We start from the raw sequence: 72,089 nt of genomic DNA, 5'->3' as shown, positions 1-72,089 counted from the left end.
GGGGGGGGGGGGGATGGGAGGCCGCACACTGACCACCAATGTTGTTAATGCTATAGAGGGAGGGGGGGCCGATGGGGGGCGCACACTGTGCCACCAACGAATTATTACAATAGAGGGAGGGAGGGGGGGGGGCGCACACTGTGCCACCAACGAATTATTACAATAGAGGGAGGGGGGGGCCGCACTGGCCACCAACCTATTATTACAATAGAGGGGGGGGGGGGCCGCACTGGCCACCAATGATATTCAAACTGGGGAGGGGGGGAGGGTCTGCCCCCTGCTGCCTGGCAGCCCTGATCTCTTACAGGGGGATATGATAGTACAATTAACCCCTTCAGGTGCCGCACCTGAAGGGGTTAATTGTGCTGATCACGGCCCCCTGTAAGAGATCGGGTGCTGCCAGGCAGCAGGGGGCAGTCTTGTACACAGTTTGTAGTGTATTCTAACTAGAAGCATCCCCATCACCATGGGAACGCTTCTGTGTTAGAATATACTGTCGGATCTGAGTTTTCACGAAGTGAAAACTTAGATCTGAAAAAGCTTTTATGCAGACGGATCTTTGGAGCCGTCTGTATTAAAGTAACCTACGGACACGGATCACGGACACGGATGCCAATCTTGTGTGCATCCGTGTTCTTTCACGGACCCATTGACTTGAATGGGTCCGTGAACCGTTGTCCGTCAAAAAAATAGGACAGGTCATATTTTTTTGACGGACAGGATACACGGATCACGGTCTCGGCTGCAAAACGGTGCATTTTCCGATTTTTCCACGGACCCATTGAAAGTCAATGGGTCCGCGAAAAAAAAACGGAAAACGGCACAACGGCCACGGATGCACACAACGGTCGTGTGCATGAGGCCTTACATGCTGCAATAATAGTAATAACGATTATCCCTAGGTAGTGATATCTAAATGGGAAAGGTTTCCATCAGTCAGAAAATACTTTTTCTCCCACTGCCTGTTGCTCTAAATCAGGGGTGCACAACATGCGGCCCTTGATACCATTCTGTGTGGCCCCCAACCATCTGGTAACAGACATGTATGCCTATGTCTTGTGGCTGCTCACATGTATTTTTTATGTATTTATCCCATTAGATGGGAGTCCTGGAGGTGTAACTAGACATTAATGGTATATAATATGTGTTCAATATGCCATAAGTATAATATTTCAGTTGTTAATACACCTTTAAATTTTAATTTCGGCCCTCGTCATTAGTTCAGTCTGGCAATGTGGCCCCCAACCATGAAACCTTGAGCGCCCCTGCTCTAAATGATTGCTTTCAATTAGTACAAAACAAACCAGTATGATAAGCAAGGGCAAACTCCACTCCTGTACAGGGCTGTATGGTTATTATCCCTGACGTCACCTGTCTTTCTACTCAACATCTCTTCTTATCCCCTTAGTCCCCTGTCTTCCTTCTCAGCCTCCCTTCTTATCCTGTGGTCTCTTGTCTTCCTCTTCAGCCTCTCTTATTATCCTTTTGATCAGCTGTATTCCTCCTCAGCCTCTCTTATTATCCCTGTGATCAGCTGTATTACCCCTCAGCCTCTCTTCTTATCCCTGTGATCAGCTGTGTTCTTCCTCAGCCTCTCTTCTTATACCTGTGATCAGCTGTCTTCCTCCTCAACCTGTCTTCTTATCCGTATGGTCTGTTATCGTCTACCTCAGCCTATCTACTAGACCTTGTAGTCTTGTCTTCCTCCTCATCTTCTCTTCTTACCCTGTGGTCTTTTGTCTTGCTCCTCAGTCTCTTCACCCTGTAGTGTCCTCTCCTCCTCCTCTCTTCTTATTCCTTTGGTCTGCCTTTCTTTTTATCCCTGTAATCTCCTGTCTTCCTTCTCAGTGTCTTACTCCCCATCCTCTCTTCTTACCGAGGCCACCTATCTTCCTCTTCAGCCTCTCTTTTTATCCCTATGGTTTCTTGTCTTCCTCCTCAGCCTCTCTTCTTATTCCTATGCTCTATTGTTGTCCTCAGTCTGTTGCTGTCCTACTCATCTGATTATCCCGTGGTCTCCTGTCTTCCTCATTAGTATCTCTTTTTATTTCTGTGGTCTCTTGTCTTCCTCTTCACTTCCTATTCCTATGGTCTTTTATCTTTCTCCAAACCCTCTCTTTTCATCCCTGCGGCCTCCTGTGTTTCTACCTGTAGCAGAGTAATAGTATAATCCTCTGTGTCTCCGCTGGTAGTCCTATCCAGCATACAAGATATGGGTAGCGTAAGTATAATCCCTTTGTCCCAATAACTGGCCGACACACAGTCTGGGAGTCAACCCTTTTATTGAAATGTAAACGTTTATATACAAGTCCCCATGCAAGGGGTTTCCATAATGGCATTCCAGGAGTTTCCACATGCAAGGGGGGAGGGGGTGGCATACACATCTGTTCCTGAAACTAGCATAGGAATGCCCTCAGTCTTGTACAGTGTAAAATTGACACATGAACCCAGTCTTTGATATACCGAAGTGGCTAGGTTTGCCACACTACCCAGTCTCTGTTCTTAACCATCTTAGTCTGCCTTAGCATCAATTCTTATCCCTGTGGTTCCTTGTCTTCCTCCTCATCCTCTATTCTTATCACCATGGCCACTTGTCTTCCTCCTCAGTCTCTCTTCTTCTCCCTGTAGTCTCCTGACTTCCTCCCTAGAATCTATTCTTATCCTGGTGGTCTCCTATCTTCCTTTTCAGCCTGTATTCTTCCGCCTTTCATTTCAGCCTCTCTTTTTATCCATGTAGTCTCTTTTCTTCCTCTCTTTTCCTGAGCCACTCTTCCTATCCCTGTAGCCTCCTGTCTTCCTCCTCATTCTCTTCCTTTCAGCCTCTCTTCCTATCATGTAGTCTCCTATATTCCTCCTCAATCTCTTTCCCTCAGCCTCTATTTCTATCCTATAGTCTTCTGTATTGCTCCTTACTCTCTTCTCCTCTACCTCTCTTCCTATCCCTATAGTTATCTGTCTTCCTCCTCACTCTCTTCCTGCTTAATCTCTTTCTATCCCTGTAGTCTACAGTGTTTTTCCTCACTCTCTTCCTAACCCATGGTTTCCGGTCGTCCTCCTCACCCTCTTCCCCTCTTCCTATCCTGTAGTCTCCTATCTTCATCCTCACTCTCTCACCCTCAGTCTTTCGTCCTATCCTGTAGTCTCCTATCTTCCTCCTCGATCTCTTCCCCTCAGCCTCTCGTCCTATCCCTATAGTCTCCTGTCTTCCTCCTCACTCTCTCCCCATCAGCCTCTTTCTATCCCTGTAGTCTCCTGTCCTCCTCACTCTCTTCCCCTCAGCCTCTCTTCCTCCACACTGAACACAGGAGGGAAGAGGAACAGTAACTAGGCCTGTAAACTAGGGAAGAAACAGGTCACCTCCTCACCAACACTAATCCGGGCCCTAACTATCTATCAATATGAATAGACCCTGAAGGTAGGAATATTCATATGCAGGATACCTAGGCCCTTATTTCCCTATAAGGCCCTGGAATAAGGTTAGGACCAGAGATAACCCATTCCTCCCCAGATGGACGAATGGAAGTTTCTGTCTCAGGCCCAGACACAAACAGGGAATATAACAAACACAAACAAATGAAACACTTAACTTTTAAAGAGATGGACGCGCGGGAACACCAGAGACTACCTCACACCAGCTCAGCAAAACCCAAATGAAGCCATCTACTGCATAGTCAGAAGGGTGGGGTCAGACTATAAAGACAAAAACTCACAGAAAAAAGTGGCCTAAACGGGTGGAAATTCTCCAAACCCAGACACTGTAGCGTGTCTATAACCGGGTGAGCAATTCCTCCGCATGCAGTCCGCAGACAACAGCAATCCCCAGCAAAAAATGTGTACAATGGAGGATGCTGGTGTGGACCGCATGCACCACAAGGACATCTTACACAAAATGATACATTGTGCAGATGAAAAAATATATATACACACAAATCATTACAGAAAATGCACCAAAATGATACGCAACTGACAATACTAGCTAATTCCTCAAGCCAATGTTAAAAGCTGAGAACTTTGCCAATATCTTCCAGTCAGGAACATATCGGAGCCCCTCATGCACCACGTTACGGTGTCTCAGCACGCATTGGGGTCCTACCACTATAACGCCTGTGGTGTGTGAACAGGGTCTGAACAATGCTAGAAATTAACTCACAGCCATGATCTCACAGACTATAAAGGGTAGAAGTGATGACCACTGAGCAACAGCTGAGAAAAGGGAAGTGGTCATTAACCCTATCAACACTGAATCAAGAGAAATCAAGGAGGCTGTTAGATTCCTCCCCGCTCAGCCAGTCTCCTTGATCTCCTGACATCAGTCACCTGAGGGACCATGACAGTACCCCCCCTTCTACGGGTGACCTCCGGGCACCCAGGACCGACCTTATCAGGATGGGCTCTGTGAAAGGCCTTAACCAGACGATTCGCATTAATATCGGCCACAGGAACCCACATCCTCTCCTCTGGTCCGTAACCCTTCCAGTGGACAAGATACTGGAGGGATCTACGGAGATCTCGGGAGTCCACAATCCTGCTGATTTGAAATTCTAAATTACTGTCCACCATGACAGGAGCAGGAGGCAAGGAGGACGGCTCAACAGGTTCGACACATTTCTTCAACAACGACTTATGAAATATGTTATGAATTTTCAAAGCCTTAGGAAGTTCAAGATACAGGCTACAGGGTTAACAATGGCAGTGATCTTATATGGACCAATAAATCTTGGGCCCAACTTCCACGAAGGTACCTTAAGCTTAATGCTTCTTGTGGACAGCCACACGGAATCACCCACTCTCAGGTCCGGACCATTCATACGTCTCCTGTCAGCCACACGTTTATACCTGTTGCCCATCTTTTTCAGGTTATTTTGAATTTTCCACCAAATCGAAGACAAAGAAGAGGAAAATCGTTCCTCCTCAGGAATACCGGAAGTTTGGGAACCAGAAAATGTGCCAAACTGCAGATGGAATCCATATGCCCCAAAAAACGGCGACTTATCAGAGGGCTCCTGTCTATGGTTATTAATGGCAAACTCAGCTAACAAGAATGAAGACCACTCCTCCTGGTTCTCCGAAACAAAACATCTCAAGTAAGTCTCCAGATTCTGATTGGTGCGCTCTGTCTGTCCGTTCGACAGAGGATGAAAAGCCGAATAAAAGGACAATTGTACCCCCAGTTGAGTACAGAACGCTTTCCAGAATCTGGAAACAAACTGAGTCCCCCGATCAGACACCACATCAGAGGGAATGCCATGTAGTTTCACAATGTTATCAACAAACACCTGTGCAAGAGTTTTGGCATTAGGTAGAGCAGGCAATGCTATAAAGTACGCCATTTTGCTAAACCGATCAACTACCACCAGGATCACGTTTTTTCCCAAAGAATTCGGTAAATCCATGATAAAGTCCATGGACAAATGCGTCCAAGGTCTGGACGGGATGGGTAACGGAAGAAGAGATCCAGAAGGCCGAGTATGTGTCACCTTAGCACGAGCACAGGTACAACAGGCTGACACATAGTCCTCAACACACATATGCAGGCCCGGCCACCAAAATCTGCGCGATATGAAATCGACAGTGGATCTACTCCCAGGGTGTCCAGCCAAGACAGCACAGTGATATTCTTTAAATACCTTATGACGTAAGCCTGAAGGAACAAACAATTTCCCTGGAGGACAAGTGTCCGGTGCATCCTCTTGGGCCTCCAACACCTTAGCCTCAAGATCAGGATAGAGGGCAGATAGGACTACCCCTTCAGACAAAATAGGATTAGGATCTTTAGATTCACCCCCCCAGGAAAGCTGCGCGACAAAGTATCCACCTTGATGTTCTTCACCCCAGGGTGGTAGGTAACATAGTAACATAGTACATAAGGCCGAAAAAAGACATTTGTCCATCCAGTTCGGCCCGTTATCCTGCAAGTTGATCCAGATCCAGAGGAAGGCAAAAAAACTCTGTGAGGTAGAAGCCAATTTTCCTCACTTTAGGGGAATAAAAAATTCCTTCCCGACTCCAATCAGGCAATCAGAATATCTCCCTGGATCAACGACCCCTCTCTAGTAGCCATAGCCTGTAATATTATTACACTCCAGAAATACATCCAGGCCCCTCTTGAATTCCTTTATTGTACTCACCATCACCAGCTTCTCAGGCAGAGAGTTCCATAGTCTCAGTTCCATAGTCTCACTGCTCTTACTCACTGCTCTTAGGTGACAATGAAGTTAAATCTGGTGAAAAACAGCAACCATCTGGCCTGCCTTGGATTCAGTCGTTTAGCCGACTCAAGGTAAGACAGATTTTTGTGATCAGTAATTACCGTAATAGGATGAAATGCTCCTTCCAACCAATGAGGCCATTCTTCAAAAGCCAACTTAATGGCCAGCAATTCCCTATTACCCATGTCATAATTTCTTTCAGCAGTCGAGAGTCTTTTAGAGAAAAAAGCACATGGGCGCCATTTACTAGGTGAAGGACCTTGCGACAAATCTGCTCCCACCCCTACCTCGGATGCATCAACCTCTACAATGAGAGACACGTCCGGTTGCACCAGAATAGGGGCTGAAGAAAAACATTCCTTCATAGCAGAAAAGGCTTGTAATGCAGCGTCAGACCAAACAGAGAAATCGACCCCCTTCCTAGTCATGTCTGTTAAAGGTTTAACCACAGTTGAATAGTTCAAGATGAATTTATGGTAGTAGTTGGTGAATCCCAAAAACCGCATAAGCGCTTTTAGATTTTCGGGTTAATCCCAGTCCAACACCGCACAGACTTTCTCGGGATCCATACGAAAACCTGAGGACTAGAGCAGGTAACCCAGGAATTGCACTTCCTGAACAGCAAGAACACATTTTTCCATCTTCGCATACAATTTATTCTCTCTTAGGATCTGTAACACCTGTCTCACATGATCCTGATGAGTCTCAATGTCTGGAGAATAAATTTGTATATCATCCAGATATACAACAACAAATCTCCCCACCAGATGATGAAAGATGTAATTGATAAAGTGTTGAAAAAACTGCTAGAGCATTGGTTAGCCCAAAAGGCATGACCAGATTCTCAAAATGACCCCCAGGGGTATTAAAGGCCATCTTCCATTTGTCCCCCTCTTTGATCCTTACCAAATTATATGCCCCCCTCAGATCCAATTTAGAGAACACCTTGGCACCGACAATTTAATCAAACAAATCCGGAATCAAGGGAAGGGGCTAAGGATGACGGACGGAAATATGGTTGTGCTCATCACGGAAGTCCAGATATACACTGAGTGCAGAATTATTAGGCAAATGAGTATTTTGACCACATCATCCTCTTTATGCATGTTGTCTTACTCCAAGCTGTATAGGCTCGAAAGCCTACTACCAATTAAGCATATTAGGTGATGTGCATCTCTGTAATGAGAAGGGGTGTGGTCTAATGACATCAACACCCTATATCAGGTGTGCATAATTATTAGGCAACTTCATTTCCTTTGGCAAAATGAGTCAAAAGAAGGACTTGACAGGCTCAGAAAAGTCAAAAATAGTGAGATATCTTGCAGAGGGATGCAGCACTCTTAAAATTGAAAAGCTTCTGAAGCGTGATCATCGAACAATCAAGCGTTTCATTCAAAATAGTCAACAGGGTCGCAAGAAGCGTGTGGAAAAACCAAGGCGCAAAATAACTGCCCATGAACTGAGAAAAGTCAAGCGTGCAGCTGCCAAGATGCCACTTGCCACCAGTTTGGCCATATTTCAGAGCTGCAACATCACTGGAGTGCCCAAAAGCACAAGGTGTGCAATACTCAGAGACATGGCCAAGGTAAGAAAGGCTGAAAGACGACCACCACTGAACAAGACACACAAGCTGAAACGTCAAGACTGGGCCAAGAAATATCTCAAGACTGATTTTTCTAAGGTTTTATGGACTGATGAAATAAGAGTGAGTCTTGATGGGCCAGATGGATGGGCCTGTGGCTGGATTGGTAAAGGGCAGAGAGCTCCAGTCCGACTCAGACGCCAGCAAGGTGGAGGTGGAGTACTGGTTTGGGCTGGTATCATCAAAGATGAGCTTGTGGGGCCTTTTCGGGTTGAGGATGGAGTCAAGCTCAACTCCCAGTCCTACTGCCAGTTTCTGGAAGACACCTTCTTCAAGCAGTGGTACAGGAAGAAGTCTGCATCCTTCAAGAAAAACATGATTTTCATGCAGGACAATGCTCCATCACACGCGTCCAAGTACTCCACAGCGTGGCTGGCAAGAAAGGGTATAAAAGAAGAAAATCTAATGACATGGCCTCCTTGTTCACCTGATTTGAACCCCATTGAGAACCTGTGGTCCATCATCAAATGTGAGATTTACAAGGAGGGAAAACAGTACACCTCTCTGAACAGTGTCTGGGAGGCTGTGGTTGCTGCTGCACGCAATGTTGATGGTGAACAGATCAAAACACTGACAGAATCCATGGATGGCAGGCTTTTGAGTGTCCTTGCAAAGAAAGGTGGCTATATTGGTCACTGATTTGTTTTTGTTTTGTTTTTGAATGTCAGAAATGTATATTTGTGAATGTTGAGATGTTATATTGGTTTCACTGGTAAAAATAAATAATTGAAATGGGTATATATTTGTTTTTAGTTAAGTTGCCTAATAATTATGCACAGTAATAGTCACCTGCACACACAGATATCCCCCTAAAATAGCTAAAACTAAAAACAAACTAAAAACTACTTCCAAAAATATTCAGCTTTGATATTAATGAGTTTTTTTGGGTTCATTGAGAACATGGTTGTTGTTCAATAATAAAATTAATCCTCAAAAATACAACTTGCCTAATAATTCTGCACTCCCTGTAGTCTAAGGGTACCATCTTTTTTTTTTTTACAAAGAAAAATCCAGCAGCCACTAGGGATTTGGATGGTCTGATATGACCCTTCACCAAGCTCTCGGTGATATACTCTCGCATAGCCTTTCTGTTGGGCTCCGAAAGATTATACAACCAAGATTTGGGCAGTTTAGCTCCAGGAATAGGATTGACGAGACAATCATACTCCCAATGCCGAGGTAACTCCTGGTTACCACTCTCAGAAAACACATCAGATAATTCGGAATTGAACGAGGGTACAGTTTTAGTTGTGACCACAGAAAAAGACGCATTAAGACAATTGTCTATACAAGAATCACTCTAATCGAGAATCTGTCTCGCTTGCCAGTCGATGGTAGGGTTATGTTTGCTTAACCATGGTATGCCCAAAACCATCGGAGCAGGCAGACCCTCCAACACATAACATGAGATAGATTCCTGATGGAAATCACCCACTCTTAAATGAATGTCATTTACCACCTGCGACAGGCATTTTTGGGAAAGAGGTGCAGAATCAATTGCACAGACAGAAATGCTTTTCTCTAGTGCACTAGTAGTCAACCCATGAATACGAACAAACTGTCCATCAATCAGGTTAACCCCAGCCCCACTGTCGATAAATACCTCGATTTCCACAGTTTTGGACTCTAGCGCCACCTCGGCAGACAGGCAAAATTGGGTACTACCAGTAAATGACAAAAGTACGTTTTCTTGCTCCCCAATAGTAATTTGGGGATTAAGCGTTTTTTTTTGTTTACACCTTGACGCTGAATGTACAGACAAATATTTACGAAATGTCCCTTTTTTCCATAACAAAAACAGACTCCCTTTATATGACCAGAGCTCTAAACAGCAGTCCCAGGAGTAGCTCCCCCCAACTGCATAGGCTCCTCACAAGGCGTAACCACAGGTGTCTTTTTACCATAAGTGTCAAAGGAAGCAGACACTTATTTGACAGTACGTCCTGAGGGTGAGGACTTTAGATCTCCCCCTCAGGCGTCTATCCAGACATAAAGCAAGGGACATAGCTGCTTCCAATGACTCAGGTTTTTCATGAAAGGCCAACGCATCCTGCAGCCTCTCAGACAGACCCTGACAGAACTGGCTACGGGGAGCAGGATCATTCCACTCCGTATCCGTAGCCCATCTCCTAAATTCAGAGCAATAGATTTCTGTGGAGCGCTCTCCCTGCCATAAACCACATAACTTGGTCTAAGCCTGAGAGATCCGATCTGGGTCATCATAAATAAGACCCAAGGCTCTAAAAAATTAATCTACCGACTGGAGGGACGGTGATCCGGTCGGCAGAGAAAAAGCCCAAGACTGTGCAACATCCTTAAGCAAAGAAATTATCATACCCACACGTTGACGCTCATCCCCAGAAGAGTATGGACACAGCTTAAAGTACAACTTACACGATTCCTTGAACCGAATGAAATTGTCACTACCCCTAGAAAATCTGTCCGGGAGGGCAACCTTAGGTTCAGGGCAGGCCTGGTACCCACCTTCGGAACCAGCCGCCTGTGGTCTCTAAATCCGTAAGACTGTCGCACGGAGGTCAGCTACCTCCAATGACAGTCCCTGCAGCTGTTCGACCAGTGCAGACATAGGATCCGTAGCTGCACTGACCTGAACGAAATGGTGGTTTTTATGACGGTAGATAATGTCACGATCAATGTGGGGGGGGAAACTCCACACTGAACACAGGAGGGAAGGGGAACAGTAACTGGGCTTGGAAACTAGGGAAGAAACAGGTCTCCTCCTAGACAACCCTAATCCGGGCCCTGACTACCTATCAACATGAATAGACCCTGAAGGTAGGAATATTCATATGCAGGATACCTAGGCCCTTATTTCCCTATAAGGCCCTGAAATAAGGTTAGGACTAGAGACAACCTATTCCTCCCCAGATGGACGAATGAAAGTCTCTGTCTCAGACCCAGATACAAACAACAGGGAATATAACAAACGCGACACTTAACTTCTGTAGAGACGGACGAGCGGGAACACCAAAGACGACCTCACACCAGCTCAACCAAACCCAAATGAAGCTATCAACCGCATAGTTAGAAGAGTGGGGTCAGACTATAAAGGGGAGAAGTGATTACCACTGAGCAACAGCTGAGAAAAGGGAAGTGGTCATTAACCCTATCAACACTGAATCAATAGAAATCAAGGAGGCTGTTAGATTCCTCCCCGCTCAGCCAGTCTCCTTGATCTCCTGACATCAGTCACCTGAGGGACCATGAGACACCTGTCTTCCTCCTCACTCTCTTCCTATCCATGTAGTCTCCTTTATTCCTCCTCACTCTCCTCCCCTCAAACACACTTCCTATCCCTGTAGTCTTCTGTCTTTCTCCTCATTCTCTTACCCTCATGTAGTTTCCTGTCTTCATTCTCACTCTCTTCCCCTCAGCCTCTCTTCCTATCCCTGTAGTCTCCTGTCTTCCTCCTCACTCTCTTCCTATCCTGTAGTCTCCTTTCTCCTCACTCTCCTTCCCCCAGACTCACTTCCTATCCCTGTAGTCTCCCGTCCTCCTCCTCACTCTCTTCATATCCCTGTAGTCTCCTTTCTTCCTCCTCACTCTCTTCCTGTAATCTCCTGTCCTCCTCACTCTTTTTTTATCCCTGTAGTCTCCTGTCCTCCTCCTCACTCTCTTCCTATCCCAGTAGTCTCCTGTCCTCCTCACTCTCTTTTTATCACTACAGTCGTGGCCAAAAGTTTTGAGAATGACACAAATATTAGTTTTCACAAAGGTTTCTGCTAAACTGCTTTTAGATCTTTGTTTCAGTTGTTTCTGTGATGTAGTGAAATATAATTACACGCACTTCATACGTTTCAAAGGCTTTTATCGACAATTACATGACATTTATGCAAAGAGTCAGTATTTGCAGTGTTGACCCTTCTTTTTCAGGACCTCTGCAATTCGACTGGGCATGCTCTCAATCAACTTCTGGGCCAATTCCTGACTGATAGCAACCCATTCTTTCATAATCACTTCTTGGAGTTTGTCAGAATTAGTGAGTTTTTGTTTGTCCACCCGCCTCTTGAGGATTGACCACAAGTTCTCAATGGGATTAAGATCTGGGGAATTTCCAGGCCATGGACCCAAAATGTCAACGTTTTGGTCCCCGAGCCACTTAGTTATCACTTTTGCCTTATGGCACGGTGCTCCATCGTGCTGGAAAATGCATTGTTCTTCACCAAACTGTTGTTGGATTGTTGGAAGAAGTTGCTGTTGGAGGGTGTTTTGGTACCATTCTTTATTCATGGCTATGTTTTGGGCAAAATTGTGAGTGAGCCCACTCCCTTGGATGAGAAGCAACCCCACACATGAATGGTCTCAGGATGCTTTACTGTTGGCATGACACAGGACTGATGGTAGCGCTCACCTTTTCTTCTCCGGACAAGCCCTTTTCCAGATGCCCCAAACAATCGGAAAGAGGCTTCATCGGAGAATATGACTTTGCCCCAGTCCTCAGCAGTCCATTCACCATACTTTCTGCAGAAGATCAATCTGTCCCTGATGTTTTTTTTTGGAGAGAAGTGGCTTCTTTGCTGCCCTTCTTGACACCAGGCCATCTTCCAAAAGTCTTCGCCTCACTGTGTGTGCAGATGCGCTCACACCTGCCTGCTGCCATTCCTGAGCAAGCTCTGCACTGGTGGCACTCCGATCCCGCAGCTGAATCCTCTTTAGGAGACGATCCTGGTGCTTGCTGGACTTTCTTGGACACCCTGAAGCCTTCTTAACAAGAATTGAACCTCTTTCCTTGAAGTTCTTGATGATCCTATAAATTGTTGATTGAGGTGCAATCTTAGTAGCCACAATATCCTTGCCTGTGAAGCCATTTTTATGCAACGCAATGATGGCTGCACGCGTTTCTTTGAAGGTCAACATGGTTAACAATGGAAGAACAATGATTTCAAACATCACCCTCCTTTTAACATGTCAAGTCTGCCATTTTAACCCAATCAGCCTGACATAATGATCTCCAGGCTTGTGCTCGTCAACATTCTCACCTGAGTTAACAAGACGATTACTGAAATGATCTCAGCAGGTCCTTTAATGACAGCAATGAAATGCAGTGGAAAGATTTTTTTGGGATTAAGTTAATTTTCATGGCAAAGAAGGACTATGCAATTCATCTGATCACTCTTCATAACATTCTGGAGTATATGCAAATTGCTATTATAAAAACTTAAGCAGCAACTTTTCCAATATTTATGTAATTCTCAAAACTTTTGGCCCCGACTGTATAGTCTCCTGTCTACCTCCTCACTCTCTTCCTATCTCTGTAGTCTCCTGTGGTCCTCCTCACTCTCTTCCCCCCCCCCCCAGCCTCTCTTCCTATCCCTGTAGTGTCCTGTCTTCCTCCTCACTCTGTTCCTATCTTTGTAGTCGTCTGTCCTCCTCACTCTTTTCGCCTCAGCATCTCTTCCTACCCTGTAGTCTCCTGTCTCCCTCCTCACTCTTTCTGTCTCTGTAGTCTCCCGTCTTCCTCCTCACTCTCTTCCTATCCTGTAGTCTCCTGTCTTCCTATCTCTGTAATCTCCTGTCTTCCTCCTCACTCCCTTCCTATCCCTGTAGCCTCCTGTCCTCCTCACTCTCTCCTTATCCCTGTAGTCTGCTGTCCTCCTACTAACTCTCTTCCTATCCCAGTAGTCTCCTGTCCTCCTCACTCTCTTCCTATCTATCCCTATAGTCTCCTGTCTTCCTCCTCACTCTCTTCCTATCTCTGTAGTCTCCTGTCTTCCACCTCACTCTCTTCCTATCTCTGTAGCCTCCTGTGGTCCTCTTCACTATCTTCCCATCCCTGTAGTATCCTGTCTACCTCCTCACTCTCTTCCTATCCCTGTAGTCTCCTGTCTCCCTCCTCACTCTTTCTATCTCTGTAGTCTCCCGTCTTCCTCCTCACTCTCTTCCTATCCTGTAGTCTCCTTTCTCCTGACTCTCCTCCCCCAGACTCTCTTTCTATCCCTGTAGTCTCCTGCCTTCTCACTCACTTCCTATCCCTGTAGTCTCCTGTCCTCCTCCTCACTCTCTTCCTTTCCCTGTAGTCTCCTGTCTTTCTCCTCATTCTCTTACCCTCGTGTAGTCTCCTGTCTTACTTCTCACTCTCTTCCCGTTAGCTTCTCTTCCTATCCCTGTAGTCTCCTGTCTTCATCCTCAGTCACTTCCTATCCCTGTAGTCTCCTGTCCTCCTCCTTACTCTCTTCCTATCCCTGTAGTCTCCTGTCTTCCTCCTCACTCGCTTTCTATCTCTGTAGTCTCCTGTCTTCCTCTCTTCCTATCCTGTAGTCTCCTGTCCTCCTCCTCACTCTCTTCCTATCTCTGTAGTCTCCTGTCTTCCTCCTTACTCTCTTCCTATCCTGTAGTCTCCTGTCCTCCTCCTCACTCTCTTCCTATCCCTGTAGTCTCCTGTCCTCCTCCTCACTCTCTTCCTATCCCTGTAGTCTCCTATCCTCTTCCTCACTCTCTTCCTATCCCTGTAGTCTCCTGTCCTCCTCCTCACTCTCTTCCTATCCCTGTAGTCTCCTATCCTCTTCCTCACTCTCTTCCTATCTCTGTAATCTCCTGTCCTCCTCAATCTCTCCTTATCCTTGTAGTCTCCTGTCCTCCTCCTCACTCTCTTCCTACCCTGTAGTGTCCTGTCCTATCCCTTACTCTCTTCCTTTCCCTGTAGGCTCCTGTCTCCCTCCTCACTCTCTTCCTTTCCCTGTAGGCTCCTGTCTCCCTCCTCACTCTTTTCCTATCCCAGTAGTCTCCTGTACTCCTCACTCTCTTTCTATCTATCCCTATAGTCTCCTGTCTTCCTCCTCACTCTCTTCCTATCTCTGTTGTCTCCTGTCTTCCACCTCACTGTCTTCCTATCTATGTATCCTCCTGTGGTCCTCCTCACTCTCTCCCCCCCCCCCAGCCTCTCTTCCTATCCTTGTAGTGTCCTGTCTTCCTCCTCACTCTGTTCCTATCTCTGTAGTCTCCTGTCTTCCTCCTCACTCTCTTCCCATCTCTGTAGTCTCCTGTCTCCCTCCCCACTCTTTCTATCTCTGTAGTCTCCCATCTTCCTCCTCACTCTCTTCCTATCCATGTCGTCTCCTGTCATCCTCCTAACTCTCTTCCTATCCTGTAGTCTCCTTTCTCCTGACTCTCCTCCCTCCAGACTCTCTTACCCTCGTGTAGTCTCCTGTCTTACTTCTCACTCTCTTCCCCTTAGCTTCTCTTTCTATCCCTGTAGTCTCCTGTCTTCATCCTCACTCTGTTCCTATCTCTGTAGTCGTCTGTCCTCCTCACTCTCTTCCCCTCAGCCTCTCTTCCTACCCTGTAGTCTCCTGTCTCCCTCCTCACTCTCTTCCTATATCTGTAGTCTCCAGTAGTCCTCCTCACTCTCTTCCCTCCCCAGCCTCTCTTCCTATCCTTGTAGTGTCCTGTCTTCCTCCTCACTCTCTTCCTATCTCTGTAGTCGCCTGTCTCCCTCCTCACTCTCTTCCTATCCCTGTAGTCTCCTGTCTCCCTCCTCACTCTCTTCCTATCCCTGTAGTCTCCTGTCCTCCTCCTCACTCTCTTCCTATCCCTGTAGTCTCCTGTCTCCCTCCTCACTCTCTTCCTATCCTGTAGTCTCCTGTTCTCCTCACTCTCTTCCTATCCTGTAGTCTCCTGTCCTCCTCCTCACTCTCTTCCTTTCCCTGTAGGCTCCTGTCCTCCTCCTCACTCTCTTCCTATCCCTGTAGTCTCCTGTCCTCCTCCTCACTCTCTTCCTACCCTGTAGAGTCCTGACGTGCTGGATCCGCCTCGCATCAGGTGCACTGGGTGGAGTCATTAGTTTAAATGGTCTCCAGCTAAGTGCTCTGAGCGGATTATACTGTTCATTTTGGTCTGGGAAGTTTGGAGGGAAGGTTGGCTGCCAGTTCCTGCTCTCAGCAGATAAGTGTCATTTCTTGTTTGGTTGTTTATGTCATCTTTCCCATCCAGGTTCTGTGCGAGCAGGCTGCTCTTTTCTCCCCACTTCACTATCTCAGGGAGTTCAGGGTTCTGTCAGTACAGGCTGGAGGACACAGCAAATCTACCTTCAAGGTTTGTCTGTGGGCTGAGCAGTGCAGGGAAAGAGGTCAGGGATAAACTAGGAGGTGACCCTTCCCCTGTCTCTCGTCCAGAGCCTGGTTGGTGTGTTATCTGTTATACTGTGCACGTCCGCCGTGACACTCTTCATATCCCTGTAGTCTCCTGTCTCCCTCCTCACTCTCTTCCTATCCCTGTAGTCTCCTGTCTCCCTCTTCACTCTCTTCCTATCCCTGTAGTCTCCTGTCCTCCTCCTCACTCTCTTCCTCTCCCTGTAGTCTCCTGTCCTCCTCACTCTCTTCCTACCCTGTAGTCTCCTGTCCTCCTCACTCTCTTCCTCTCCCTGTAGTCTCTTGTCTTCCTCCTCACTCTCTTCCTCTCCCTGTAGTCTCCTGTCCTCCTCACTCTCTTCCTATCCCTGTAGTCTCCTGTCCTCTTCACTCTCTTCCTACCCTGTAGTCTCCTGTCCTCCTCACTTCTTCCTTTCCTTGTAGTCTCCTGTCTCCCTCCTCACTCTCTTCCTATTCCTGTAGTCTCCTGTCCTCCTTACTCTCTTCCTTTCCCTGTAGTCTCCTGTCCTCCTCACTCTCTTCCTTTCCCTGTAGTCTCCTGTCCTCCTCACTCTCTTCCTATCCCTGTAGTCTCCTGTCCTCCTCACTCTCTTCCTATCCCTGTAGTCTCCTGTCCTCCTCACTTTCTTCCTATCCTGTAGTCTCCTGCCCTCCTCACTCTCTTCCTACCCTGTAGTCTCCTGTCCTCCTCCTCACTCTCTTCCTATCCCTTTAGTCTCCTGTCCTCCTCACTCTCTTCCTTTCCCTGTAGTCTCCTGTCCTCTTCACTCTCTTCCTATCCCTGTAGTCTCTTGTCCTCCTCCTCACTCTCTTCCTATCCCTGTAGTCTCCTGTCTCCCTCCTCACTCTCTTCCTACCCTGTAGTGTCCTGTCTCCCTCCTCACACTCTTCCTACCCTGTAGTCTCCTGTCCTCCTCACTCTCTTCCTATCCCTGTAGTCTCCTGTCCTCGTCATTCTCTTCCTATCCCTGTAGTCTCCTGTCCTCCTCACTCTCTTCCTACCCTGTAGTCTCCTGTCCTCCTCACTCTCTTCCTACCCTGTAGTCTCCTGTCTCTCTCCTCACTCTCTTCCTACCCTGTAGTCTCCTGTCTCCCTCTTCACTCTCTTCCTATCCCTGTAGTCTCCTGTCCTCCTCCTCACTCTCTTCCTCTCCCTGTAGTCTCCTGTCCTCCTCACTCTCTTCCTACCCTGTAGTCTCCTGTCCTCCTCACTCTCTTCCTCTCCCTGTAGTCTCTTGTCTTCCTCCTCACTCTCTTCCTCTCCCTGTAGTCTCCTGTCCTCCTCACTCTCTTCCTACCCTGTAGTCTCCTGTCCTCCTCACTCTCTTCCTACCCTGTAGTCTCCTGTCCTCCTCACTCTCTTCCTATCCCTGTAGTCTCCTGTCCTCCTCACTCTCTTCCTTTCCCTGTAGTCTCCTGTCCTCCTCACTCTCTTCCTTTCCCTGTAGGCTCCTGTCTTCCTCCTCACTCTCTTCCTATCCCTGTAGTCTCCTGTCCTCCTCCTCACTCTCATCCTACCCTGTAGTCTCCTGTCCTCCTCACTCTCTTCCTATCCTGTAGTCTCCTGTCCTCCTCACTCTCTTCCTATCCTGTAGTCTCCTGTCCTCCTCACTCTCTTCCTACCCTGTAGTCTCCTGTCCTCCTCCTCACTCTCTTCCCCTCAGCCTCTCTTCCTGTCCCCGTATTCTTCCGCCTTCCTTCCCACCAGCCTCGCTGTGTCCCAGGTGTGCGGCAGGCTGGGAGGACTGAGCACAGGAGACAGGAGGAGGAGGAGGGGGAGAGCAGGAAGCAGTTAGAGGGGAGAGGCTTTTATTTTGACAGCGGGCAGGCTGAGCGGCTGTCGGATCCAGTGTCTTCCCACATCCGAGCTCGTAGACCCCCGGGAGCGGGCTTCTCGGTCCTGCGCTGTGGGGAGGGGGATCATCCTTCCCGGGGTCCCCCTCCGTTCTCTTCCCGGCACATGCCCGGATCGTAAGCGAGGAAGTGCCGGGCAGACTGGTTACATGCCCGCCGTGCCCTGCAAGTCGGAGGAGGGGGCAGGATGAGAGGGGGCACCGTGCTCGCCTCCGCTGCGGCTCCCTCTCCCCCTCAGCCCCCGAGCTGCGGATGCTGAGAGGTCGGGAAGCCCTACTGGAGGCCGGAGACAGAGAGGAGATGGGAGGCCGCAGGGGAGAGCAGTGAGGTAAGGACGAGCGCTGCAGCCAGGTGTATGCGGGCACCATCTGCTCGGGCATGTGGCAGCTGTGCACTACAGGCCACTCCATCTGTGACAGCCACCACCTCTCCTGAAATGCATGCAGTCATATGACCACAGCAAGCCATGCATTGAGACCACGGGGAAAGTGCTGTCAGATACGTCATAGATACAAATACCTATGGTATAGGACTGCCGAGTGATGCCATATGTTGGCGAAGGGCGCAGTAGTGCCACATCGCCATATGGCGTCTTTGCCAGGTGCATATTATTGGGAATGTAGGGTTTCCCGTTCACACCTAGTCTTTTCTCTGCTCTGCTCTAGTATTAGTCTGGTTGTAAGTGCTGCACCATGTGTGAACGAGGCCTTAGCGTCACGTTGACATCTGGCGGCTGCCGTACACTGCCACATGTTCAGACTGGACGAGGAATGGACGCAGGGCGATGTTTGGACAATAATCATTGATCGCTGTGTAGCCACTGGGTTTTTGGGACTCTTTGGTTGTGGTCGCAGCAGCTCATGAGCAATTCTTCAATGGCGGCGGTGCCACGCAGTGATCTTTGGGCCTGTGACGGGTGTCATGGCTAGGATCGCCGTGTAGGCCCAGAATTATTCTGCGAGATGTAGTCCGCTGACAAATGGAGAGTTGCAATTACACCGGGCAATTATCGGGATCCTATGAATGCCTGTTCCCGATAATTGACCCAGAAACCCGGGAGTGTAGTAGGCCCTTAACGAGGTTGTCTGGTTTCAGGAGTAGACAACTCTGGGGACCAGCCAGTAATAAAGATCTGGCAAGTACTTACCTGACAGATCCCACACCACCGCTCTGGTTCTTCCGGATGGGCGGCAACAGCGATGTCGCCAACACTTGACTGCTGCAGTCAATCGTTGTCCTCTTTGGTGGACTGCTGAGGCCAGTGATTGGCTAGTAGTGGTCATGTGTTGTTGGTGTGATGTCACCACTATAGCCGGGTAAATAGCACCTGGCGGTGTGGGATTTGCCAAGGAAGTACTCACCTGTTCTTTGTTGCAGTTTGATCCTAAGGTTTTAGGTGGAAACCAGACAACTCCTTTAAAAGGGTTTTCCAGGACTTCTACACTGATGACCTCCCTCTGGATTAGTGGGACGACACTCGAGACGACCATCGATAAGCTGTTTGAGAAGGCAGTGATGTTCACAGTATCGCGGCGGCCTTCTCTCAGCCTATGCTAGGCCAGTGACGAAACTTTCATCAGTCACATGGGCTAGGCCAGCTCAGACCCATTCAAGTGATGGGGCTGAGCTGCGATACCAAACACGGCCACTATACAATGTACGGCGCTGTGCTTGGTGAGCAGCGAGAAGGCCACAGCGCTACTGCGAGCACCGGCGCCTTCTCAAACAGCTGATTGTTTCCAGGTGTCGGACCCCCAGCGATCAGATACTAATTACTTATCCAGAGAATAGGTCATCAGTTAAATAGTCTTGGACAACTCCTTTAAGACTGACTGCTGCCTGGTATTGTATCCAGCACTGAATCATCACTGGGACTGCTGACACTACCCATAATGCCTCTGATGAAATCTGACCAGCGATGTTATGTGTGCACCACAAGGAAGTGTTGTTGTTGCATTGAGCGACCGTCACGCTTTCAGGACTGGTGACATGAGGTGATCGTCCCAGTCTGGTCCTGGTTGGCATAAAACATTGGGACACAATTACCATGGAGGAGGTGACCAGAGTGATATGTAGTTCTGTGGAAAAGATTTTGAAAAACTTGTAATTTATTGATTGAAATTCCTTTTCTGCTCAAGAGTCCAGTGGGTTGTCAATCATAAGAGTCCAGGGGGTGGGCCTCTAAGTATAAAAAGAATAGGCATTTCAATTAATAAATTACAAGTGATACTGAATCATTTCCCGTAAAATTACGTATCCGTCTGCTCAGCTCCTCCTGCTCTATATAACATGCTGCTTCCCGATCAGAAACTTTTTTCAAAGTGACAGCTTCCCTTTTAAGAATTTGCACCTCTTAGAGCACATGCATACAAGAGTGTGTGCCCCGTGCCCGTGCTGCGGACCGCAAATAGCGGTCCACAATGCTCCGGTACCGTCCATGTGCACTCCGTTTCCGGACCCATTGATTTGAATGGGTCCGTGATTGGCAAGAGACGCTCTGCACCGCCAAAAAATAGGACGTGTTCTATTTTTTGTGCTGCGGAGGCACAGACCGGAATCCCACGGAAGTGCTTCGTAGTGATTCCGTGGCCTTCCACTGCGTGCTTCCGCTCCGTATCTTGAGAATTGCGGAGCCATTCAAGTCAGCGGCTCTGCATCTATGATACGGAGTGCAAACGGACGGTTCCCATATATTATAGACAATGCTGTTTGCGGTCCTCAATACGGGCACGGGGCACACACATTAAACAACGCTTAGAATACCACAAATAAAACTGAAGTCCGGGGGGGGGGAGCCCAAAAATTCTGTTTTCAAATAAAATATTGATGACCTATCCTCAATGATACTTTTTGGATCATTTATATACACTGCTCAAAAAAATAAAGGGAACACTTAAACAACACAATGTAACTCCAAGTCAATCACACTTCTGTGAAATCAAACTGTCCACTTAGGAAGCAACACTGAGTGACAATAAATTTCACATGCTGTTGTGCAAATGGGATAGACAACAGGTGGAAATTATAGGCAATTAGCAAGACACCCCCAATAAAGGAGTGGTTCTGCAGGTGGTAACCACAGACCACTTCTCAGTTCCTATGCTTCCTGACTGATGTTTTGGTCACTTTTGAATGCTGGCGGTGCTTTCACTCTAGTGGTAGCATGAGACGGAGTCTACAACCCACACAAGTGGCTCAGGTAGTGCAGCTTATCCAGGATGGCACATCAATGCGAGCTGTGGCAAGAAGGTTTGCTGTGTCTGTCAGCGTAGTGTCCAGAGCATGGAGGCGCTACCAGGACACAGGCCAGTACATCAGGAGACGTGGAGGTGCCCGTAGGAGGGCAACAACCCAGCAGCAGGACCGCTACCTCCGCCTTTGTGCAAGGAGGAACAGGAGGAGCACTGCCAGAGCCCTGCAAAATGACTTCCAGCAGGCCACAAATGTGCATGTGTCTGCTCAAACGGTCAGAAACAGACTCCATGAGGGTGATATGAGGGCCCGACGTCCACAGGTGGGGGTTGTGCTTACAGCCCAACACCGTGCAGGACGTTTGGCATTTGCCAGAGAACACCAAGATTGGCAAATTCGCCACTGGCACCCTGTGCTCTTCACAGATGAAAGCAGGTTCACGCTGAGCACATGTGACAGATGTGACAGAGTCTTGAGACACCGTGGACAACGTTCTGCTGCCTGCAACATCCTCCAGCATGACCGGTTTGGCATTGGGTCAGTAATGGTGTAGGGTGGCATTTCTTTGGAGGGCTGCACAGCCCTCCATGTGCTCGCCAGAGGTAGCCTGACTGCCATTAGGTACCGAGATGAGATCCTCAGACCCCTTGTGAGACCATATGCTGGTGCGGTTGGCCCTGGGTTCCTCCTAATGCAAGACAATGCTAGACCTCATGTGGCTGGAGTGTGTCAGCAGTTCCTGCAAGATGAAGGCATTGATGCTATGGACTGGCCCGCCCGTTCCCCAGACCTGAATCCAATTGAGCACATCTGGGACATCATGTCTCGCTATATCCACCAATGTCACGTTGCACCACAGACTGTCCAGGAGTTGGCAGATGCTTTAGTCCAGGTCTGGGAGGAGATCCCTCAGGAGACCGTCCGCCACCTCATCAGGAGCATGCATAGGCGTTGTAGGGAGGTCATACAGGCACGTGGAGGCCACACACACTACTGAGCCTCATTTTGACTTGTTTTAAGGACATTACATCAAAGTTGGATCAGCCTGTAGTGTGTTTTTCCACTTTAATTTTGAGGGTGACTCCAAATCCAGACCTCCATGGGTTAAAAAATTTGATTTCCATTTTTTAATTTTTGTGTGATTTTGTTGTCAGCACATTCAACTATGTAAAGAACAAAGTATTTCAGAAAAATATTTAATTAATTCAGATCTAGGATGTGTTATTTTTGTGTTCCCTTTATTTTTTTGAGCAGTGTAGTTTTTCTTGTGTTTTAATATTTTAAACTTTGCATTACTTTAAACTTTGCTTTACTTTGCTCTACTTTTTTTATTTTTGCATCATCATATTCTGACTCCCTTAACTTTGTTAATCGTTACTTCTACGGCACTGTGTGAGAGCTTTTTTTTGTGGGGCGATCTGTATTTTTTTTTTATTGATACTATTTTGGAGTGTGTATAACTTTTTGATCACTTTCTATTTAGTTTTTTTCGGGAGGTGTACTGACAAAAAAAAACTTGGAATTGGCCATTTAGTTTTTTTTTTCTCTTACACCCTTAACCACATGGGATAAATATGTTTAGATTTATGGGTGTTTTGGGATGCAGAGGTTCAAATGATCTCTATTTTTTTATTTTCAATTTAGGGAAACAGGGTGATTAGAATATTTTTTTTATTTTTTATTTTTTTACGGACAGGTTTCCGGTGGTTTACAGGGTCTGGAGAAAAATAGTATCAATATTTTTTTTTATTGATACTATTTTGGAGTGTGTATAACTTTTTGATCACTTTCTATTTAGTATCAATAAAATAAAAAAACTTCTAGGTATACAACACAAGCATACAGAAGATCTCTGAAAATGTAATGGACGAATTCTTCAAATACTGCTGTGGCATTACTTAGTCCAAAGGGCATCACCAGGTATTCGTAGTGCCCATCTCGGGTATCGGTTTCCAATTATCACCTTGGAGGATTCAGATTAAATTATAGGCCCCATGCAAGTCTAGTTTAGTAAAAAGGGATCAAATAACTACTTGTTCTTGGTAGTGATGTTTTTGAGACCACTGTAATCGATACGTTGACGAAGAGAACCGTCTTTCTTTTTTACAGAAAATAATTCGGCACCAGATGGAAGAGATGATTGTGTAATGAACCCACTGTCCAGATTTTTCTTAATGTATTCTGACATTGCTTTAGTCTCAGCAGGAGACGAGGGATACACTCAGCCATGAGAGGGTGGGGATCCAGGTACCAGGTCTATTGGACAGTAATAGGATCGGTGTGGCAGTAAGGTCCTTGCCTCTTTTTATTTGTCAAAAACATCTGGAAATTTGTGGTAGGCCACAGGTAGGCTGAAATGAGGTAAAGCATTTCTCTTGTTAGGCTAGTCCCCAACAAAGAACCTCTCTGGAATTGCAATGCAGAACAAGATTATGTTTTCTGAGCCATGGTAGGCCCAACAAAAGAGAGACAATTGTAGCAGCAGCACCATGAGTGATATGTTCTCTGAGTGGAGAACTCCAACTTGTAATTCTAGCAGTTTGGTGATGAATTGTACGGACTCATACAGAGAACTCAACAGATATCAAAAATTATGTTCAATGGCCATATTAAAACAAATTGTGGATGGCACTATTATGGGGGATCTGTGGGTGGCACTGTTATGGGGGGGATCTGTGGGTGGCACTGTTATGGGGGGGATCTGTGGGTGGCACTGTTATGGGGGGGATCTGTGGGTGGCACTGGTATGGGGGGGGGGATCTGTGGGTGGCACTGGTATGGGGGGGGGGATCTGTGGGTGGCACTGGTATGGGGGGATCTGTGGGTGGCACTGGTATGGGGGGATCTGTGGGTGGCACTGTTATGGGGGGATCTGTGGGTGGCACTGTTATGGGGGGATCTGTGGGTGGCACTGTTATGGGGGGATCTGTGGGTGGCACTGTTATGGGGGGTCTGTGGGTGGCACTGTTATGGGGGGATCTGTGGGTGGCACTGTTATGGAGGGGATCTGTGGGTGGCACTGTTATGGAGAGGGGGATCTGTGCACTGTTATGGAGAGGGGGATCTGTGCACTGTTATGGGTAGGGGGGATCTGTGCACTGTTATGGGTAGGGGGGATCTGTGCACTGTTATGGGTAGGGGGGATTTGTGCACTGTTATGGGTAGGGGGGATTTGTGCACTGTTATGGGTAGGGGGGATCTGTGCACTGTTATGGGTAGGGGGATCTGTGCACTGTTATGGGTAGGGGGATCTGTGCACTGTTATGGGTAGGGGGATCTGTGCACTGTTATGGGTAGGGGGATCTGTGCACTGTTATGGGTAGGGGGATCTGTGCACTGTTATGGGGAAGGGGGGATCTGTGCACTGTTATGGGTAGGGGGATCTGTGCACTGTTATGGGTAGGGGGATCTGTGCACTGTTATGGGTAGGGGGATCTGTGCACTGTTATGGGTAGGGGGATCTGTGCACTGTTATGGGTAGGGGGATCTGTGCACTGTTATGGGTAGGGGGATCTGTGCACTGTTATGGGTAGGGGGATCTGTGCACTGTTATGGGGAAGGGGGGATCTGTGCACTGTTATGGGGAAGGGGGGATCTGTGGATGACACTAATATAGCATCTTATGCTATATGTGTCATCCACAGGTCCCCTTCCCAATAACAGTGCACAGATCCCCTTCCCAATAACAGTGCACAGATCCCCTTCCCAATAACAGTGCACAGATCCCCTTCCCAATAACAGTGCACAGATCCCCTTCCCAATAACAGTGCACAGATCCCCCTCCCCATAACAGTGCCACCCACAGATCCCCCCTCCCCATAACAGCCCCGGCCCCGCTGCTCACGGCAGACTATTCCGGCAGTAACTTTTACTCAGTGTCAGCGCCTTTTTATTACCTTACAATGAAGCTCAGGTAACAGGCAGAGCGGGCAGCGGCGTAACGTCACTCACTCACGTGACGCACCTGCTCCGCCCACTAAATTAATGAAGGAGGCGGAGCAGCCGCGTCACGCGAGTAAGTGACGTTACGCCGCCGTCCGCTCTGCCTGTTACTGGAGCTTCATTGTAATGTAAAATAAAGATGCAGTGATTTAAAGTAAACCGCCCGCATACCAACGAAATTGGCGATTATTCGATAACTGGATTCGTTGACAACGAATCCCGTTATCGAATATTATCAATAAAGTCGATTAATCGTTGCAGCCCTACTGGTATCGGATACCTGTTCACCAAAGCCTGGCACAGGAAACTTACCAGTGGGACCAGAATCAAGGACACAGGGTCAGAAGTGGAGAGGACTTATCTTCGCCCAGGGTTGCCTCTCTTACTGACCTCTAGGTTTTTAAGTTTTCTGGCTTCTTGGGACAGGCATGGGCAAAATGACCATTGCCTCCACAGTACAAAGTCTATTGGCACGTCTGTACCCGTTTTCCTCCTCAAACAGCCTTACCCTATCCACCTGCACAGGTTCAATGTCACGAATCAGCGGGTGTGAACACCTCGTTTTTCAAAGTATCCCAAATGGTGGGAATAGACTTTCCTGAGGAGAACACAAGGTCGCGGACTGTTGGAGTGGGTTGCCACATGAAGCAGGCGGACCATGGGGTATCAGTGCAAGGCACTAGAGGTATAAAAGTAGTTAACAGGCCGAGTCGTAATCAGGAGCGACCGTGCAGGAATGAAGGATGAGGCAGAGATGTAGTCGTACAAGCAATGGGTCAGAGCATGTGGCTAAGGTACAGGTCAGGCTATCCGGTTCGGTAACAGGAGAGTCAAGACGGAACAGCTAAGGATCAGACAGGTAACGGAATCCAGAAGACTAGTACGGGTCGGGAGTTCAGGAACACAGAAACATATGACTGCAACCATAGCAGGACACAAAGACCTTTGATGCTCAGGCAACTGGGAAGAGGGCTGGACCACTTAATATAGGTGCAGAAAGGCTAGTATTGGACAGAAGGTCAGCACAGGTCACATGTGCTGGCCCTTTAATATACATGCCACAGGAAACCGGTTAGGAGACATGCCGCGCCTGTGGCTGGAAGGAAACCGGGAGAACAGTGCCCGCTGGAACAGAGTTCAGGACCGTGGCGATGAACAGAGAAGGCCGGCAGTTGACCACTGTCGCTACATGCCATTCAATGAGCCTGGACAACGAAAGTGGCGGAGGTGGCCGGGGAGGACAATGCCAGCCCTAACACAGAGCCCAGGACCGCAGCAGCGAGTAGGGGGACAATGGCGGAGAGTTACCCCCGTTACATTCAGATGCTGACTGTAGAGGAGAAGGAGATGACCAAGGTTGCTGAAATTTTGGTGCCAGTTGAAAGGTTCTTCCCTCTTGTTCTCTCTATTTGGCATGTCCATGAAATCAGGAATTTATCTGGGTAGCAAGAGCTACCAGGGCATTAAAAGGAAGAGATTGGAATGTCCAGGCCTTCTAACTCATCCTTGATTTAACTGGAGAGCCCCTCTCAAAAGGCTGCAACCAACTCTTTACCATTCCATGCCAGTTCCAAAGCCAGGGTACAAAATTAAATCGCATATTGGCATACAGTACCTGGGGCTTGGCGGAGACGGAGCTGGGATGATGCTGCAAGAGAAGCCTGTCCAGGTTCCTCAAATATTTTCTAAAAAGGATCCAGGAAAGGTTACAGGTTACTAGTAATAGCAGCATTCCTCTCCTAAATTGGGTTTGAATTTTTGGTGCCTAATTATTTTCCTCTGATAGATGCATTGTTGTCCTTTCATCTGAGTAGCACACACATTTTATAGTTACCGAGTGTGACTTGAGCTGTGCGGTGTCATTACTATAGTACCACTGGAGCTTACAAGCTGAATTCTCTGCATCGATAACAATCATGTGACAATGACCGTACGCTGTGGATAATAACACGTACCCATCCCGGGGGCACCTCCGTGGATGTGTTTATCAAACGTCTACAAATAAACCTTCTCAAGCAATCCTGGTTTGCAAACCTTACAGGATCACATGCATGTCTTCTTGAATTTTCCACTGTTTTCACGTATTCGAACCCTAACTCTGGCGGAAAACCAAGTGGACGACTACATCGTGGTGAGAACTCAGTCTTATTCACGTGTGAGCTGTGACCAAATCAAGAACATTTTGTGAAGAACAGCTTTAAAGCAAATATGCAAAAAAACCTGTGACAGGTCAGAAGATTTTTTTTTTGTTTCCGGCTGGGGTCAGGGACCAATTGGGAATTTCCCTGGTTGGTGTCACCATTAACTGTAAAGAAGAGGCTGCAAAATTCAAGATGGCACCAGATCTTATTGACTCTGTTGGCTTCATATTTGGGCTCCCAGATGAAATTGAGATATGCTGTAAGGAGTTGAACTGGCAGAGTGCTTTGACGTGTCTTAACTCATTTTGGTTGGGTCTCAGCACCCAGACAAACATCTGGACATTTATGGCATATCCATAGGATACCCGATAAATGTCCAGTAGGTGCAGGTTCCACCTCTGGGACCTGCTCCTATGGCAAGAATGGGGCACCGCCATGAATGGAGAACATGAGGAGCCTGCGTGACTTTCTCCACTCACTTTCATGGAAATAGCGCTGACATGGCAATTTTTTGAAGTCCCATAGGGTGAATGGAGGGCTGAAGTCACATGTGCAGGGTCCTCTCTGTTCACAAATATGGGGATGGCGCTCTCTCAGCTGTTTTCAGCAGTGAATGGACAGGGCTCCACTCATGTCCGGTACGCTCTTCATTCACGGCAGGGCCCTGCTGTATTGGACATTTATGGCATGTCCCATCCGTAATTGTCCAGACATGTTTCTGTTTTGTCAGAAGATGGATTTTTCTTTCCTTTGTAACTTTTGGGAAAAGTTTTGCTAGAGCGATTACTAATAACCCTGTAAGTAAAAAAACAAAACAGTTAGTTCTCAGACATCTGACTTACTAATTTACGGCCATTTTGGATGGAGATCCTCTTGTCATTTTTGTGTTCTTCTGTATTCCTATTTCGGCCTAGATAGTCATCTACGTAAAGCCGTGTAGGTGGGTAACCGTTTTGTTTAGGAAACCCGTGGGCGGACGAGTGTATGTGACAGCTTATATAATGTACAACAGGAACAGTTTGTTTGCATGATTTTTCTCTTCGGCATCCTTGTTTCTCAATCTCCCTGCTGTTGACTATCGAATGTGTCTGACAGTATTCTGCCAAGTGACAGAAAATGCAAACTAATGGAAGCTAACCGTTCAGAACAGCCAGGACTTGCACAAATTGCTGTGCTCAGCTTTCAGATTCTCCTTTATCTAATCTGCACCCCTTTTTGGGTTATGGGCGTACTTCTGTGCATCAAACTGAAAGGCTATGTACACCTTCGGAGGCAATTTTTTTTTTATGATTGCATGTTACTCATTTTTAGTTTCAAAAATGGTTTTATTGAAAGATTGTACAGAATCTGGGGAACATAACCAAAGACAGTGCCATAATGCACGGCCCCACGCAGGAGGCGGCTGAACGTAATGTTACTCATTTTTGGCTAAAGATAATTTTTTCACTTGGCCTTTAATAAAAATTTTGAGTTGGACCTTCACTGATTAGATGTTCATGGCCTATCCTGAGGATAGGCCATCAATATTTAAGGGAAACCCCTTTAAGATAAAATAAATAAAGGGCATTATTATTATTTTGCTAGGCCTATTCGATGGTTGGACATAGACCATAAGGTAGCTTCCTGCAATAGGTGGCACTACAGAGGAAGTTTGTTCATATACTTTTTGGTCTAGCATGCAATTCTTTTGTGTGTCTACTAAAAATGGTTTGTAGAATTTGTTTCTCTCGCATGCACTAAATCGTACTACTACTATTGTCATTTTACTATAGGAGTATGATGGATTTCTGCTTTCTTTGTCCAGATCCCTCTTAACATCAGTGTAATTCTCTGGCAATCAAATGCACCCTGAAAGCAAACTGACCAGTCATGGGAAGGCATCTAGCAATGGTGGACAATCACAGCCTGCAAATGTGAGCCAAGGACCCAAAGGGACAGGGCTGCTTGGCCCCAAACCCAATCACATGTCGCCAAGTGGTGTGGGTCTGAAAACCGCACAAAACCAGGGTCCAAACCATGGGAACGGGCAAAGGGAGTCATCTGGAGAGGTAGCAGAGCAGAAAGAGCCAGGAACTCCCTCTCTGGACCCAGAACCAAAAGGTAAGATTATATATATATAAACAATCCTGTTACTGGGTGTTTTTACTGTAATTAATATGTTTTAAAGAGGTTTTTCCATGATTAATGAAAAAAAATCTAAATCAGACATCATATAGTACATGACAATCTCTTTCTAACAAAGCTAGAACCAGCCCTGGACCTCACATGGATCCAGAGATCTCCCCATTTATTGCTCCAATTGTTTTGCTAAATTTACACTACTCACAAAAAGTTAGGGATATTTGGCTTGTGGGTGAAATTTCAGGATGAACCTAAAATGTACTCTAACCTTTATGGGTGAACTTAATGTGACCTTCTCTAAACGTCTGAATGCACATGTCCAACTGTTCAATGTTTCAGTACTTTTTGCACAACTTGCTGTTCTCTAACAAGGAGCTTAACGTCAAAATTCACAACAGGTGTTTGATCAATGAATTGCCCAATACATTTCCTGGTTCAACTAGAATTGGTATTTAAACAGTCCTCCTCATCATGCTGTTCACATTTTAACATCATAGGATTAAGATGACACCTAACAATTGATCAACAGTACCTCGCCATTACGAGGCTTCAAGCAGGATGTTTTCAGACGGAAGTGGCCACTGAGCTTACAGTGTCACAGAGTGTCATCAGCAGGTTGTATCAGAGAGACTGGAAGAGTCACAGAAAGGCATAGAAGTGGACGTCCTTTAGCCACATCCCACACTGATGACCACTTCATTGTGAACAATGCCGTGCGGAACCCGGTGATGAATACCACACAACACCAGGCACATTTAAGGGAGGTGAGAGGCACCTAAGTGTCACGTCAGACCATTCGAAATCTAGACTGGACGAGGGACCAGTGGGCCTCAGTGCTGTTCTCTGATGAAAGTCGATTCACGCTGATCATAAATGATGGCCGCCAACAATGTTGGAGACGTCAAGGAGAGCGCTATGCATCAGCGACTGTTGTCACCAGATGAGCCTTTGGTGGTGGTGGTGTTACAGTGTGGGCAGGTGTGTCTAGTCAATACAGAACAGCCCTACACTGTGTGAATGGTACAGGGACAAGCCCATACTACATGAAGAACATCATTAATCCAGTCATTGTGCGGACGACAATGCACTAGCTCATCGAGGTCGCATCATTAGGGAACGGCTGCTGGAGACTGGGGGACCTCAAATGGAGAGGCCTGCACTTTTTCCAGACCTGAATCCCACTGAAAACCTATGGGATCAACTGAGTCGCTGTGTAGAGGCTCATAACTCTGTACCCGAGAACCTCAATGACCTGAGGGCCACCCTTCAAGAAGAGTGGGATGCCACGCCTCAGCAGACAATAAGTCGACTTGTGAACAGCAGGAGACGTCATGGTCAAGCTGAAATTGATGCTCAAGCCCACATGACAAGTTATGGAGACACTGACATTTTGTGGGGGTGTACCCAGCACTGGTGTCTGCTTTTGTTTCAATAAATTGTTTGAGATGAGGAAATCACCATGGCTGCTTCTACTTAAATGCCCGACTTTCATGATATAATATCCCTGTAGTGTGAACTTTTTACGTTAAATATCCCTAACTTTTTGTGAGTAGTGTATATCATGCTGGCAGCTCAGGGGCAGTCCCCTTTCTGCTGCAGCTCTCTCCTTATAACACCTCAGGAGGCAGTTGAAGGATGAATCTGAGCATGTGCGACCACCCCGGTGAGCTGGACAAAGAAGTAAGAAAAAAACAGCAGGTGGCGCTATACAGATACATTTTACTGAATAGCTCAGTGGCTATGCTAAATGTTTAATTACCTGCAATTACAAAAGCATTCAGATCCATGTGCTGGTTAGAATATTTTATATGGGACAACCCCTTCAAGCATGTTAATGACTGATTATGGCTTTTTACCACATTTGAGGTGTTGGATGACCAATAACCGTATTATAACCACAATATTGTTTGTATTCACATGTCGTCAGGTTCATTTCTATTTTAGGGCATCTTTATAGAGATTTGTAGTCCATGACAGGGACATGGTGGTGGAAATGGGCAATTTCTTTGTAAATTTTTATGATTGGGATAACAAGATTTTATTTTTCGCACTCTTTGTCCCTGTTATCCGCTGCAAAATATCTCTGTTTTCCAACTGTATTCTAGAATAGCTTTGTGTGGTATTTTGTAGCCTGATTTTCTATCGGCAGCGGTAAAACCGTCAAGGAAAAATATTTGCCAGGGTTTTTTTTAACTTGTGTATAAAGAAAAATACAGCTTCCCACACTTCAGGATGCAGTAAGGATTTGCAGAGCCAATATAAGGATAACATTTTTTTCAAGGGACGTGGGATAAGAAGAACAAAAAATAAAATAAAAGGGATAATGTGGGTAAAAATTACAACTAATAAAGTACATTAAAGGGGCCGTGCCACCATTTAAAGATTTTAATATAATTCAGCATGAAAAAATAGTTCTACTTGTAATTTGCTTTCTGTTATAAAAAATTCTCCAGTTGTGATTATTAACTTTAACGCATTATAATGGCACCCCCTGGTGTTTAATCTGTATAATAATATGCACGTCCACCTCCTGAGCTGGTCGCACATGTTCAGTTCCAATCTTCATCTGCCGCCAGCCATATCTGTTAGAAGCTGTGACAAGGGGAGAGCTGCAGTAGAAAGGACATGCCCCCTGAGCTTTGATAGGGAGGAAGCTGCAGCAGAAAGGAAATGTCCCCAAGAAAGAAACCACCCGCTGAGCTGCAGCAGAAAGGACATGTCCCCAAGAAAGAAACCACCCGCTGAGCTGCAGCAGAAAGGACATGTCCCCAAGAAAGAAACCACCCGCTTAGCTGCAGCAGAAAGAACATGTCCCCAAGAAAGAAACCACCCGCTGAGCTGCAGCAGAAAGGACATGTCCCCAAGAAAGAAACCACCCGCTGAGCTGCAGCAGAAAGGACATGTCCCCAAGAAAGAAACCACCCGCTGAGCTGCAGCAGAAAGGACATGTCCCCAAGAAAGAAACCACCCGCTGAGCTGCAGCAGAAAGGACATGTCCCCAAGAAAGAAACCACCCGCTGAGCTGCAGCAGAAAGGACATGTCCCCAAGAAAGAAACCACCCGCTGAGCTGCAGCAGAAAGGACATGTCCCCAAGAAAGAAACCACCCGCTGAGGTGCAGCAGAAAGGACATGTCCCCAAGAAAGAAACCACCCGCTGAGCTGCAGCAGAAAGGACACATGCCAGCCTGAAGAGAATATAGCAGAGCAATTGGAGCAGGGGGAACCTCTGGATCCATGTGAGGTACAGGGCTGCCACAGATTTTACATCAGATTTTTCTGAAGCATCTTTGTAATTCCTCTATTTTTCCTGCTAGAAATGTATAAGTCAGCAATAAAAGTCTGACCTGTTGGGGGTATATCCCTGCGCAGCCTTTAGGCTGGGTTCAGACCTGAGCGTCTTTGATATGCGCGTTTAACGCGCGTTTTTGTCGCACGTTTTTATGCGCATTTTTTGCAATAGTAAACGCGCGTTTGACGCGCGTTTGTGTGATTGACTGCAGTGTCCTATGGCCACAAACGCGCGTCAAAACGCCCCAAAGAAGCTCAAGAACTTGTTTGAGCGAAGGGCGTTTTTCAGCGCGTTCAAACGCGCTGTAAAACGCTCAAGTGAGAACCAGGGCCATAGGGAAGCATTGGTTTTCATGTGTTGAGCGTTTTACAGCGCGTTTGAACGCGCTGTAAAACGCTCAAGTGTGAACCCAGCCTTATTGCAGACCGCTGACCATTCATTTATAACCTTCTAGCAGGAGTAATAGAAGAGGGCCACAACATAGTTTTATATATAAAAAAAAAAATCCTCCAGAATGATGGAAGTGCTCCTATTTAATGCAGTTAGAACTTCTATGCTAACGTCACCCTCTACCTGTATTAAGCAGGTCAAACTAGGGCAGAGATTGCTTCATCATGTCAAATGTGACGTTTTTGTTAATCACATTCAACCCTATAAATGAGCTTTTTATGCCAAAGGGCATATGTTTAATGCAGCATTTTGCATAACCTATTTGCCCCATCAAGTCATTTTTTTTATTGCTGCCACTTCAGGAGCATTTGTACAGCGTTAGACGGGCAGTTTCCCAATTTCATTTTTCACGTGTTTAATTGGATTTTAGCATTTATAAATCAGCTTTTAATGTCGAGCTCTACACTTCACTCCAGGTGGATGCTCTGTTCCCAGACCTGGTTTGATTCCAATTTAATTAACACAAAGTGATTTTAGCACGACTGTGAATAGTGATAAATCCATCCCAGGACAACGAAGCCTGATTTTGTTTCGAAACAGGAAAAAGAAAACATAAAACATATACCGTATGTAAAAAGCAACAAATATTCTAAAAAAAAATTAAAAAAAAGATACAGAATTGGACTAGAGGGCCTTTTTTGCTGTTTATTTTTCCTGCTGTTTCTATGTCTAAGGGTACTTTCACATTGCGGCAGAGGATTCCGGCAGGCAGTTCCGTCGCCGGAACTGCCTGCCGGATCCGGCAATCCGGACTCAAACGGATGCCATTTGTCAGACGAATCCGGATGCGGATCCGTCTGACAAATGCATTGAAATACCGGATCCGTCTCTCCGGTGTCATTTGGAAAAATGGATACGGTATTATTATTGTTTTTTGCATTTTTAAAGGTCTGCGCATTTTTAAAGGTCTGCGTATTTTTGGCCGGAGAGAAAACTGCAGCATGCTTCGGTATTTTCTCCGTCCAAAAAACATAAGAGGGACTGAACTGATGCATCCTGAACGGATTGCTCTCCATTCAGAATGCATTAGGATAAAACTGATCAGTTTTTTTCCGGTATTGAGCTCCTGTGACGGAACTCAATACCGGAAAACAAAAACGCTAGTGTGAAAGTACCCTTTTTTTGCTCTAATGGGCTTTAAAATAAGTTGTAGTATTGGTGTTGTAGTTTCAGTTTCTTTTTACCTGCTATCTGTTCACCTTTTTGTAGGAGAAATACCCCCTCGTAGCAAGAGACGTTGTGTACTGGAACGTAAACAGCCCTACAGTGGGGATGAGTGGTGTTCAGGACCAGACAGTGAGGAGGACGAGAAGAACCTAGTGATCGCTCACAGTAAGGCGGTTCTATTTCATGGATAATTTCGTGTTGTTGTGTTTTTTATTTATTTATCATTCTAATAAAATTGATTGTGTAAATTAAAACATGAGGAATAACTAAAATAGCTAGTTCTCATATTTAGAGACATCCTGAATGATTTTTCTCTGCAGGCTTCCCTATTATAGTGACCATTTACCATTTAACAATGCAGTTCTTTATGTCTCTACTTATTTTTATTGTTTTAGGTTAAAGAAGCACTCCTACAAATTTTTTTTATTCTCTGACCTTTTACAAAGGTACATGATGTAAACTGTAGTGAAGGTAATCTTCTTACCAGTGACTGTACTTGTGAGTTATAACCTCCCTTCTGATCCTCAGCTGTGTCATGTGACTAACACTCTGTCTCTCTGATTCAGGACAGGAAGTCAGTTACTTCTTTATTCATTCCTTTGAGACTGACATTGAGGCTCCCATAGAAATGCATAGAGAAGCTGGCTCCCTGTCCAACATAAGATGCTGTGTTATTTGGAGAATCAGGTGTTGGTCATATGACACAGCTGAGGATCAGAAGGCAGGTTATAACTCACAAATACAGTTACTGGGAAGAAAATTACCGTCTCTACAGTTTACATCACTTCACGGGTCAGAGAATAAATATTTTTGTGGGAGTGCTTCTTTAAAGGTTATGGATTTCTTTGCACTATTTTTTTTGTTTTTTAGGTTAAAAGCTATGGACTTCTTTGCTTTAATTGCCCTAATATTTTTGTTGTTCGTTTCCTTTCTAAATTCAAAATTAAGCAAATAGTCGTTATACATTATTTCTTGCCATTCTTCTACTGTACAGTGTTTGTAACGCCTTCACATAGCTGGTGCTGCTGCTGAATTTGACATAGATCTCAAAAGCACACTGCATCTGGTTGTGTTAGCGCTCTCTGTTATCGCCTCCTTCCTCCTCTCACTGTTAGGCCTCATGCACACGATCCGTCCGAATCCAATGTGCATTTGTGAATCAAATGCGGACCCATTCATTTCTATTGGGCCTTAAAAAAAAATGCAGAAAGCACTTGGATGTCATCTGTGTGCTGTCCGCATCCATGTGCCTTTGCCGAAAAGTATAGCACATGTCCTATCCTTGTCCATTTTGTGGACAACAATAGGCATTTCTAAAATGGGGCCTGTGAATAGTGTGGGATGCACACGGACCGCGCTAAAGCCCTCCCATTACTGCTGGTGACATCACCGGGACCACTGCTAGGCGGACATCCGGTACATGACCGGATCTGCAGAAAAAGCCCTTGCCCTGCTCCAATGGAGAGCATTGGAGTATTTCAGAGGGGCTGCCTGGGTGAAGAAGGGAGTATGTCCAGGTGCATCTCCAAACCCAGACAACCCCTTTAAGTTGGAGAGAGAGCAAAGCATTCTGTTTTTCTGAGAAGACAGATCACATGGGTTGTAGATGGGAATAAAAACATCGGAGGAAGGAGAGTGAATCACATACAGGTGAAACTCAAAAAAATTAGAATACTGTGCAAAAGTTCATTTATTTCAGTAATGCAACTTAAAAGGTGAAACCTTTTCACAATAATCTAATTTTCTTAGATTGTGACTTTGGGGTTTCATAAGCTGTAAGCAATAATCATCCAAATGATAACAAATAAAGGCTTGAAATATCTTGCTTTGCATGTAATGAGTCTCTCATATGTTAGTTTCACCTTTTAAGTTGCATTACTGAAAAAAAAGAACTTTTGCACGATATTCTAATTTTTTGAGTTTCACCTGTAGTTTGTGTATCTGTGTAGAGAGAAAGGAGATAACTTATGCCAGACTGCGGGTGGGGGCATCACACACTTCTCAATATTGCTGTCTGTCAGCACAAGGGGGAAGAGATCCCTCATGATCCTTAGAAGGAAATCTGAACAGAAATTAAACTGAGCTGATTCAGGAGAGCCAGTGAAGACAGCAGCATCCTTAACACACAGGCTTCAAATGCAGAAGGTGTTATAGGAGGGACACATCCACACGAGAAAGGTCTCCAAGCTGAATATCAGGGGTCTGAAAATAAAGACCTGAAGATAGTATCCTAAAACTTTGTGCAACTTTTTAAACTCAAGGGTACCCATTAACATATGTAAAAATATATACATATTTTCTATGACAGAGGGGTCCATAGCCTTTAAAGGGGTGGTCCAAGTGTTAAATACTGATGACCTATCCTCATGATGTGATTGGTTAGGGTCAAACTCCTGACTATGACTAAAGACTCATTTTTGAGTTGAAACGTGTCAGAATCGGTGCTGTTATACTAATGCCTCATGCAGACGTCCGTGTCAGTTTTGGATCAGTGGTAACACGGACCGTGTTCAATCCGTGTTTTCTCCCGTGACAGATCCGTGTTGGATTCGTTTTTTGCTGTCCGTGTTTCACTAACACTCAACAGCTGAAAAATAATTTTCAAAGAATCTCTTGTTAATGATCCGTGAAACACGGATGCAACACGGATGGCATCCGTGGTTTTCACGGACCCATAGACTATAATGGGCGTGATGGATCCGTGAACACGGACAAAATAGAGCGTGCATCCGTGGTAAAAAGAACGGACCCACGGACCGTGCCTAAACACTGACGTTTGAATACACACATTAAAATGAATAGGGATGTGTGCTGTGCGTGGAGAACACGTCCAGCACACGTCCGTGAAACACGGACGTCTGCATCAGGCTCAATGCATTAATTAGTAAGTGCCTTGTATTAACTTTGTCTACATGATTAATGCCATTTGCTGAAATGAGTCAGATAACCCTTTAATGAGTCATATAACCTGAATATAGATTAAAAATTATTTTCATTTTAGAAATTGGGAAGTATGTGCAGCAGTTAGTCAGTGTTTGTTTCTTTCTCCACCTTCGAAGTCTGTAGTGTTAGTGATTCTGCAGTATCCGCTCCTACGGTGCCAGGATCAGGATCAGCTTCCCTTCCGGGACTCAATGACTCCAGTTCTTCCAGCACAGCCCACGGGGCTAGCCAAAGCTTGCATGGGGAAGGAGGAGGGCCGGGAGGGTCATCCAAGGCCGCCTCACGATACGTTTATGTCTTCACAACATATTTGGCAAACACGTGAGTATTGTTTTCCTAGTCATTATGATCACAATCAGTTTATCTGTAGAATGAAGTCTTTTAGAGAATTACCATTCCAGTATGTTTTCTTGACTGTATATGTGAGATCCGTATACTACAGGAGTAACAACTTTCACATGACCAGTGCACATTAAGGGGTTAATGATAGTTGGAGTTAGCTTTATTAAAGAGGACTTGTCACCTCTCCTGACATTTTTAGTAACAACTTGCATTCCCTATGTAATAACTATTTTGGAGCATCTATTTTTCTGTTACTACCTTTTCCTCTATGATTCCTACTAGAAGTAATAATTTATTTACCAGCTTTCTGCAAGGAAGGTCCATTTGGGGGTTACCACCTGAGGACGTGTCCCTGCACAGTCTGATATTATCCAGTCAGTGCTGCCAGTGGTCAGATTGTGCAGGTAACTGGTAACACTCAGGTGGGCCTTTCTGACAGACTTCTGGCAGCTACTAGTAGGAATAACAGAGGAATGGCACAATTTGAGAATATATGCACCAGAATTGTATGACATGGGACATGCAAGTAGGTATTAAAACGGACACGGCAGGGACAGTGACAGTTCCTCTTTAAAGTGGTTCCCCAGGATTTTAGTATTGATGACCTATCCTCAGGATAGGTCATCAATATCAGATCAGCGGTGGTGCGACACCCGATCATCTGTATGAAAGGAAGGCTCGCGCAGAGCGCGTGTGCCGTCTCCTTTCTCTCTTCCTGCTCACTGCTGCTATGTCTGTGGCGAGCAGGAAGAGAGAAGGGAAATGACAGGCACAGCCTTCCCTTCATATAGCTGATTGGTGGGAGTGACGTGTTTCGGACCCCCGCCAATCCGATATTGATGACCTATCCTGAGGATAGCTCATCAGTATTAAAAGCCCGGAGAACCCCTTTAACCCCTTCTCAACAACCACCCTACAAGAGGGTTCCCGCTCAGGAGCTGAGCAGGCACCACAGCCGGTGCATTCTGCTTATTTTACACAGCAGACACCCGGTGGCAAAGTCCATGATCAGAAACAACTCCAATCACAGACTTGTAACCCCTCAGATACTGTGATCAATTGCAGCGTCCAAGGCCTGCCATAGCAAAGTTCCTATAATGCCCTGCATGTGGTAAAGTATGGTCATGAATTGCAGTCTATGGTATATGCGATCCTCTAAAAAATAAAAAAAATGATAAAAAAATTCATAAACCCCAAAATGGTATAAATGAAAAGTACAGATCGCCCCGCAAAAATGAGCTTTCACCCAGCTCCGTAAACGTAAATATAAAAAAGTGAGTCAGAATAGGGCTCTGCAAAGAAAAACTGTATTTTCTTTAAAGTTTTAATTTTTTTTCAAAAGTATTAAAGCACAAGAAAAACTATATAAAAAATTGGTATCGCTGTAATCGTACCGGCCTGCAGAATGAAGTTAACATGTGAATTTTACCGCTTAGGGAACGCCTTAAATAATGAAACCCATAGAACAATGGTGGAATGTTTATTTTTTAGTTTTTTTTTCAGTCCCCCCCCCCCCCCCCCCTTGTTTAGAATTTCCAGCTCCCCACAACATCGTATGTGATAATAATGGTGCTATTAGAAAGTATTAGAAAGAAATTTGTCCTGCAAAAAACAAGCCCTCATACAGCTATGTGAACAGAACAATAAAAAAGTTACGGCTCCTGCAAGGCAGGGTGTAAAAGACAAAAACGAAAAAGCAGAAAATCGCTGCATCAGGAAGGAGTTAAAATATTTTCTTTGCAAAAAAAAAGTCAGCGAGGAAGCTGTTCATATATAAAATGTACAAGATGTCAGATGAAATAAACTGATAATATTAGATTTTACTGTTAGGCCTCTTTCACACGCCAGTAAATCACGGTCTCTGCGGACCACTCGCGCATCCATTGACTTTAATGTGTGTATTCACACATCCGCGGTCTGTCCGTGGTCACACCATGGAAGCATGGCCTGTTTTTGTCCATGATTACGGATCCCTCAAGCACATGTGTGGGTCCATGAAAAACGCTGTGCTCTGTCATTGGTTTTCACGGATGATTGGTAGGAGATGCTGTGGAAACTAGCAGTGTACGGGGAATATGGATGACACATGGAGAGCAAGAACATTTTCACGGATAAACCACAGATGTCAAGATGTCATCACAGACACGAACGTGTGAAAGAGGTCTTATAAATGCATGATGTCATTAAAAAAAAACTTTTCTCAAGCCCCCTTGTTCCATCACAGGGCTGCGGAAGCTGTTTTACAGGGCCGTGCAGATTCCATTCTGCATTACCACCAGCAAAATGTTCCTCGAGCCAAGCTGGATGAGGTAGGCTTAGCTTGATCTGCTGCATTTTATTTATACACTGTGAAAGAGAGTAGTGATTCTGCATTATGTGAAATGACGGACACCATGACGTAAACCCAACGCACCTCTTTATAGTTGTTGGGAGCCCATTGGGTTCCTCTTGTGTCCATCATGTGACAGATCTGTCACTGCTATTATTACTGGTTTTCCCATCTCAGATATTGATGGCATATCGCTAGGATATGTCATCAGTGTCAGATAGGTGCAGGTCCCACCTCTAGGACCCACTCCTATCATCCCCGAAGTGAAAAGAGGTGGGTTTTTAGGTTTCTTTTGAAGATTTCCACTGTAGTTGAACATCTCATGTGTTGGGATAGAGAGTTCCAGTGTATGAGGGATGCACTGGAGAAATCTTGGAGGCGACTGTGGGAAGAGAGTAAAGAAGGAGGTAGGGGTGCACCGAAATTTCGGCAGCCGAAAATATCGGCCGAAAATGCACCTAATCCACTTCGGCCGATATTGTTACATATCGGCCGAAAATATGGGGTGTGGGATTTGTCACCCACCATCTGCGGGCGGGCGCCGGGCGGGCGGTTTACTTTGTCACTGCATCTTAATTTTACCTTACAATCGTGAGGCTCCAGTAACTAACAACTCTGCAGGCAGAGCGGAGGGCGGCGTAACGTCACTTACTCACGTGACGCGCCTGCTCCGCCTCCTTCATTCATAAAGTGGGCGGAGCAGGTGCGTCACGTGAGTAAGTGACGTTACGCCGCCCTCCGCTCTGCCTGCAGAGTTGTTAGTTACTGGAGCCTCACGATTGTAAGGTAAAATTAAGATGTAGTGAGTGATTAGTCTGCTGTGAGCAGCAGGGCCGGGGCTGTTATGGGTAGGGGGATCGGTCTATGGCACTGCTATGGGGAGGGGGGATCTGTGCACTGCTATGGGGAGGGGGGATCTGTGCACTGTTATGGGGAAAGGGATCTGTGCACTGTTATGGGGAAAGGGATCTGTGCACTGTTATGGGGAAAGGGATCTGTGCACTGTTATGGGGAAAGGGATCTGTGCACTGTTATGGGGAAAGGGATCTGTGCACTGTTATGCCCATAACAGTGCACATATCCCCCCCTCCATAACAGAGCCACCCACAGATCCCCCTCTCCATAACAGCGCCACCCACAGATCCCCCTCTCCATAACAGTGCCACCCACAGATCCCCCTCTCCATAACAGCGCCACCCACAGATCCCCCTCTCCATAACAGCGCCACCCACAGATCCCCCTCTCCATAACAGCGCCACCCACAGATCCCCCTCTCCATAGCGCCACCCACAGATCCCCCTTTCCATAGCGCCACCCACAGATCCCCCTCTCCATAACAGCGCCACCCACAGATCCCCCTCTCCATAACAGCGCCACCCACAGATCCCCCTCTCCATAACAGCGCCACCCACAGATCCCCCTCTCCATAGCGCCACCCACAGATCCCCCTCTCCATAACAGCGCCACCCACAGATCCCCCTCTCCATAACAGCGCCACCCACAGATCCCCCTCTCCATAACAGCGCCACCCACAGATCCCCCTCTCCATAACAGCGCCACCCACAGATGAATTTCATTCATGAAAAAGAATTATTAATAAAATCATTAAAAAAAAAGTATTTTAAAAGTATTTGGGCAAAAAGGCAGTTTCGGTTTCGGTTTCGGTTTTCGGTCAAGGGCATCCTGAATTTTCGGTTTCGGTTTCGGACCAGAATTTTCATTTCGGTGCACCCCTAGAAGGAGGACCTCTTGAGAATCGGAGATCGCATGGGAGGGAGTGGTCGACAATGTCAAAGGCAGAGGAGAGGTCAAGGAGGAGGAGGACAGTGTGATGTTGTTCTGCTTTGGCTGTTAGCAGGTCGTTGGTGACTTTGGTAAGAGTAGTTTGAGATGAGTGGTGGCGTGGGAAGCCAGATTGTAGCCAGTCAAAGAGGGAGTAGGAAGAGAGGTAGGAAGATAGTTCAAGGTGGACATGTTGTTCAAGTGGCTTTGAGGCATATGGGAGAAGTGATATGGGGCAATAACTATACAAAGACGGCTCAAGGGAAGGCTTTTTGAGGATGTGCATATTTAAAACAGGAGAGGAAGACACTGGTGGTTAGTGGTAGTATGAAGACATGGGTTAGGGCAGGGATAATTACTGTGGTGAGGTTCGGGATGAGGTGGGATGGGAACGGGTCAAGCGCACAGATGGTGAGATGTGATCTGGAGAGTAGGGTTGAAAGTTTTTCCTCTGGGTTTTTGGGGGAAGAGGATTGAAAAGTTGCGCAGAAAGGCTGCAGGGACTGTAGGCTGAACCGGATCTTCAGTTGAAGCCGCGGCGGGCGTGTGTGGGGGGGTGGGGCCTGCGGCGCCATTGTGAGCTGCAGGGCAGGCTAGGGGAGGGCCGAGGGCGGGCACAATTAGTGGGCGGTCCATCCGTGGCCCAGGCCTGGCTCGGGCCTGGCTGGGGAGGAGTCAGGAGCAGTCAGAGCAGGCGAGCAGCACAGATAGAGGTAGGCAGTGGAGGGGGCCGGACCGTGGGCGTACCTGAGTGGAGGGAGGGAGGAGGGACTGCAGCCAGCCACCAGGTTGGAGAAGCAGCAGAGGGAGGCGGACTCAGACGGTGGAGGGGGCCGGGCCGGGGGTGTACCTGGAGTGGAGGGACTAGGGAGGGAGTGGTCCCGCCGGCCGCACTGGTGCCAGTCAGATTCCCGATCTCTGACTGCCAGAAACCAGTCTGAGCAGCTCAGCAGTGTCTGACTGAGATTGACTGAGTGAGAGTGTCACAGTCTCAGTCTCGCACTGCTACTGCTGCCAGCTTGTGCCTGCGCTGTACTGGACCGGTCCTCCTCTCTCTGCTCGGTGCTCCTGCCTCCTCCTCAACTGGTCTCCACTCCAGTCTCCAGTCCTGCCAGTCTGTGCCTGCTGCCTGCTGTGACTAGTGTGCTCTAAATAAAAGTAAGTGAAAGAAAGTGAGAACTTATGATTTATGAGATACTTAATCTGAATTCTGAAGTTAATAAGAGCTGCCTGCAGAGTGGGGCCCCCAAGAGAAGCAAGGGGCGCCCTCCTCATCATTGCAGGTCTGCAGGCAGCTCTTTTTAACTTCAGAATTCAGATTATCAGACTCTCACTAATTACAAATTTACAGCACACACCCCTGTAGTGTACACCATCAGACAGGGGAGGGAAGAAACCCCAGAACTAGAGTGTGCCCCCCAACTTGGGGGGCACACTGACACTCTAGTTCTGGGGTTTCTTTTCTTCCCTCCCCTGTCTGATGGTGGACACTACAGAGGTGTGTGCTGTAATTAGTAAGTGAGAGTCTGATGATCTGAAGTTAAAAAGAGATGCCAGCAGTGATAAGGAGGGCGCCCCTTCCTTCTTTTGGGTGGCACACTCTAGTTCTGGGGTTTCTTCCCCCCCCCCCCTCCCTTATATGACAGACTAAGGGTACTTTTACACTTGTGGCAGGACGGATCTGGCAGGCTGTTCAGCCTGTCGGATCCGTCCTGCCGCTATTTCGCTGGACCGCTGCTGGGTCCCCATTGAGCGGTGGGAGATCTAGGATGGGTGTTTGGGTGGGAGCTCTGGAAGGGGTGGTGGGAGGCCCAATAGATATGTGGGGGTTGGGGGGGGGGGGGGGGGCCCGTAAATTTTTTTTGCTATGGGGCCCATGCATTTCTAGCTACGCCCCTGCCTCCACCACTGTAATATACATTAAACTCTGAATGCTGGGAATGTGTTTCAGTTTGGAGACACTGCACAGATGTACTAGAAGATGTGCACAGGTTTACTACACCCTGACTCTTTTGGAAATTGCATTTCTTTTTATTTCAATTTCTTTTTCTTGGATCTTGCTCTTTGTCAACTTTTTACCTATGCTCCATTGGAGCAGAACTGTGATCTGTGACTACAGTGCCTCGTCTGAGGTAGTCTGACATACACCCTCTGTCTCATGATTGGTTCAGGCTGCTGCTCTTCTGCAATCTGAACCAATGATGAGACAGGAGGCAATGATGAGACAGACCACCTCTGACTTCCTGTGGGCCCGATAGCTTAGGGCACTTTCACACTAGCGTTAGTGTGATCCGGCAGGCAGTTCCGTCGTCGGAGCTGCCTGCCGGATCCGCCGATCAGTGTGACAACTGACAGCCTGGATGAATCTCCATCTCTACCGCCTGCACCTTTGAGCGGAAGGAGGTTTACTTTCCTCCTTTCCTCCTCTTGGGGACCGGCAGCGGAATAAAGTATCATGGTCTTTAACATCCGGTTGCAAAAGCTAAGTACCACACTTTATCGTACCCCCTGATGAGCCTAAGTAGCATTGGGCGAAACGCGTCGGGGTCTATTGGTGACTACCTTCCTGTTGGGAACATTTAGTGACCAGCGGATTTTGCTCACCTGAGAATAATGGTGACATCCATTCATATAGAGCACCATTTATTCGTCATTTTATTTTAAGTCCTTCCTGGAACCTTTTGTAACTAGGGAATTCCAGGGACCTGTTAGCACTAGGTACGGGGACAGGGAACCTCCACCTTTAGGGGGTCGCCCTGGGCACAGCAGACCTCTAGGGACTCTAGGGGTAGTTAGTGCCTTTTTTTAGCCTTGCATCTCCGGGCTATTAGTAATTACTTATCCTTATTCTCTGGTTACCCTTATAACCCCCGTGCTTACGGTGTCTGTATGTTTGTTTTTTTGTCCAAGGGATTGCTACTCCCTTACTGAGTTCTCTCGGCCAACGTAGCTCTTTCACAGTTGGTATATTTATACCTATACCCTCTTGATTAATTATTAAAGGTATTTTTAACAAGTCACCTTTTTCACTTATGCCTCTTTCTACAAAAACTTTGGTGACAATTTATCTTATTATAAAATCTCTAATACTGTAAAATTTGTTGACAACTGACAGCATTTGTAGACGGATCCAGGTGCGGATCCGTCTACAAATGCATCGCAAGAACGGATTCGTCTCTCCACTTGTCATGCGGATGGACGGATCCGTCTTGCAGTCTTTTTTACAGACCGGAAGGACAGATCCGTCCTTCAGTTGTTTTGCAATGCCGGATCCTGCACTAATGGAAGTCAATGGGAATTAATGCCGGCATTCCGGCGACTGATCAGGCATTTTGGATTGACATAATACTGCAGCATGCTGCGGTATTATGTCCGGCCAAAACGCCTGACAGTGACTGAACGGAAGGCAAACTGATGCAAACTGAACGGATTTCTATCCATTCAGAATGCATTGGGCTATGCCTGATCAGTTCTTTTCCGGCATAGGGCCCTTTTGACGGAACTCAGTGCCGGAAAAGAAGAACGCTAGTGTGAAAGTACCCTAAGCTGTAGTTGCAGATCTAATAGAGCTGTGCTAAAAAGCAGCAAGGAGCAAGATCTGAGGAATAGAAATCGCCACTAATCATTACCTGTAGTACAAATTTACTTATCGTTTAGAGTTCTTGACTAGAGGGTTCCTTTAATTATACTTTGACACATTTTTATCTTTTATATATTCAGGATACTCTCCAGAAACCACCCAGCACTCCAAATACTGCAGGAGAGGATTCTGTGCCCACGCTACCACCTTCTACATCACCTGCACCAGCCAGTCATCCAACTAACACGCCTATCCAGGCTCCTCCAAATGTGCTGCCAACTGAAGCAGTAGTGGAGGAGACAAAACAAGAGTTGACTCCAAACACGGTGGGAAATAGCAATAGTCGTCCTGCCAGTAGCCACTCCAACCCACCACCTCCACCTTCTGCCCCGTTACCTGTCGAGGACCCTGGACTTCTGGAAAGTACACAAGAGACTATGACACTAAACACAGAGGTTCTTTCAAGAGAGCAGCTCGAGCATCGGGAACGATCTCTTCAGACTTTGAGAGACATAGAAAGGCTGTTGCTTCGAAGTGGTGCTGATAGTGAGTCATTTTCAAGGCACAGCACAAGTCCAGTAGAAGGATCTGTACCTTCTCATCCTCAACCTCATGTTCCTTCAAACCCACCAACTCCAATAAAAAAGTATGAAGAGCCCTTGCAGTCTATGATCACACAGACTCAAAGTTTAGGAGGTCCAGGAATGGAGCAAGAAATGGGAGGTCCTCCAACCGGACCAGACATGGGTCATCAAATGAGTCTTATGATGCAGAGGTTGGGACAAGACAGTCTTACACCAGAGCAGGCTGCATGGAGAAAACTTCAGGAGGAATATTATGCTGAAAAGAGGAGGAAAGAAGAGCACATGACTGTACATGGCAGGTCAGCACCTGATTTAATGCTCAGGGGACCTCCTCCACCATACCACAACAAGCCTGGTGAACAGTGGGTTGGGAATCGGTTACCTGTAACTCTAGAGGGACAGGAAGCCATGCAAGTAAGAGGTGGAGGGATAACATTCCAGGGTCCAAGATTTCCCGGTAGATATGCTCTCATGCAAAATATGCCAATGGACACCATTGGAGTTATGCAGAGACAAGGTAGATGGCCTGAAGATATGGCACCAGTGGGTGGAGTGCAAGGTAGCTTTCCACAAAGTGGAATGGCATTCCCTGGTGGAGGTCAAGGAGAAGTGGAGAGATTTTTGAATCCTCCTTCCCGTGATGAATTTTTGAGACATCAGCTATTAGAGAAACGTTCACCTGTTATGCAGAGACAGTTGTCAATACCTAGTGGACAAGGCATAGATATGGATCGAGTGATTATGCAACAGCGACAAGGTGACCCTTCTATGTTCCAAGGAGATGGATTGGGTAGTGGATCTACCATGGGCATGGATTTTGGAGGATCCAGAAACATGGTAAGCCCCCCCATGGGGCGTCCCGGACCAGTCAGGGAACTGGAATCAGCAGGAGTAGGTGGAAACCTCAATATGAACATGAGTGTCAACATGAATATGAACCTTAACCTTCAGATGACACCCCACCAACAGATGTTATTGTCCCAGAAAATGAGGAATGATCTAATAGGTTCCCAAGCAGGAGTAGGATCAGAAGAGCTGGTTCGGACAACACGAGTGCAAAATGGCAGCGGTGGCCAGAAGATGGTAATTCAAGGTCAGTTTTCTTAAGACCAGACAGGGTTTCCCCAAGAGCAGTCCCCATATAGCCCCATACAACAGGAATTGAGTATGGAAATGGTTCGACTAGATCACAGATCTGTGGGGAGCCAAGCTGGTTCCAATCCGAATAGCATTGGTACCCTACACATCACGACAAACAGGCGTATAAGTCACAGACTATCAGAACATAATTGAGATGCAATCACCTATTATTAGCCACATTAAAGGAGTTGTGCAAGAATGGGGGGAGTTTTGGCAAACCTCCCGGACCTCTAAAAGGAAGCTTACTTACCTGCTTCCTGGCTCTGGCTCCCCGCTCCTTCTCCTCTAGGCCTGCGATGCTCCAATGGGCTCCCTCGCAGAAAACATCTGGTTTGACATTGCAGAAGTGACCGGCACCCTTTTTGACATAACAACTGGTCATATGACGCAAGGGGATCTGGTCTCAGCCATGGCCTGTGATTGGCTGTGGCGATATCAAACTGGATGTTTACAGCGAGGGAGCCCAGCAGAGCATCGCAGGACTGGAGAAGAAGGAGCAGGGAGCCAGCATCGGACTTCCCTTTAAAAGTCCAGTAAAGTAGGGAAGGGGAGTGGGGGGGTTGCCAAAAACTCCCTCATTCTTGCAAAACCCCTTTAAATCTTGGACAATTCAGATCACCACTTGTCTCTAAAATCTCTCCAAACTCCAACCCCCCAGTTTTATTAAATCTGATTAATTACTGGGGTATTAAAGGTGTATTCTGGTTGTTTCAAGTTATCCCCTAACCACAGGCACGTGTGCGACAGGCTGCTCTGTTCATTTCAGGAGGGCTGCAGGAGGCACGGGGCCCCTGTTCTCATGATCGGTCCCCACCGATCTAATAGTTATCCCCTATCCTGTGGCTAGGGAATAACTTGAAACAACCGTAATAGCCCTTTAAGTGGATGCTCACCTTGCAGTTTCCTTAGTAGATTAAACCATCCTCATGTGCATTTGTCCTGTCCAGCTTTTCTTTTCTGAAAATAAATTCTATTTTTATGTTAGGCACTTGAAAGGGTTGTCCCAACCCCGGGTTACGGAAATAGCATAGCTTACTGTTTGTGTAGCTCCCATTTACTGCTATGGGAGTCATACAAACAGCGGTGCGCCGGTCACTAGACCATTTCCATAACTTTGCCTCCTGATTGGGCTGATGAATTTCAACACGCCCGGTCTTTTTGTTCTTGGAGAGATAAGCCACCACCAGAGATGTCTGGCAGCATCTTGCTCCCTTCTGACCATTCAGAATACATACCCCCTCAGTCGAGTGTGCATGTCTATGGGGAGGTCTGGAAGAAAAGCTGTTGGCCAATCGACTGCCATTAGTAAATTATCAGAAATCATTAGTGAAATAAACCATGTTCAGGAACATTCACATCACCTCTCACTAGAATACCCCCTGATGAATTGATTGTTTTAGATCCTCAGAAGAGTTTTCCCATTCTCTGTTATTATTTTGGCTTTATGGATGGTGATCTCAGTGGATATCTAGAAGTATACTGTGTCTTTAAGGCTTTGTGGTACATCTTTTTGTCCATAATCTCATTATATTTTCTTTCAGATGGTGCGCCGACCCAGAATCCTTTGTCCTTGATGATGTCCCAGATGTCTAAGTATGCCATGCCTAGTTCCACGCCACTGTATCACAATGCAATTAAAACAATTGCTACATGTGATGATGATCTGCTACCAGACCGGGTTCTCCTTCCACCTGGTAGTCAGCAAGGTGAGACGTTTTCACTGCCAGCGTTGCTTACAAATTATTGCAAAACTTAATTATAGAATAGAAATTGATAATAAACTCAAAACTCCCCAATATTGTGTGAAAGTAAAACGCCACCAGCAGTTTGAAGGGGTTTTCCAGGAATTCGATATTGATGGTCTGTCCTCAGGATAGGTCATCAATAGCTGATCAATGGCAGTCTGACTCCCGATACCCCCGCTCATCAGATGGACAGGTGTGGCATCTTAAGCGACGTTCGCTCTGCTCGGGGAAAACGTTCCTTATGTCTTACTCACGTGTCAGTGTTTTGGTCAGTAATTTCCATCAGTGATTATTGCCAAAACCAGGATTGGAGCCTCCACAGACATAAGTTATAAAGGAAAGATCTGCACCTGTTCTGTGTTCATAGCCGGACCTGGTTTTGGCTCAAAATCACTGATGGAAATCACTGACCGAACACGGACTGTGTGAATAAGGCATCAATGGTCATAGACCTGAGTCTTTGCAAGGCTACCAGGCCTATCGCAGGTATATTCCAATGTAGGCAAGCAGGTGGCAGCACTGCCTTGGAATTTACTGAATTTCACAAACACTAATGTATAAAATCTCATTAATGTTTGAGAAAGGCAATCTAACGATTTTACATTAATGTCCCTAAGGGGGCTTAAAAAAAAATACAAAAAAAATAACAAAATGAAAAATTCAGACCAGCCCTATTTTTCTCATCGCCCTGCAAAAAATGAGTCCTCACACAGCTCCATAGACATAAATATAAAAAAGTAATGAGGGTCAGAATATAGTGATGAAAAGAAAAAAATGTATTAAAACGCAAGAAAAACTATACAAGTTTGGTATTGTTGTAATCCTACTGACCCAGAGAATGAAGGTAACTAAAAAAAAAAAAACAAGCCCGTATACTGCTATGTGAACAGAAAAAAGCTATGGCTCCGGAAATGCAGGGAGTGAAAAACAAAAAAGCAAAAATGGAAAATCACTGCGTCAGGATGGGGTTAAGCCAGGTACACTGCCTATTAGGGCTCATGCACACAAACGTTTTTTGCGTTCCGCATACGGAACCATTCATTTCAATGGGTCTGCAAAAGATGCGGACAGCACTCTGTGTGCTGTCCGCATCAGTTGCTCCGTTCCGTGACCCTGCAAAAATTATGAGAATGTCCTATTCTTGTCCGTTTTGCGGACAAGAATAGGCATCTCTATAATGGGCCTCCTGTTCTGTTCCGCAAAATGCGGAAGGCACACGGACGGCATCCGTTTTTTGCGGATCCGCAATTTGCAGACCGCAAAAAACGGCACGGTCATGTGCATGAGCCCTTAGGGTTGATCATGCTGAGTGAAATGCAATCTGTTGCACTGTTTTTGAGAAATAAGTAGTTTTATTCTTGTGCTATTAAGGTATTCAGACCACCAAGGGGCAGGCCTAGTCCCTCAGTACACCGCTTTACCACTGCCTTTCCCCCTTAAAGGTATTATCCAATCCCTTTATTGACCCAATGCCCGGGCATCTTTAATAGATTATACTTTCCCCGCACGGCCACCGCTGCATCTCCCCGTCGCATGGATCAAAATATATCCGACAAAGAGTTTAGCAGCCAATAGCAGGCCGCGACGGGGGACAAGCCTTGTTAGCATCACCCGCGATGCAAGCTGCGGCCATGCGGGGACCAGGAGCTACGCAGGTGTTGGGAGCGGGTTAAGTATAATCTGTATTAGGGGCCCAGGCGTTGGGGGGGGGGGGGGGGGGGGTCATTATAGGGGTTGGATAACTCATTTAATCACTCCTTCCCTCCCATTGAGTGACACAGCCAGACATTCTCAATCTGGCGCACACTTTTTCCCCTCAAAAGACCTATCAAAAAGTTCAAGTTGTGCGAAGTTCACACGTCTACATCTTTATCTCAGGTAAGGGAAGACAAAAAGTAACTGTATCCCCATATCCAGTATCCTCCTGACCACATGATACTTGCGGTGGCATTACAAGCCCGTTTACAGCCATGACCACCTTCGAACATTTTGGGGGGGGGAAAAAAAGTTTGAAAGTTTGTAACTAAATACTGATCCTTGGATTGAGTTGCACACAAAATTCACTGTAAAAATAATAGATCATGTGGGCAAGGATCATTTAGAACGATCAGTGATTGTGGTCACTAAAAGACTGGAGCAGTGGGCAGCTACCTGCATTACCAAAATCTTACAAAAAGCTAACATATGTTAAACTGCTATCGTGAAACTTGGCATCAGACAGAGAAGTAAAACTTGCATGCAAATTCAACTTTGAGATTTTACTGAGACAGAAAAATACACACCACGTTCAGAAACTGACTTTTCTAAGCAAATTAACTGAAAGCTCTGATTATGCAATTCAATCTGTTATTATAAGTATTTCCTATCTTCTGTATGGACTCTGTTAATTCTCTTTTACATAAAGGAAATTATTGGGAATGAACCGCTCATTCCTGATAATTGCCTGATCACCAGAGGAAGTGAGAGCTGCATTCACTTGCAGCAGTCATCTTCTCTGCATGGGCACGAGCGATTGTTACATTGATTGCTTGTGCCCGTAGAAAATAAATTTTTCTGGGCAACAAATCCCGGTTTACACAGCGAGATGTGATGTGCAGGATGAAAGACGTGATCATCCGATGAATGAGCGTTTGCTCGTCTGTTGGGTGATTGCTGGCACTTATAGATGGGCCAGTTTGATAGCAAATGTTTCTACAAACTCTCTACCCCAATTATTGGCTGGATAATCGTAAAGAAGCACTCCCACATATTTTTTTTTTACTCTAACCTGTTAGAAAGTTACATGATGTCATCTGTAGTGTAGGTAATCTAATCACCAGTGGCTGTATTTGTGAGTTATAACCCCCCTTCTGATCCTCAGCTGTGTCATGTGACCAGCACTCTGACTTTCCAATGTTCATATGTGCCCACATTGTTGAAAAAAAGGAGGTTTTAATATATGCAAATGAGCCTCTAGGAGCAACAGGGGCGTTACCATTACACCTAGAGGCTCTGCTCTCTCTGCAACTGCCGTGCCCTCTGCACTTTGTTCGACAGAGCTAGGCAGTGGAAACGTCATCATGTCCTGTGATAGGGATTTGAGATTATGACCCCACTGGGCACAGGCACTGATGCCTGTACAGTGCTGTGGAATATGTTGGCACTGCATAATTAATACAAATAAGGCTAGTTTCACACTAGCGGCAGGGGACTCCGGCGGGTGAACAGCCTGTCGGATCCGTCCGGCCGCTAGTTCACGTGTGCCCCCGGACTGCCGCTCCGTCCCCATTGACTATAATGGGGGCGGAGTTCCGGCAGCAGCATGGCAGTGCACGCAGAGAGGCGGCCGGAATAATAGTACTGCATGCAGTAGCGGCAGTCCGGGGGCACACGTGAACTAGCGGCAGGACGGATCCGACAGGCTGTTCACCCGCCGGAGTCCCCTGCCGCTAGTGTGAAAGTACCCTAAATAAGATAATTAGTAAGGTTGAAAAAATGTCTACCTTTGGTTCAAGCAGTGTTATGATAAAACAGTAGGAGCCTGCCGGCACCACTAGGGGTACAGAGCTCCAGCCCCTGTATAGACAGTACAGACAGACTGGAATAGCCACCATCACAATATTCAGTGCAGTTATAGATAAAACAAAAATATCACTGAAAGGTTGGATCTTCATTTTAAACCTTTCAAAGTTTAGTTAAAGAAATATTTGGTATGAACTGACATGGCGCATATCTGCATTTACAAGAAACGTGTCTCCTTGAAACATGAAATATATAATAGAAACTACTAACACCATTATAGGAGCTAGCCTTTTAAGATCTAAGACCAGCCACTTGACTCCTAAGCCCAGGTTTAACCCCTTTGTGACCAGGTTTGGGCCTTAAAGAGGACCTTTCACCACTTCGGACATTCCTGTTTTAATAGCTCCATGCCTTCACCGTGTAATAACAATTATGGAGCATCTATGGCTCTATGTTGTGCCATTCCTTTATGATTTGCACTAGAAGTTATGAATAACTAAATTGCTAGCAGTCTGCAGTAAGGGTACAGAGGGGAGGTAACCAGTTGGGGGGGGTGTACCTGCACAGACTCGCTCTATCCAATCAGTGCTGCCATTTTCAGACTGTGCAGGTACACACCCCCCCCAACTGGTTACCACCCCTCTGTACCCTTACTGCAGACTGCTAGCAATTCATTCATAACTTCTAGTAGAAATAATAAAGGATTGACATAACATACAGACATAAGAATAGATGTTCCAGAATTGTTATTACGTGGGGAATGCATGAAGTTATTAAAATAGGCATGTCAGGAGAGGGGACAGGTCCTTTTTAAAGGGGTTTTCTAAGACTTTATAACTGATGACCTATCAGTATCTGATCTGTGGGGGTCCAACACCAGTTGTTTGAGAAGGCAGAGCTCGCATGAGCCCGTCCCACTACTTCCTCCAGGTTTGCTTAAGCCATGTGACGTCACGTTCATCGGCCACATGGCCTAGGAGCAACATTAAAGTGAATGGGGATGAGCTGCAATACCAAGCACAGCCACTATACAATGTACGCCGCTGTGCTTGGTGAGCTTCGAGAAGGCGGCGGTGCTCACAAGAGTGCTGGCACCTTCTCAAACAGCTGATAAGCGGAGGTCCTGGGTGCCGGACCCCCACCGATCAGATACTGTTGACCTATCCAGAGGAAAAGCCTTTTAATGACCTAGTGATTTTTTTTTTCATTTTTCCATCGTCACCTTCCAAGAGCTATAACTTCTTTATTTTTCTATTGATACAGCCGTATGGAGACTTGTTTTTTATGTGGGACAAGTTGTAGTTTTTAATGTCGCCATTTTGGGGTACATATAACTTACTGATTGACTCTTTGTGAGGGGGAGGGGAAAAAAACAGCAATACTGCCATTAAGTTTTTACGTTATATATTTTGCGGCATTCATTTTTCAGCATAAATGATAACTTTACTCTTTCGGTCAGTATGATTACAGCAATACCAAATACATATAGGTGGTAATTTATTATTGTTTTTACGCCCCTTTTTGGCATATTTTTGTCGCAGATTTTGTCGCAAAGGGTTTTTGAGGCAAAATCTGCGACTTTTCCAAGGTGGTAGAAAAAGTGGTGTGGCATGGGCGAGGAAGAGGGAGGGCTGGACAGCCTGTCTGATTCTTCATTTTCCATGCCAGTTTAAGGAAGCAACGGAGCTGGCGTAGTTTAAGGCATGTTGCACGGCCGGCGGCACCAAGCAGGAAAATTATGTAGAGGTCTGCACCTCTACAAAACTTTGGCGCTTCCGCCGTCAGCACAGGGGGATTAAGACTGACGTCTGAATCGCCAGTCTTAATAAATGACCCTCATAGTTGTTGTTTTTTACCACATACCAAATATGTGAAGGGAATTTTATATTAGCAATTTCTTCCATTAAAAAGCTTATATATTTTTTTTTTTTCTGTGAAAAAGGGTGTGTTTTTAACATGGAATTTTTTAACTATTTACAACGCCCACAAGGGGACTTTTATAGGCGATCTTTTGATTGCTTCTGTAATACACATTGCATTGCTTATACAATGCAATGTATTATTCTGTCAGTGCTGTACCGACATCCACTGGCAGGCTGCAAAAGAGAAGCACTGCCTGCTAGAAATACACTGAAGGTAGGCCTGGGCCTTCCTTAGTCCCTAGGCTGCCATGGCAAGACATCGGCACCCAGCAATTTTATTAGTGCAGTGCCAATAAGAAACAGAAGGATTACGCTCTCTCTGTAACCACTTAGACGGCGCTATTGATCTAAGGGGTTAAACGGTATTGATCTAAGGGGTTAAACGGCCTGGATCTGCACTTCTGCCCGTCTGTGCCTATACAGCAGAAGACCCATACAGCGGCTTGACTCAGCGCCTTGGGCTCAGGGAAAAATTTAAGATTACCACTCTGAAATATAATCTTGCATAAATATGGTAGAAGATATCAGAGGCCCTTCTCTTGTTCTTTAAAACTTTGGTTGCGATCTGGCTAAGGAGATACACTTTGGGGGAGATTTTTCAAACTGGTGTAAAGTAGAACTGGCTTAGTTGCCCATAGCAACCAATCAGATTCCACCTTTCATTTTTCAAAGGAGCTGTGAAAAATGAAAGGTGAAATCTGATTGGTCGCTATGGGCAACTAAACCAGTGCACTTACACCAGTTTGATAAATCTCCCCCTTTGTTTCTACTGTTGACAGAACTTGGATGTGTGAGTTTGAGGGTGGTTTCTAAACCTATATTTACTGGTGATCTATTATTTGTTTCAGGCCCTGGGATGAACCCTCCGATTTCTCTGCATTTGAATTTGAGTTCTTCGCAAAGCCCAGTAGGAAACATTGGTCTCCAGGGACAGCCACCCCTCTCCCATGAACCCCCTACTTCAATGCTCAATTCACCTGGTCCGCCCATGCACCCGTCAATTGGCCCTATTCAGACACCTATGATGATTCCTTCAGTGAACCAGGACTCTTGCTGTCCTGGTCCTGGATCACAAATGATGTCCTCCAACTCATTGGTCTTCCCACCACGTCTGCAGCCTGGGCCTCCACATAATCCACCTTTACCACAAGGAGCTGGAAATAATTCCATGCAGCAAAACTATCCAGATGAAGCACCTAATCACCCCTGTCTCCCGCACAGGATATCAGAAGCATATGGTCCCAGTCTTCCTTCCATGCTTACAGACCCAGAGCTAGGAGAAGTAATCCGACCATCACCCAGTGGTATTCCAGAATTTGACTTGTCCCGTATCATGCCATCGGAGAAGCCAAGTAGTACTCTGCAGTACTTTCCGAAAGGGAGTACACAACCGCTGAAATCGCACCCAGCTAATATGCACCTCCTTGGCTTGCAGAACATGATGGTTGAGCAACATTCGGGTCGTTCAGGTCCAAGTCTTCCAGGCCCACAGAGAACCCTGGGAATGCCACCTATGCACCCTATGGGTAGGACAGGAATGGCACCTCCATCTCAGACAGCGCAACAGAACTTCATGTTAATGAAACAACGAAGTGTGTCAGGAGAGATGTACCCCCAGAGTTCCGGTATGTTGTCACCACAGGGTGCTCTTGGTGTCCATTTGCATGGACAACAAAGCATGATGGTTGGACACCAAATGAGACAGCGTAGTGTATCCTTAGATACATACATCCCTGGACCAGGACACTTACCATTTTAGTGTCAGAGACTCACTAGCACCAACCTAGTTCTTCCTTCCATGATTCCATTCAAAGATGGCTATCGCAGCTTTTTTCATATCCCTACGTTACAGTTTCAAAAGCAAAGAAAATGTAAAAGAGGTTGTCCGCTTTTTGATGGCCTCTCCCGAGCTGCAGTGTTTGCTTAATGACATAGTTGTTATGAATGAAGAAGAACTATGTCTTTTCAATGCAACCTCTCATCTTCCTTGAGAACATCCTTCTATTTGGCTTTGGCGTATACCAGCAATTTTTTTTCCTGGCAGATTAAGATAAAATGTCTTTATTTAAAGCAGAACATGATCCTGTGTCAGCTGTTTGGAGTGTTATAAATCCGCAAACCATCTCTCAAAGGAAGATCAAGCATAAAAGTATTTTCTCTAACAAAATGATTGTGTTGCTAGGTTTATCGATAGTTCTATCCTTAGTGGCTGTCTCTGTATGATCATTGGCAGCATATTTCTAGGATTTGCCATCGATGTTCAATCCGTGTGGGCTGACCACTAGAAAGGAGTGGTCGTGTGACTAGGAAAGCGCTGTGCCGGTTCATCTCCTGTTGAATCCCTTAAAAAAGTTTCTCCAGGCTTAAGATATTGATGACCTATCCTCAGGATAGGTCATCAATATCAGATCGGTGGGAGTCCAACCACCGGCACCCCCACCAATCAGCTGTTTCGGGCCATCAGTGTATGGAGTGGAAGCACAAGGCTTCATACAGTGTGTAGTTTCTGACACCAGTGTACCAAAGCTCAGCTCCCATTCACCTGAATGGGAGTTGAGCTGCAGTAGCTTGGCATGGCCAATACACAGTTTACAGAGCCTTCTGCCTCCGGTTATGTACACTGTATAGGTACCGGCACGGCAGCAGCCTGACACAGCTGATTGATGGAGATGCTGGGTGTCAGACCCCCATCCATGTGATATTGATAACCTATCTGGAGGATAGATCATTTAATATGTGTAGCCCAGAGTACCCCTTTAAGCAAGCCATACACATGGGGTAAGAATTGGCCAAAATAAGGTCAATGAGTTATCCGTGGGATCATTGATACAAGTTGGCTTGCGCCAAAAACCACAACCACGCTAAAAAAATATTGCAACCTGTCAGATCACATTTTCAACAGAAGGAAAAAAATTCAAGTGATGGTCAGCCGATATGGCCAAAAGGTTGGACAATTTTTACGAAATGTGTATGGCCAGCTCTAGATTCAGAGGATGTTCAGTCGCCCTCTGAAAAAAATGGACTGGAGACAAAGTGTCACCTAGCACTTTTCTACCACTGCCTTCATTTTGTCCAGTGAATGATAGAGGTAAGCCCCCCACCGAGATGATATTGATGGCGTATCCTCGCAATATATGCGAACAATATCCAAACTGAGACAGCACATTAATAAATTAAACTTTAAATAATCCATCATTTAATTTAATAATCATCCATTTTTGTTTTTAGAAATCCTAAAACTATTCTTTAAGTTTAGGTTATCAGTTTTTCTGATCTTCTGCTTATGGTGTCCTCCTAATCCCCATGTACACCGAAGTCGTCTGCTTTTGCTTAATAGTTCACAAGACGCATTGGTGGTCAGTTGTAAGCTTTTAGAGAATTTTGGATGAAAACCAATGTTTCCATCCACATTGTACTGCTGTAAATTTGACCTCGTATTCTTATTTTCAGTATCTGCTTGCAGGAGATTGCATTATTGGCAGTGATCTTTGTTTTCGTGCCCTGCTTTTATGTCTTGTATCATTTGCACAGTTCATTCTTCTTTCACGAACCTTCCTCTTTACTTTCACCAATCTGTATTTAAAGAGAACCTGTCAACAAGTCAGTTTTCTTTTAGGCTCTGTTCACATCACGGTTAAAGGGGCTGTCTCATCTCAACATTATTGGCATATCACTGGGATGAGCCGCATCTCTGGGACCCGCTCCTAACTACAGAATGGGAAGGTCCCATAATAGTGAATGGAGAGCAAGCTGCCCAAGAGAGGCCTCCTCTCCATTTGCTGCTACTACGATATTTCATGAAGCATTTTTGGGGGCCAACCAGATGGTGTCCCTAGGTTTAAGGGACACTCTTTTGGTCTTGGTCGAGCTAATGTAACCCTATGGACACATTTAGCATGTATGCAGGGAGCTTTCCCAGCGTACAGATGAAATATCACAAACTTGATGTGAATATAGTCTTAGAGCGTCTGCACAATGCCCTATCAAAACTCATCTAGAAGGTCCAATAGCATCCACTAAATGGTTTCTTGAAGCCTTTGGGCTGGAAGAAATGAACCATTACCCACTCCCTGTGTGCCCGTTCACAAGGTGAAGCATTTCATTTGATTTCTGTTTGCATTGCTAATGGCTAAGAGAGCCCAAAGAAAGGCGTAACATATATAGCGTGCCCTTTTAGGACCTTCAGGCACCGTCAAAAAGTATTTTATGTCTTGCATCATTATATAATTAATAGAATTGTTTTCTTGTTCTTAACATCTTAATTCAGCACAAAGGTATGTGGACACCAATCCTAAATAGTCACTGAGGCCATTTTAGCTAAACCCATAGTTATATAGTTGATAAGGTTGAAAAGGGACATAGTTCCATCAAGTGCAGTTTATAGTCCTACAGTTGATCCAGAAGAAGGAAAAATCCAGATTACATGGTTGTCCATGGTCACATTAGGGGCAAAATTCCTGACTGCAGAATAAATCTCCAAAAATGTAGTGCCCGGAACATTTAACATGATATTTTTCATGTAAGGCCTATGCACCTTCTTGAACTGGTACATACATTCAATTGAAGAATATAGAGATGCCACCTCCAATGACATATCTAAATAACGTGTATAATTCAATGTCTTTCCACATGGCTCTATCACTGTATGTTTTTTGTCCAATAAATCACTAACAATCAGGTCAAAGTTTTCTTCTATACAGTAAACTATGCCTGTCCTCAGTAGTGTCACTCACTACCGGGGCCTGAGCATCTTCTGGAAGCCATGATGGAAGTGGTCATCATCAACTTGATGGGTTGGGTTTTTGTAGCTGTGAGACCGAAAGTAAATTCATAATCAGAAAAGGGAATGTTAAAAGGGTGTTCCAGCTAACTATAACAAGGTTGGCATCGGGGTCTGAGGGGCTTAAAGGAGTTGGCCCATCACTAGGATATGCTATCTGGGACCGGCTCTTATCTCTAGAATAGGGTCCTTTGAGGTTAATGGAGAGCTCACCACACAAGCCTGACCACCACTTCATTCACTGCTATGGCACTAGCGGAAAAAGTTGAGCTGGCACTATTTTAGGAACTCCCATAGCAGTGAACGCAGGGCGGCTGCTCTCTGTTCACTTTGGAGGCCCCATACTGGAGATCCTATCTGACATTGATAACATATCCTAGCGATATGGGCCAACTCTTTTAAATAAAATAAGGTACTCACCTCCACTGATCTCCTCACTGTTGCCGTTCTGGTGCTCCCCGTGTTCCCACTACTGTCTACTTCCAGCTCCACCCAAAGGAAATGCATTGAATTGCTCTCTGACAGTCACTGTCCATGCAGAGCCCTAACCTGAACTCCATCGACAATCCTTGGGATTATTTAGAACGACTGTGAACCAGGCCTCATTACACTGTTTTAGCATCTTTTGTCTGAACGGATGTAAACCCCCCCACATTTTTTTACGTTTTTGTTCTAACTGGGTTGTCAACTCCATAATGACTATAAAAGTGATGTTAAATAATCAGGAATAGATGTGATGTTTAGGTGTTGACATACCTTAGGTTATGTAGTGTCTCCCAATTCTTCAATTCATCAAGTACTTGAAAGCCAAATTGAGTCATTGCCAGTAAGAAATGTTTATGGCGAGAAGAAGCAGTGGAGTTGGTGCAGTGTAACGTCTCTGTACAGTGCTGTCTCTTCCTATGTATACCTTTTTGTGTGTGGCTTTTCTCTTCTTTTTTTTTAAATTAAAGCAGTGTAATGTGAAAACATTTTTCAAAAAATAATGTAAATACAAAATATGAAATGTAAAAATTGTGTACCACGTCTTTTTTTTATTTTATTTTTTAATATGTGTCGCAGAATCAAAAAGGCAGAAATGGACGCGGATCATAGGAAAAGGGGGCTGAGCTGCAGTTCCGGACACTGACTGTATGTCACATTCAAGGGTTAAGGGAAAACACTGAACATATCACAAGCATATGCAGACAACTTCACATACAGAAAAGGCAGAAATGAATGGTGTATTCAACAATGATTACAAGATAAACATAATCTGAATTAGACAGAACATATGGGTAGGGAACAGTGCAAACCTAATACCCACCTGACCACTGTCCCTGTCTACTTGGACGATCTGTCCTAAACATCAGTCCCCAACTGGTCAACAGTCCTTATGCTGGCTAAGTGCAGGGATCTCATTCAAGCACCTGCAGTTAGAACTGCAGGTGTCACAGCGCAGTGTGGTAAATACACTCCACACTGAACACAGAAGGGAAGGGAGAAGGTATTCGGCTTGGAACCGAAGGAAAGGGAAATGGTCACATCTAGTGAGTCCCTACACTGAGCCCTGACTGCTATCAGTATGAACAGACCTTAATGGTAGGAATGTTCATACGCAGAAACCTAAGACCTATCTCACCCTAACGGGGCCCTGCAGATAGTGTCAGGACACGGATGGCCTATTCCTTCCCAGATGAAGGAATACAAGACCCCCTCAGGCCTAATATCAGCAGAAAGGGAAAAATAACAAAGAAGAAACGCTTAACTTCCAGAAGTATGCAGACGAGCAGGAACTCGGAGAGAACCAACACCAGGACTTTCCCAAACAAGGAGCTAATAACTGCATAGCATGATGGGTGAGGCCAGACTAAATAGAGGAGAAGGAATGACCACTTAAGCTACACCTGAAACAAAAGGTGTGGTCATCCCCAGCAACAACACAGAAAGGTGAAATAGAAGCTGTCAATCACAAGCAGCCAGTCTCCTCGATCTTCTAGTCCCTGTCACAGGTGGGACTGTGACAGCAGGAACCTGTTCACACATGACTACACAGCAGGAACCCAAGGATTCAAAACCAGATATGAACCAAGGGCACCACCAAACTTGACCAAAGATACGGAACCGGAACCCATGCAGATCAAAATCCTCTCTGGAAGTATGGCATTAATGGGCAGGACATAACCGAAGACATAACACAATGACATTGCAACACAGAAGAAGACATATTAGACATCGATAAACAGGTTGACTACACAAGTCAGGGCCGAAGTCGGAAATAAACTGACCAGATTACTGAACAGAATAGATAGGACACAATTCACACAAAGCTGGAAGTCACATTCATCCCACGCACAAACAGCAAGAGCAAGTATCACTCAACATGCTGAAGGAGCCAAGCTGGAACCCACTCATACCACACATGATCACGGCAGACCCAAAACTACAAAGTAGTAACAGAGCAAGCACACAGCTTTTCTGGAGACAGAAGAGAGACTGATCTCCCAGGCAAACTGCCCGCAGGTCTAAATAGCAGAGTAATTAAGACTCCTGGCCACCAAATGTTCAGACATCGAGACAAGAGAAACATTAACCCTTTCATCATAAACAAAGACAAGGAGTATACAAGTCACAGGTAACTGTTCACTCACACCCAGAGAGGTCCACAGCCAGCAAGCACAACACAAGCAAACAGCATACAGCATACCAGCCCTATACCAAAGTTAATTCAGGAAGGAATGCTGGGAGATTTCCTGCAGTCTCATTTGGACATTTCCTAAAGCTGCCGATAACTCAAATGTATAGATCGGGATCAGCCACCTTCGGCACCCCAGCTGCTGTGAAACTACACCTCCCAGCATGTATACTTACTCGGCTGTTATTGTATCTCCCATAGAAAGGAGGATTCTGGGAGTTGTAGTTTAAGAACAGCTGGAGTGCCGGAGGTTGCCGGTCCCTGCTATAGATAAATCTGATAAACGAACTGACAGTAGATACAAAATGAAAGAAGATAATGGGGGATACTGTTACTCCTTGAGCACAGCATCTAGTAGGTGCAAGGAGTCTTTTAGGCCATGCAATGTCCCTCTGGGAAAAATGTATGCAAATTAGCTTTCATTCCCAAAATAGAAAAGGAAACTATGCCACTGGTATTACCAGTTGTAAGATAGTTATGCTAAAAGTCAATGTTTGACCTTTCAAACAGTCCTGGAGACATAACTTAGGATTGTAGCCAAGCCAGTACCTCCTCTTCAGACAGCTTTCGGGGTGATTGGCTCTCATCAGTGCAGGACAGAGACAATTGACTTAGGCCTTGTTCACATCAGCGTTCAGCCTTTCCGTTCTCCTGCTCCATTATAGGAGCAGGAGAACGGAAAGGACGGATTCGGCTCATAACTGAGCCGAACGGAGCCTACAGACCCCATAGACTATAATGGGGTCCGTTAGGTTTCCGCTCAGAAGATGATTTTGGAGCGGAGACAAAAGTCCTGCATGCAGGACTTTTGTCTCCGCTCCAAAATCATCTTCTGAGCGGAAACCTAACGGACCCCATTATAGTCTATGGGGTCTGTAGGCTCCGTTCGGCTCAGTTATGAGCCGAATCCGTCCTTTCCGTTCTCCTGCTCCTATAACGGAGCAGGAGAACGGAAAGGCTGAACGCTGATTTGAACATAGCCTTAGCTGGGCAAGAGGCCTTTGTCAGGATCTAGGGGTAATAGTTTTCCTTAATTAGCTTTTCATGTTCTTAAAGGGAACCTGTCACCAGGATTTTGTGCATAGAGCTGGGGACATGGGCTGCTAGATGGCCGCTAGCTCATCTGCAATACCCAGTCCCCACAGCTCTGTGTGCTTTTATTGTGTTAAAAAACAGTTTTGATCCATATGCAAATGAACCTGATATGAGTCCGGAGATGAGTCAAGCAGAAAGGAGCCCAGCACCGCCCCGCGTCCTCCGAATCTCCTCCTTGCTGGCTGACGTCACAGAGCTGGAGCGCGGAAATCTCGCGATGCGCGAGCTAGCGCATGCGTAGTTTGTTCCCTGGGAATGAACATCATGTCCAGGGAATGAACATGATGCTGACACTGGGCATGCCCTAGCTCGCGCATTGCGAGATTTCGGCGCTCCAGCTCTGTGACGTCAGCCAGCAAGGAGGAGATTCGGAGGACGCGGGGCGGTGCTGGGCTCCTTTCTGCTTGACTCATCTCCGGACACAGGACTCATATCAGGTTCATTTGCATATTGATCAAAACGGTTTTTTAACACAATAAAAGCGCAGAGAGCTGTGGGGACTGGGTATTGCAGATGAGCTAGCGGCCATCTAGCAGCCCATGTCCCCAGCTCTATGCACAAAATCCTGGTGACAGGTTCCCTTTAAAGGATAACGGTCACATTTAGACCCAAATTTCAATGTTCATATATGTAGTTACTAATAACATGATATTCCAGAATCAATAACTATTAGACTTACCCCATATTTCATAAGATCCAGCCTTTAGCAACCAGTCTGCACAAAACTGCAATTTCCTTATTCAGTTAAGATAGCCCCTGATGACTCATCCTGAAGCTAATCCAGCCTGCTCTCACTACCCACAATGCATTGAGCTCCTCGTGCACTAGCTTCTGCACCTCAACCAATAGGTGCTCTCCACACTTAAACACGCCCCCCTCCTGCTAAACTGTGTGCTTGGGGTGACGGGGTTATTAATATTTGGGCCGGGTACCTTTAAAAGAAAGTTGGCAGGATTTGGCAGCAGTCGGCTGCACTCGTGCCTTCAGGAGGTGACTTGCGGGGCGGGACTCGGCAAGACTCGGCGGTACTCGGCTGTACAGCGCTCTCACTTTTGGGAATGGATGTGAGTGCGCACACACGTAGCAGGGCAGCCTGCTCGTGCGTCTCCCGCCCTCCAGCGCAGCCAACAGATAGACGGACCTCTCCTAGCAACGCAGTTTTAGGCTACATTCACACGTCAGTATTTTTCTATATCCCGATTTTCGGTCCGTTTTTTGCGGATCCGTTGTTCCTGAAAATGTTTCCGTATGTCATCCGTTTTTTGCGGATCCGCAAAAAAATGGAAACATGTATAAATTTCAATAAGCAAATAAAGTTGTTTGGATTTCTTTGGAAAAAAAAATAAAAATGAATAAAAGTTTCTAAAATAAAAATGTAATTTCCAGGAACGGAATCCGCATAAAACGGATGACATACGTAATGACATACGAATGTCTTCCGTTTTTTGCGGATCCATTGACTTTGTATTGTACCAGGATCCAATTTTTGCGGAAAAGAATAGGACAAGTTTTATATTTTTTCGGACATGCGGAACGGAACAACGGAAACGGGCAGCACACATTGAGCTGTCCGATTTTTTCCAGGACCCATTGAAAATGAATGGGTACAGAACTGGTCCAGATCTGTTCCGCATAAAACGGAACAGATCAGGAAAGAAAAAACGGACGTGTGAATGGACCCTTAGGGCAGTGCTTCTCAATTATTTTCTGTCATGCCCCCCCTAGGAAGAAGAAAACATTTCGCGCCCCCCGCGCGACTGTAAATAGTATCATTTGTATTTGTCTATAAAATTGTTATAAGTACACCTCTGCATAACACTGTATCCTTATTAACGTATAAGAGAATAAAAAAAGAAAGAAATGTGGATCGGACACACACTTATGGGGGGATCTGTGGATGACGGACACTTATGGGGGGATCTGTGGATGACGGACACTTATGGGGGGATCTGTGGATGACGGACACTTATGGGAGGATCTGTGGGTGACGGACACTTATGGGGGGATCTGTGGATGACGGACACTTATGGGGGGATCTGTGGATGACGGACACTTATGGGGGGATCTGTGGATGACGGACACTTATGGGGGGATCTGTGGGTGACGGACACTTATGGGGGGATCTGTGGATGACGGACACTTATGGGGGGATCTGTGGATGACGGACACTTATGGGGGGATCTGTGGATGACGGACACTTATGGTGGGATCTGTGGATGACGGACACTTATGGTGGGATCTGTGGATGACGAACACTTATGGGGGGGGGGATCTGTGGCTGGCACTGTTACAGGGGGATCTGTGGCTGGCACTGTTATATATGTGCCATTCACAGACCCCCCACCCCATAACAGTGCCATCCACAGTGCCCCCCCAGCCCATAACAGTGCCATCCACAGACCCCCACCCCTTAACTGTGCCATCCACCGATTCCGTGTGCCCGCCGCCGCCGTTTAAAGTTATTAAACATGCCCCCCTCACTCCTAATAGTACCGTACTTTCTTCTGTATAATGCCGGCAGGCGGGCCGGGCGGCCGGCGCGTCCCTCAGTGATGTCACTTGTCTGCGTCGCCTGCTTCATTCATAAAGCAGGCGGCGCAGACATGTGACATCACTGAGGGACACGCCGGCCGCCCGGCCTGCCTGCCGGCATTATACAGAAGAAATTCGCACACCCCAAAGGCCGGCCCTGAACGAGCCCCCCTTCACGGAGCCTGGCGCCCCCCCTGGGGGGCGCGCCCCACTATTTGAGAAACACTGCCTTAGGGTAAGGTGAGAATAGATGCTATGGGGGACAAATTGAATGATTTTAAGGGTTTAGGAAGAATTAATATAAAATTTGAAGATGGCCACTAAGGTGATACTAATCACCTTTATCAAAATATGAAAAAAAATATATATATATGACAGTTATACTTTAAGCATTTGATATTGCAGTAGAAATTGTTCTAGTGTGTTCAATAAGAAAAGAGAATAATGCAAAAACACGCATGGGAATAATAAAACACATCAGGCTTATCAGTCTTGCATTTTATTAAGGCAATGTACACTTCAATAATGTTAATATGCAATGATTATAATAGAGCCACATGCACCCTTGTGTTGCCATCTATGGTACTGTATTATACAGATATTCTCTCTTACAGGTAGAAGCAATGCCACAATTTTCCCAATGAAATCTGAAATGTACAGAGTGTACAGTAATGGGCCCCAAAAACTCTGCAGGTGCCCTTTGTACGTTCTGTATAACTTCTGTGGAGCAGTAGTACCATTATGTGCACGAGCTCTTAGATTATACAGTTTAGTCCAATATGAGAAGCTGCTCTGGAGGTGTCAAGACAGAAGAGGCCTCAGACACCACAAGCAGAGTTGTAAGGCTAGCCCCACTTGATACCAGAGACCATTGGTGGATTCTGCAGAGGTTTTAATGGGACATATAACGGAGAGATGCTGCAAGAGGGACCTTCCCTCACTAGAGGTCTAGTGCCCTTAGTCATAGGACTTTCCACCACGACAGGGGGATACCAGTTTGGGGTCTGTATAACTATAAACAATGGGTTAATGGGGTCTTTATTAAGGAAAATTCTGGTCTGGGATCTTCATAAGGAAGGGGTTCTAAACTGGGGAATATATCTTTATTTAAGAGGTCTTGTGTGTGGTCTGTACCCATTTTGGTGTCCGGTGAAAGGGGTTATACTACACATGCCAATTATTATTTCCCTGTTCTGAATAGAAGCCATCACTTAAAGTGGTTGTCCACCTCCACTAATCAGTTGTTTGAAGAGGCCATGGTGGACAGGTTATATAGCATGGGCACAGCTCAGTCCCATTCAAGTGATACCTTACACAGCTGCTATGCAATATACGGCGTTGTTCTTGATAGGCCTCAGCGCTCACTGGAGTATTGCAGCCTCTTCAAACAACTGAACGACAGGAGTGTAGGGATCAAAATTCGGGAAAATCCCTTTAATGCTAGAACTGTCACTCACCAGACACTGATGGACCCTATTCACTTATAGTGTGGTCCATCACGGATCCCACCATAGTATCCATTGTTTCAATTAGAAGAATAACGTTGCCTGCTGCACTATTCTTCCCGTCAAATTCAAAGGAACTGTGGATGGAGTCTCCGAACAGAACCTCTGATAGCGGTGTGAGGACAGCCTTATTTTATTAACATCCATAACTAATCAGTTTCTTGGGGTTACGGTACTCAGTTGGGACTTCTTGTCCCTAGAAGGTCCTTAAAAAGGTCGAGAAACATTGATGTAGGCAGTGTAAATGGTGTAGATGTTTTATAGCGGTTACTCGTCTGTCATTCATATGTTATACATTAGCGCACAGAATACACTGCATTTCTTTACTATGTTAGGCAATGCTTGATGATCATAGTAGGAGTATCACGTAACCCTTCAGATGGTGGAGAAGACTGTCCGGCTTTCAGATTCCGTGGTGCTGCTCTTCCTGCTGACTGTTGTGACACGGTCAAGCAACTTTGATTTGAAGCATCCCAAGCGTTTTACAACTTTCAGAGCATCATTTCTGAACTTTGCCCCTACAAATGCATAAAGCAAGGGGTTCAAACAACAGTGGACATATCCGAATACCTCTGTGACTATTATTGCCATGGACAGATTGTTCTTTAGTGCACAACTATCTATCCATTTGTATTGATCCAAAGTATCTAGAAATACTGCCACGTTGAATGGAGTCCAGCACAGAAAGAAGACGACGGTGATCACTATAGCCACTCTGACTGCTTTTTTCTTCTCACGCCTTGGGGACCTACATAGAGTTACTATTATGTGGGAATAGCATATGATCATGATGATCATTGGAACTAAAAACCCCACAACGTGATTCATAAATCTTCCGACTTGCCACCAAGAATTGCTGGGAAAGTGGCTTTGGTTGTAGCCGCACCAAGTGTAATTGCCCAGTTGGTGGGATCCCAAGATAAACATGTTCGGCAATGAAAGCAAAAAGCACACAATCCATACAATAAAGCAAGAGAAGTGGACTGCCTCGATGCTTCGTTTCTTGAAGGTATGAATGGCGTAGATTATAGATAGGTAGCGATCAATACTAATACACCCTAGGAGAAGACAACTGCAGTAGTAATTTAAACGGCTGATGGCTCCCAGAACCTTGCAGAGGAAATCTCCAAATTTCCACCCAACCATAGCCTCTGTAATAGCAAAGGGGAAAGTAAAGAGCATCAGCAAATCGGCAATTGCCAAGTGCAAAAGGAAATTGTCAGTGCTGGATCGTGAGCGATGGCTCCTCCTTAGAATGTAGAGGACTAGGCCGTTGCCAAATGCTCCAACCACAAAAACCAGGCTGTAGAGTATCGGGATTAAAACACGATAGACTTCCTGGTGTTTCTCATGTTCTTGTAAGTAGTCACCAAAGTAGTCACAGGTATAACCATCATAGTCTGTGCTATAATTAATTGTAGGGTAAGAGTCATTAGGTAATACCTGTTTGTAAAAGACAGAGAAAAGGAACCATTAGTATTCATGTACAAAATAGGAATATAAAAATAGGAAATCACATACCTGTGACATAGACAAAAAATGTAATATGAACTTGTTATAAACAGTCCTTTACTGCTTTGGATGTCCGGAGCTGCAAACATGGAGAATTAGTACAACAGGCTTTTTTTCAGCAGGGACAGGGAAGCTGGTCAGAGTTGATGGAAAGATGGATGGAGCTAAATACAGGGCAATCCTGGAGAAAAACCTGTTAGAGGCTGCAAAATACTTGAGACTGGGGCGGAGGTTCGCCTTCCAGCAGGACAATGACCCTAAACCTACAGCCAGAGCCACGATGGAATGGTTTAGATGAAAGCATGTGTTAGACTGGCCCAGTCATCCAGACCTAAATCCCACTGAGAATCTGTGGCAAGACTTGAGAATTGCTGCTCACAGACGCTCTCCATCCAATCTGACTGAGTGTGAGCTCTTCTGCAAAGAAAATGGGCAAAAACTTCAGCCTCTAGATGTGCAAAGCTGGTAGAGACATCCCCCAAAAGACCTGCAGCTGTAATTTTAGCGAAAGGTGGTCCTACAAAGTATTGACTCAGGGGGGCTGAATACAAATGCATGCCACCAGGGGCGTAGCTAGAAATGCATGGGCCCCATAGCAAAAAAAAATTATGGGCCCCCCCCTGTGCCATCCACAGATCCCCCTCCCCTAAATAGTGCCATCCACAGATCCCCCTCCCCTAAATAGTGTCATCAACAGATCCCCCTCCCCTAAATAGTGCCATCCACAGATCCCCCTCCCCTAAATAGTGCCATCCACAGATCCCCCTCCCCTAAATAGTGACATCCACAGATCCCCCTCCCCTAAATAGTGCCATCCACAGATCCCCCTCCCCTAAATAGTGCCATCCACAGATCCCCCTCCCCTAAACAGTGCCGTCCACAGATCCCCCTCCCCTAAACAGGGCCGTCCACAGATCCCTCTCCCCTAAACAGTGCCGTCCATAGATCCCTCTCCCCTAAACAGTGCCGTCCACAGATCCCCCTCCCCTAAATAGTGCCATCCACAGATCCCCCTCCCCTAAATAGTGCCATCCACAGATCCCCCACCCCTAAATAGTGCCATCAACAGATCCCCCTCCCCTAAATAGTGCCATCCACTGATCCCCCTCCCCTAAATAGTGCCATCCACAGATCCCCTCCCCTAAATAGTGCCATCCACAGATCCCCCTCCCCTAAACAGTGCCATCCACAGATCCCTCTCCCCTAAACAGTGCCATCCACAGATCCCCCTCCCCTAAATAGTGCCATCCACAGATCCCCCTCCCCTAAATAGTGCCATCCACAGATCCCCCTCCCCTAAATAGTGCCATCCACAGATCCCCCTCCCCTAAATAGTGCCATCCACAGATCCCCCTCCCCTAAATAGTGCCATCCACAGATCCCCCTCCCCTAAATAGTGCCATCCACAGATCCCTCTCCCCTAAATAGTGCCATCCACAGATCCCCTTCCCCTAAATAGTGCCATCCACAGATCCCCCTCCCCTAAATAGTGCCATCAACAGATCCCCCCTCCCCTAAATAGTGCCATCAACAGATCCCCCCTCCCCTAAATAGTGCCATACACAGATCCCCCCCCCATGTGCCAGTATCAGGTGCCAACCCCCCCCCCCCAGGTGCCAGTATCAGGTCAGGTGCCAGACATACTCCCCCCATGTGCCAGTATCAAGTGCCCCCCGCTCCCCCCATGGCAGTAACAGTCGGGTATTAAAAAAATAAAATAAACACTTCTACTTACCTCCATGTCAGCAATGCGATGCAGCCTCTTCCTGTATGTCCATATATGGAGTCAGTGCTTGTATTTCAGAAAAGGTTTCTGCTGGGATTCGAACCCACGACCTTCTGTATCAGAGGCAAAGCATCTAACCACAAGACCATAAGAGATACCTTGCTGCTGACTGAAAAAATATGAGACTTCTACTGTTATAGCTGGCTAAGTGTACATCTATACACATGACAGCTGCTCATATATAGAGATATAGCAGAGCTGAGTGTGCTGGGACAGCTGTCATATAGAGATATAGCAGTGCTGGGTGTGTTGGGGCAGCTGTCATGTGTATAGATGTACACTTAGCCAGCTATAACAGTAGAAGTCTCATATATTTTCAATCAGTTGCAATGCCTCCTTTATGGTTGTGAGGGTAAATGCTTTGCCTCTGATACACTGATACATTGGAGGTTGTGGGTGACACATCAGGAGACTTTAGAATACAGTAAGATTAGATCACATTAGCGAGGGGGCCTGAACATTAAGACTGCTGCTGTGAAGGGGGCCCTGAACATGAATCGATATTTAACTAACTTGAAAATAAACTGTCGGGCCCCGAAGCAGCTGCTTCCCCGGTAGTTACGCCACCTCCTGGCTGCCTGTGTGTAGTGTCTGTGTGTGTTAATAAAAAAAAAACTGAATGCGGTCGGATGGGGCCCCAGTGGCGTAGGGCCCCATAGCCACTGCTATGGTTGCTATGGCGATCCCTACGCCACTGCATGCCACACTTTATAGGTTTTTACTTATGATGGTCAATAAATGTTTATTGAGATTTTCAAAAAGCAAAGTTACAGCATTTGGGAAAAAGAAAATAAGAGAAAATATATAGGTTTTTACTTATTAAACATTTTGAAAACCATGTATCATTTTCTTTTCACTTCAGACATACTTACTACTTTGTGTTGGTCTATCACATAAAATCCCAATAAAATACATTTAAGTTTGTGGGTGTAACGTGGAAAAAATGTGGAAAGGGGGTATGAATACTTTTTCAAGGCACTGTATGCTTTAAAGCTGACTTTAGATGTGTGGTGATCTTCTATTGTTGTTTTTGCTATTTACAAATTATTTTTGACATATTTTTACGGCCTGTAAATAGTTGATTGTGATAACCTGCACAAGTCCACCCGTGTGAATAAAGTGGTAGTGTGTATACATAACTCCACCCTATTCAATTCTATGGAATTGATAGAGATAGCCAGGCGCTGTCTTCTTTAGATCCCTAGAGAGTAAATAGACAGGCGATCATGCATACGCAATACCACTCCGTTCACACAAGGGATTTGGGGAGATCTGAGTAGATTGCTACAATGTATCAGTTGGGACTCCAGGCTGTTTCACTCACAGAGCATTGTCTAGCCTGGATACAATTGTATCCACTTCTCAACTGAGAGCAGGAAATGTATATGTATGGGAATCTGAACAAGATTTTTTCAATTCACTGACAGCAAATTTCTTGACATTGGTGAGGCCATTAGAAAATGGTGTCATTTTTCATTTATATGGTCATTAAGCTTTATTTATATAGAATTGGAAATCCTCTTTATGCAATATCTTATGACAAGTAGATGTTGCTGCCACGGACTGTGTTTTTTTTTACTATATGTCCACGTGTGAGTGCTATATGGTATGAGTAAGCTCTCCCTGTCTACGCCCCTGATTGTTAGAACTCAGAAGCTAAAGGCTTAAAGGAAATGTGTCATCAAATATTTTTTCTGTCAGTGAAAACCAGATAGCAACATATATCCTGTTTTCTCTTCTGCTTTTATTTTCTGCTTCCTGAACATGATTATGGGGGCCGCCATCTTGCCTAAGCTGTTCTTAACAGCATTTATGGTCCATGGACACAATGGTCAGGAGGGGACCTTATTGACTTCTATGGAAGAGTTTTCTGGGCATGCTCTGTGACCTGTGTAGAGGTCATTGTACAAGGAAAGAATAGAAAAGCCTCGACAATCAACTATTGTGAATGATCGATCCTGTCTTATCTGTACACAGAGGTGATATTTTTACAGTCATGATTAGAATGACAGATAAGCAGGTACTTGCAGCAAAGGGATCTTTACAGACCATGAAGTGGCGCCAATTATTAGGCAGGATTTTATAAATTAAATATAGATATTGACAATCATATAGACATGGAAATTTAAAAATAACACCATTAAAAATTCTTTAAAAATGTTAAATATAAAATCCTAATTTACACAATAGTTTATTTTATGATGACTAATTCCCTTTAAAG

General features: G+C 45.8%; 2 protein-coding genes across 2 annotated transcripts in view; one reads left to right on the top strand and one right to left on the bottom strand.

Moving 5' to 3' along the window:
* Positions 1-17,719: 17,719 nt before the first annotated feature.
* On the top strand, positions 17,720-56,367 carry BCL9L (BCL9 like). Its single transcript, XM_040425310.1, has 8 exons — positions 17,720-18,141; positions 28,893-29,188; positions 34,159-34,281; positions 37,176-37,380; positions 39,626-39,710; positions 45,233-46,769; positions 48,358-48,522; positions 54,833-56,367. Exons 2-8 carry the CDS (start codon positions 28,930-28,932, stop codon positions 55,741-55,743), a joined length of 3,285 nt encoding a protein of 1,094 aa, XP_040281244.1. The 5' UTR covers positions 17,720-18,141; positions 28,893-28,929; the 3' UTR covers positions 55,744-56,367.
* A 10,116-nt stretch (positions 56,368-66,483) lies between these two features.
* CXCR5 (C-X-C motif chemokine receptor 5) overlaps positions 66,484-72,089 on the bottom strand; it is a 16,926-nt gene continuing 11,320 nt past the window's right edge. The window contains exon 2 of the mRNA XM_040425296.1: positions 66,484-68,013. Coding sequence (XP_040281230.1) covers positions 66,946-68,013 — 1,068 coding nt within the window. The 3' untranslated portion in view covers positions 66,484-66,945. The remainder of the gene's footprint in view (positions 68,014-72,089) is intronic.

Source organism: Bufo bufo, chromosome 1 (assembly GCF_905171765.1).
Source record: "Bufo bufo chromosome 1, aBufBuf1.1, whole genome shotgun sequence".
Classification (NCBI taxonomy): Eukaryota; Metazoa; Chordata; class Amphibia; order Anura; family Bufonidae; genus Bufo; species Bufo bufo.
Note: the sequence above shows the minus strand (reverse complement) of the source record. Positions and strands in the feature narration are given on the sequence as shown.

Excerpts from the sequence above, each read along its gene's own strand:
- BCL9L (XM_040425310.1), top strand. The coding sequence starts at position 28,930 with ATGCACCCTGAAAGCAAACTGACCAGTCATGGGAAGGCATCTAGCAAT. Across the intron at positions 34,282-37,175 it reads GAACCTAGTGATCGCTCACA|TCTGTAGTGTTAGTGATTCT; the intron begins GTAAGGCGGTTC and ends CCACCTTCGAAG. Across the intron at positions 37,381-39,625 it reads ACAACATATTTGGCAAACAC|GGCTGCGGAAGCTGTTTTAC; the intron begins GTGAGTATTGTT and ends GTTCCATCACAG.